Source organism: Myiozetetes cayanensis, unplaced genomic scaffold (assembly GCF_022539395.1).
Source record: "Myiozetetes cayanensis isolate MyiCay16 unplaced genomic scaffold, myiCay2020 scf5-8, whole genome shotgun sequence".
Taxonomy (NCBI): domain Eukaryota; kingdom Metazoa; phylum Chordata; class Aves; order Passeriformes; family Tyrannidae; genus Myiozetetes; species Myiozetetes cayanensis.
Genome location: NW_026087742.1, coordinates 16892598 through 16953545, shown reverse-complemented (window position 1 = coordinate 16953545; position 60948 = coordinate 16892598). Strand labels below are relative to the sequence as shown.

Genomic DNA, 60948 nt, shown 5'->3' with positions numbered 1-60948 from the left:
AGATCTATTTTCCTATGAGATATAGTGAATTTCTCCAGTGTTTTCCTGAGATAGAGTAGTCACAGATGTCAGTCATTGCTGAAATAGCAAAGGAAACACAGTCATGTATGCTTTGGCTGAATAAGATACTTGTTCTAATTAGAAAACAATGAAGATTAAAATAAAATGAAAAAATTAAAAAAGCTGAAACCCAAAACATTTGAAGTGCATTACTTCATTCAAATCACATGTCGGTAAAGCAGGGCTGATTTTGTTAAAGCTTTTATCGACTAGATGATGGTCAATTATCTTCCTCACTCAGATGGTCACAAGAGATTCCACAAAAATGGAAAATATTTCATCCTTAAAAATGTAGTAATTCTAGGCATTATTGAACATCTCTACAGCTCATTGAAAAGGAAGTAATGAATAGAGCTAAAATAAATAAATTTGATTCCTTTTAAGAACTAGAAGTAATTAGCAGTAATAAATAACTGTGTCATGTTAATTAACAGGAGTAGTATCCTCAGTCTTAGACATACAGAGCCAGGTAAAATCCTGGTGATTCAAACACATGGCTGTGAAAGGTTCTGTTAAGGATTTCTAAACAGCAAAATGCTGACCAAGTCATCTAACCCCCTTCCTCAAACTGTGTTTTAATATTTTCTGTATTGTACTTTGCACATTCATCCACAACACTTTAAGTGCAATGCAATTATCAGGGCTGCTCTCTACTTTGTTGTAAGGCTCCTATATATTTTTTGAATCTAGTACTACACCCCCACCCCTTTGTGACAGTGATCTATGAAGAGCTGGAGCTATGCAGACTTCCGTTATTGTAATTAGAGTGATCTAACCAGGTTGCACACGGGTATAGCTCCATTTCTAGTGAATCTATCCCTGTTTTACCAGTATAATGAGATTTAAACCCAGATCTTATCTCCCAAGTGCACATCCCACATTCAGCACCAGCAGGAGGATCGAAGCCAGATTAACAGACGGACTTCACAGAACAAGGATTTAACTTGACTGTGTTAAATACACCTGTGGCATAAGTCACACCAATAGCAGTTAATTCCCACTGCAGTCTGTGACAGCACTAAAGTGCTTCTCATATTGCTCTAGCTATAGAATTTTTCATATTTCTCATCGGGACACTAATTTTCCCAGCTGTATGACAGGGCTATGAGAATACAGGCTACAGTTTGATGCTCAGCCCTGTACATCAAAGTCAAGCCTTTTGGCTTTATGTTATTTAGCTCCTAAGAAGAAGTAATAAAAATTGACTCTGCAACAAGCTAAAATATTTGTTTATAGCTGTTAGAAATTGCTGAACTATGTAAGTAAAAAGGGAGTGACAGCACAAGACACTCCCAACAGCTTTATTATTTTAGCTGAGAAATGGTATCCCCACACCCTGCCTCCAAGGGATCATGTTAGAGGAAGCAGAATCATCAGGTCCCGCCCTGCCTGGATCATCCCAACTTCATAAACACCATCCCAAATCTGTGCAGGAGAAGCAATATATACTAATTTTGAGAAGAGGGAGGGGTCTTTAAAAATTCTGTATTTAAAATTGTTTCAAGTTGCAGTTACCACAGTTCCTACATCATTGCTGGCAGAAAGGCAAGAAAAACCTACAGAAGATTCTAGATGTGGTCTTATGGTACGTCAAGAGGATCATGGCATGTGTCTTTGTAAGTCAGAGTTGCTCTATTGTGAATCAGGAGTGATGGATTAGAGTGGCACCAAGAGCTGTCGGCTAATATCTAAACTGCAGCAAGATCAGACAGCAGCAACCTCTCTGCAATGCTGTGACAATTTCTGGCTGCTGCTACAAGAACTGCAGGTCATGCTATCATGAGAGGTTTTAAAGGAGAAACCTGAAGTTTAAATAAAAAAAAGCACCCAGACTATATAATCTTCTACAGAATAAGAAGTAAGAACTCAGAAGATAAAGCACTGACAGTTGGAAATGTTGCATACTGCTCCACCTTCTTGTGCAGTCTGATGTCACTATATTTTCTTGTTGCACTGGGGAGCTGCATTCAGGTAAACTGAGAACAAGGCCAGTGTCCAAGTTATCGGTGAGGGTGACTGAGCAGGCCACCTAGTTATACCTTGGGACATGTACTTGAGTTCACTGGTTCAAAACAATCTAGGAATCCAGGTGCTTGTTGCTCCTCTAGCTTCACTATGCATTGAAGACACTCATTATCACATGAAAATAAGGCACTGAATAGGCACCAAGTCAGACATACTGTAAAGAATAAGGAAATTGCTGAAATTGTAGAAGAACATTGTTTGTACCATAGTAAATGTTCTGCAAAGGGTGTTAGAAGTTCAATTATTACAATCTCAGCAACAGGAAATGTATTTCTTAGACATTACAGTCATGTACGAAGGTCATGACTTCGTGAACTAGATAACCATTTAAAGCAGTAATTATCTAACTTTCTAGGCCACTTACATGAATCGTGGAATATTTTCTTCAACTTTGTAGCGATAAAGGCAGGAAACCACAGTCATTAGTTGTGGTGATTACTAGACACATGTTCAGTAAAGGTTTACAAGATTTGAGCTTGTGGTTGATACTTGTAGGGGTCTTGATAAAATGGCTGGGACCATGGAAGGAACAAAACTGCTGACTACCATCTACAACCCAGAAACCCAGCCAGAGGGAGTGCAAACCAGCCTGGGGACCCTGTTTGAGACACAGCCATGCTGTACAAATGCCAGGGCACAAGTGCACCTGCTCCTGGAATTGGCAAAATGAGGAGTACATGCCATTGAAAGGTAAGAGTTTTAGACAGTGCAGTTCTGGGAAAACATGTCGAGGTAAAGCATTCATGCCTTCTCCCACCATAAAGAGAGAGTTACTGGTGCCCTTGGGAGCCATAAAGGTAAAAAGAACTGAAGTGCTCGTGCACAAGAGCAGCAGGATGGGATTGGTGGTGCTGTCCATCACAGGCAGACATGGGCTTATCAAGAGCTGTGGCTGATTGGAATAAAAAGCTGAACAAAAGCACACCTCCCAGTCAGAAGGTGTAAAGTGCACAGTCCTGCTGTGCTAAACATCTCACCATATGCTAGTAGGCTTACTTCAAAACATGACAGGTATTTGAAGTAATGGCCAATAAAAGATCTGCTAACTTGCTCACATTAGACCTCCCTGTAGGTCTCAGCTCAAATCCACTGCACATAGATTTATACAAACTGCCTTTATACCACCACTTTGGAAAAACAGGAGGTAGTGTATTTTTTTTTAAGGGGGAAAATTTTATGAAGGCAGGTCAGTCAACAGCGATGACTTTGGAGAGGCATCCTCCCCTGCACAGCTTGTGGTGGATGGAACCAGAGTGTTGGTAGCACTGCTCGTGGCTGGAACCAGAGTGCTGCCCAAAGGTCTCATGTGGATACATGCCTTTAGTGCCAGGCTGATGGCAGGTGTCTTCCAAGACTTGTGTGCTCAGAGGCAGCAGGGCAGAATATAGAAAATAGTAACTCGGAATTACCGACTGCCCCAAAATGCTGAAAATCCCCCAGCACTTCCTCATAACTCCTTCCAAGGATCATCTTTTCTACTGAACAGCAGCAGCGTCCATACTGCAAACAGTCCAACTTTAGCCTTCCTACCTTTCCACCAAGCAAGAAATAGGATGCAGAATTACGTAGCCAGGCTCTTCCCATGAGACAAAAATAACAGAAGTAACTATTGTTACTCAAATAATAGTAAGGTGCAGGGTTCAATACTGTACCTAGTTCATCTGTATTTTAAATGTGGTTACAAAACTAAGGTATTGAGAATCCATCAAGAAACACTAAACACTAAGCTTCCTTTGTTTTGAGAGAGATTTTTCACATATTCCATATGTTTCAAGTTCCTTTTAAATATTACCTTGCACTTGTCTCATCTCTATTCCAAAAAGATACCACAGCAACACAACAGATATTTTCAGATACTCAAACATTAAAGTTAAACACTGGTATAGGTATAGGCACATCTACTTAAATCAAAGATGCCTTAGAGATAAACAAACAAAACTGGCAAATGTTAGACAAGCTGAAACAAATGAGGAATTTGATATTAACAACACCAGAAGAAGATTACATTTTTTGGCAGTTACATAGTTATCTAACTTTTTTTTTAAGGTTTATCTAACTTTTTTTAAGGTTTACAAAACCTTAGGGATTAGCATTATACTTAGATGGTGAAATTTGACTAAAAGAATTAGGATTTACTGTGCAGGTGTGAATCTGGTGCCAAGGAAAAAAAGAATGTGGATTTTCCAGCCCAAATTGTTCAACTTTATCTACCTTTTTGTTCCCAAACCCAGTCTATATATAAGATTTCCTACCTGCTTTCTCCTTCCCAATAACTTTATATATTATCTGATTTCAATAAACTTGAAGCAACAAGCAATCTTAGGGATGTTCAGCTCCCCTCTCAGATATTTTACAACTCCTTCACTAGTGAAAAATACAATAAAAAATAATTCAAGAAGACAGAGGTCTCATTGTATAGCCAGTCATCATCATCTTCCTCAGGATGTTTTTTTAAGATGAGTTCAACCTCTTTTCTTCTTTTTCTTGCTATAACTGTTTCAGCTATAATGACCTACAGTTTGGGATGTTAGTATTTTTCCTTAAAGAAAAATAATTTATACTAGCAGAGGAAGAACACAAATCTTTCCCCTGCCATGGTGATTTACCATCTAGGATTAAGAAATGTAAAAGGAAAAATGTTCTGATTTTATCTAACTTAAAGTTCTGGTGTTTGAAACCTACCTTACACCTTATTGATAGGGCTGGGGCCAACGTAGATTGCCTCAAATGTCCCTTCAGATAATTCTACTTTCACTTGCCTATAGCTCAGTTAAAGTTTTATAATTTGGTCTGAGGTTTTGTTTTTGTTTTAAATTTTAAATTATTTTTACTATGTCAGGTGTCTGCATCAAACTGGATTTTTTTTTTAAATCATTTTAACCAGTATCTTGGCTACTTCTCCAGATGAAACAAGGATGTGTGGTGTGAAATTTAACTTGCACTGAATATTCTGATGACAACCTCTTTTGACTGAGCTTTCCGTGCTTTGAAGTAGGGAATAGAAATTTCACAAGAAAGGCAGGGCATCATATGGAAATGATACAATGATTCATTCCTCCATATAAAAATTTGAGCCATTGGGCCGAGCTCTGAATCTTCCAAAAAATTGCAGCATGCATATCTGTTACTGTTTAACAGCTAAAATTCTACATTCAATGAAAAAAATTCGTGCTTTTCATGAGTTTTTAGTGATATCCAGATTGTCTATATAATGGCCTCAAAGAAGAGCTAAGAAATCATCTGTCTTCTAAAAGTTTCTGTACGTGAGCCAGTGGGGCATATGCAACCCCAAACTACATATACATTGCAGGGCTTCAGGAAAAACACTGACTATTCTCAGCAGAAATGAGACTCGGCAATAGCAGGGCTGGGCTTGGAGGCAGGGAGGGAATGAACCTCAAGGCTGTACACCATGTGTGCATGGGAAGCAGGACACATATGAAAGGAGGAAAGGGAAATGACACTGGAAAGCCACTCTCCTCATGAGAGATCTATAAATTCTTCAGTCTAAAGATGCTGGGTTTTATGGGCGCAGCATCATTTTACGTAAAACTGAAGTGCACAGAATAAGAGGGAAAACAAGTCTCAGGGGAAGAACACAGAGTTGGGCAGCCTAGACAAGGAAGATTAGGGGCCAGGAGCAAGACCTAAATCAGACAAAGAAGTAAAGATGACAGGATAAGAGATGAAACATAGGAAAACAGGAGGAGCTTTCAGGTGTCATGGATCTATAGGTCTAAGGGGATATGCTGTCTGCAATTTAGCTTCTTCAGAGATCTTGTATCATAATCTAAACTGGCTGACTGCTGTCCCACTCTACAGCAGGGTAAGCTTTCTGTTCTTCTGAACTCAGAGTCTAAATCCAGTCATTGCAACATCCCCACCATGTTTTGTGACCCCACCTGAAGACATTCTGTGTCTCTCTCTGAGGACTTTTTCTATAACAGAGTCAAGGCTTCATCAGTTAAGGATACAAGTCACATTCTCCAGCATGTGGCAAGTTTTATTTAGAAATGGCAAAAGCAAGGTTGTTTTAGGTTCTTAGAGCCTTAGTTTACTCAGGATCTGTTGGGATCTGTGGCTTTTAACTGTTTTACCATTTTTTTCAACTCTTGTTCCTGAAAAATCTTTCTTATCTCTTTCTCTTGCTACCTAAGAAGAAATAAGAGGAGTAGGTGACTTGGATTTGTGTTTTCAGTCTAGCATAACTCCTTGTGATCTGCTTCCAGGTAACAGTGAAGTCTTACTGGCTGCTGTTGTCTCTCTACCTATGACATATCCCCAGCACTGTTCTTTATAAGCAGGCTTCAAATTAAAGAAGACAAAACTGCAATAAATATAAAATGGCATACCAACGCATTCTTCCAGTCATTATACCAGGAACTGTGAGGAAAAACCTCCCTGTGGGAGGCAAACTGCAATTGAAAGGCGGGTCCATGTAAGAGGTTGGAGAGGATGGCCCAGAAAGCATGTAAGATGAAAGGATAACTTGTATGATTTCCTGGAACTTTTTTCTGGGGGATCTACAGTTCTTGAGAGCTTGTCTGCCACATCCATCTGTGTCACCTATTGGCAAATGTCCCCTTCCTTACACCTTTTGTGCTAGTGCACAAAAATGCTGACATCTAAGACTTAATTTAGAATCTCAGGGGTGAGAAAACAGATCATTACTTTGGATAATTAATATTTGTTGTTAAGATGGCACCAGAATGCAGAGCACCTGCCTCCATGCATGCTTCGTCACCTGGGATGGATGCATTGATTTTTTTTTTTTTTAAACAATGCTAAAATAATACTAAACTGTTGATGGGACCTACATCAAGGTTAAGGATCACACTGTTAGACCTGCTGTTCAATAGTCTCCCCTCCTGCCCACCCATATATAATAACACAAAGCTGTAAGACTTTGTACCTACATAACTAAATGCTCTTTTGCTTCCCAACAAACCTTTAGTCCATCCACCATCTAGACAGGACAGTTCTGGCTGTGAATGTAGGAATGAAGTACAACTGCCCATCAGCGTGGAGTCTGGTCCCTGACCTGTAACGTCAACAGAGTCTAATTTCCCGACGTAAAGCCCTTTGGGTACACGCACGCCTGTGATGATGAACTGCAGATCAACTCACGTCAGTGTGCAATAAAGCTCAGCTTTTCTGTGGTCTGTTATCATCACTGTAGGTGAGCTTATGAAGATAAACTGGTCTGTGGTACAACAACTGCTGCCAACAAGTGAGCTGTCTATAAAAAGGCAACAGCTATCTGGAGAGGTGGGAAAGGTAAGACAGCATGAACTCATAGTGTCCCACATTACAGAGTCCTAAACCAGCAAAGGCAACATGAGACCTGGGGACCTCTGCCTGGTTCAGGACAGGAATCCATCTCCCTCTTTCCTTCTGCCTTAGTACTTTCTCAGTCAATTTTATCATACATTTATTTCCTCAACCCAAGCACTATAAAAGCTAAAATATGTGGCAAACTGGCACAGCTCTCAGAGCAGGCGGATTCAAATGCCATTCATATTCACACCAAACTATAAAATGCTTGTGCCTATCACCAAAATGAGGGGAAATAAACATGCAGAAGACTGATACACTGAGGTTCGCCTGTTCAGAGCTCAGAGAACAAGCCCAATGGGCTATTTTGCATCATAAAAATTATGGAGAAGTAAATGCATCCACACAATAACGAGCCATTATGGCTCATTAGAGACCCAGTTTGCAAAGTCCAAAGTGTACAAACAGAGGCATATAGGACAAATGTGAACTAAGCACTGTACCCTGCCCTCTGCCTGCACCAACGATTTACACGTATCTGGTGAATGATTTATAAACCTACAGATAACAAAGTATAAAACTGTGTCACTGTCTTCACTTCACAAAGGAAACCCTTTCTGGATAATTTGCCATGTCTCTGAAAATGTTTCAAATTCTGGTGTCTGCTCTGCTGTTTGCAGGTAAGTGCCTGGCATCCTGTCTCATGTCACTCCCTTCTGCCTTGTTAATAGTCACCTGGCAAAACCCCTGTGTCACGACCAGAACAGCACTGATGGAAGAGAATTAACTGGAAATCACTGCAGCAGGGACATATGGGAGAGTGGGTGAACACAAGATTGCATGGCAAATTCTGTGAAATACAGTTTGATTCTGCTCCTCGTGACTACTTTTGAGCCTTTTACTGCTCAGCCCTCATGTATAAGGAGCGAGGATGCATTTATGACTGAAAGGCATTTTTGCAGGATGATTTCCTGAACTGTTAAAATTGTAGAAAGAGCTTAACGCTGTTTCTATGGAATCTTCTCTAAATATTATTCTGATCTCAACATTTACTGTTTACATGAAACAATTTCACATGCATTTATAAGGACCCAAAATGATCTATGTTGCAAGTGATTTCTGGGATGCCTGATTTGAATGGCTTAAGGAGACTATTTTTTTTAAAGAGCTCAGGCTGTCTGATCACTGATCCTTCACAGTACCCTGTAACCAGGGCACCTACAATCAAGACTCAACCTATAAAACTTGGACCAGAGGGAAAATGGATGGGGCAGGGCTGTCACACGCTCTTCCCAAAGCAGCACACACTGCTACAGTCAACGATCAGTGATGCACATGCTGAGAGATTAATTTATTTCTCATTAAATTAGAACAAACAAAGCAGTGACTGTTGACATCTCAGGTGATTGCCTGCACCATAGAAAGATGCTCTATCCACATGTAAGAACTAAAAGCATTTCTTAGACCTGAGTGCTCCAATACACATGCAGTAAATAAATGATGTGAACAGCTAAGATAAAATGAGGGAGATAGAATTAGCCAATATCAATCATGAATTAATGAAAAAGGCATTTTCTGAACTGGGACCACAGCCAGGTGTAATCGCTCTTTTGGGCCAAATTAGTTTCCTTGTCATACGATCCTGAGTTTTGCCTGCAGTGAAACTCTGTAGGAAGGCAAGGAGTTGGAAAGGGACTTTCTCTCTCCTGCAAGTCAGAGTTAACCTAGAAACCTTCTTTCCCCCTTATTTGTGCTTCCTGATCTTCTGTGCACGCGAACTTGGACCATTCCTAGGGACTTATCTATCCTGAACTTCACCTCCTTTCCACTGAAGGCCATCATGACGCAAACAGTGTCACCTGAAGTCATGCTGGGAACACATCAGCTTGCTGCCCCTCCTTTTGGAAGACTTTGTTAGGAAAGGCAAGAGACATAAAGTCAGATTAAAGTAGTCTTGTTTTCCCTCTTTCCCAGGTTCCTGTTCTTCAAAGGGCAGGCAGAATTACTTATTACTGATTTTTAATGAGCTCTTAAAAGTTTCATTGATCACAAACAGTTCAGTTTTTCATTAGTTGCGAATCCTTTCAGCAACAATGAAGGTGGTGGTGAAGTAAAACAGAAGCTGTAAGATTCACTAATAAGAATCTAACTTTTCATCATATCCTCAACTCAGCTTTTATAAATCACTCCTCATAGTAAACCACAGTCACATCTCTGGAAATAGGCTTTCTGGACCTTTTCCTTTAGCCTCTGCAGAGTGCATCAGCAAGGGATGGAGTACAAGGGTGATCCCTTGGCACTGGGATAATTACTAACATCTCTTGGATGTCTGATGGGGCTGTCTTGCCCATTCATTCAAGGTTAAACTGATAGCCGCATATGGGTTTAGAAAGGAAAATTCAACAGGACCCACTGAGTGGACCAATGCATTTCTCTGCAGAGAAAGTAGTTCCTTCCTTAGGATTATCTAGGATTTTTGCCAAATTGCCTTATTATTTACCCATATGTGACAACTTTTCTGACCCCTGGCATCACACCAGAACTATGTTCAATAGTTAATTCTGCTTTAAATGTCTGTAACTTGTCTGCCTCTGCTGATGAGGGAATGAGGCTGATGCTGTAGCTCTAACGACTGTTATTGACTGAGCTCTCTTCTCTTGAACCACAGAGCTCTTGTGGCCTGTGATATAAAATTACAATTGTCAAAGAATAAAGACTATTTTACTTCAAGCTTTGAAAATAAACAGATGAGACCAAAATTTCAAAGACTGCGTGATGTGAACAGCATTGAAGCTCTTAAAAAATCAGTGACTTTAAATCAGTAGATATTAGCAAATCTGACTAATTTAATTTTATTCTAAGGCCTGTTAACATCCAGACACTATGGGGTACAAAGCCAATGTACATATATGTATTTCTTTTTTAACACTTGAAAAAGCAATATACAGGTGTTAGACTTTAATGGAATTGCACTTTTCTACTGAAAAAACGTGGTGTCTGGGCCAGAGGTGGCCTGCAAGAATCCAAAAGTCTATCCCTGCTGCAATCCAGCCATATATGCAAAGTACTGACAGAGAACCACATCTTGTTTTCCGTGGAGTGCCACACAACCTAGAGAAATACTTGAGTGAGGAAAAACACAGCTACTTCCACACCTGTTTTTCAGCACTTGCACTGTTGTGCTGTGGATTCTGAGTCCTCATCCCAAGTTCTGTGGTCTGACTTCATGACTTTAAATTTAGAAAGCTAGATAGCTGAAGAATGAAGGGGAGGTGATCCATTTTGGCTCATAGCTAACCTTAAGAAACACACCTGAGCTGCAGCATTTGATTTACTTTTTCAAAGTTCCCAACACGTCAGCACCTGCCACCTCAGCAAGGTTGAAGTTTAGCTCTGTCCAAGTTTAGTCTCTGTCCAAACCCTGTGCTAAAGTGTTGATAAGACTGGCAGCCTTAGCCCCATGGGCTGACATTTTGACCAGTCACCTAAGCTGATAACAAGAAGAGTAATGAGACTAAAAGGATAGGAGCCGGAACAATTGCAAACTTCTGACATTTAAATTCTATCAATATTAACTTCAGCAATAGATTTTCAGGTTGTCAGAAACTTGCAATAGTCTTCAGAAACAAGGGAGAAACAAATAGTCTCAGTTTATGTAACAATTTGCACAGAGACTGACTGAAGTGCTGCTAAGTAATTGTCACTTGTTTTTTTTTTTGTAAATATCACAGCAAATCAGAGACAAACCTCTTTTCCCTGTGGTAGATGCACACTAGGTGTAAATTTTGGTCCCAAGCATTGAGATTGCTTCTCATCACTTATAAAATACTACTAGATAAAAAAGTTTCTCGGGTAGGGAGGAGAAACAAAAGCATATCCTACACTAAAGCAAGTTTAAAGGTTTGTCCTATCATTTAACTTTGCCATTAGACATGCAAATAGTGGCTTGCCTGTTGTCCTCAGACTGTTAAGCACACAAGGGCTCATGCTGCTAGCTTTTTTTAAAAAAAAAGCCTAAGCAGGAAAATGTGTCAAAGTTGAATCTCATACTCACCTTTTTGACTGCGTGATGAAGTGGATCATTGTACATCCAGCTAATAGAAATGGGTGTCTTCCTGGGAAGATTTTCTGTGTGCCCCCAGATAAGTATCTTGCTTTCTAGAAACCTATCCTTGCACAAGACAGTTATCTTCCATTTGAGTCTAGTATGAAGAGATTTTAATGCAAAATAATTTAAGATCTATCCAGGTTGATTTTATATTTTAAGTACAGTTTGCTTGCTATACTGTAATACTTTTTAATTTGACATTCCAAGTATGCCTTTTTATAATCAGTTTTGCTTTTCATAATCAGTTTTTACAGTCAATACTAAATAAATATTTTCTTTTTTGACAACGATGCCAAGGTTCTACCAGTATCTCCCTTCTCTCAAGTTTAGTCTTATATCAGATCACAATAATCCAAAATTAGATACTCAGAAGGCACCGTAGCAGAATGATTACTAATAGTTTTCCCTCTGGACAATCTCTTTAGGTGTGCAGGATAGACAAAACTATCTGCTGAAGGCAATAATTACATGAGCTAAGCATCTGCTTGCTAAAACCAGCCAGTTTTTCTATAATTTGCTTTTCATATGAGAACACTGAATGAATCTTCAAGAGATGATAAAAGGAAACATTCTAACTGGTAACAGCTGATACAACCTCTGCAATAGTTCCCCCTCCACACACGTTCCTCCTATTTTCCCACTGGGCCATTTATCCCTAAATGTGCTTTACAAATAACATATTTATCTAAGGGAAAAGAGGGAAAACAGTATTGAATAAAAACATTAACTTATAATATGTCCTGATTGCTCTTTATAGTGAGTTAACTGTTTCGGAACAAGTTGAAATTCTTCATTTTTTTGGAACTCAACTTTATGCACTGTGAGCCATGTCATTAACATTACCCACCTGCTCCAAACTCCCTCTAGTCTCACATCCAGATGCTCTGAGATTCTATTCTCCTGGTTTGTGTGCTAATCTTCTACAAGATGGAGAGCTGCAGTCCTTCCTGAATAGCCTGTGTTTATAAAACATCCACCCGAGCAACAAACTCTTCCACAATATTTTACTAAGATGTTCAAAAGCCAGGGAAAAATTACATCCAGTCCAAGGAACTTAAACTGAGGCAAGACACAGGTTATTTGATGAAAACTATACACTGTATTCAGAGGGGCTACTCAGATGGGGACATCTGGTCTGATGCCCCCAGGTCTAGAGATCTGCCAGAGCACAAGCAAATGTGCAACCCTGTTTGTCTGTGTGGTCAGAGTGAAAGACCAGCAGGGATATTTCTGGTTTCACCATAAATGGTCTCACTAGAGAGAGTCTCACTTTCCTGTAGGTGAATGAATTTTGCCCTGTTCAGAGTCTTATAATGAGTTTTACAGTAAGATGAAGAGAGAATGAGCTAAGCCTCAAGGATTAGCTGAAATATAAAGGCACTTACCTCAGTTCTTCTGGTACTTATGCATCTTTGGAGTGCCCCAGCAGCTGGGAACGAGTCCTGCAGACACTGCTTACAGGTGCTAAATGTGAGAGGTGAAAGAACATGAGAGAGCCTCCAGAAGAGAACAAGAACTGGGTGTTAACACTGACAAGAGAAGCCACCAACAGAGCTGACACACCTGCCTCTCCTCAGAGCAGGCAAGTGCACTTTAATCAAAGTGAATACTCAGCATGGTTGGGAATGGCAACCCTCATTGGATACAGGTGCAGCCAGAGCAGACTGTTTGTTAAAAATTGAAAGATAATACCCTTAAGACATGGCGCTCTGCAGCACAGTAGTGAAGACAACACCTCACTGTCCCACCAGCAGAATTACAAGCTCATTTTTTGAAGATGTTGGCAGTGAGGAAAAAAAACCACAAGAAGAAGAACTGCTTAATGTTTTGGTTTTTTTTTTTTTTTTTTTTTTTGTTTTGTTTTTTTTTTTTTTTTCCAGTTTACTTTAAATCTGGAAGGCCAGAGCAGACATTGGTGATAAAATTTAATGTTTAATAGCCCTTACTAACTATATAGGCATTTAAACAAAAGTGAAGCCTGTTACTGAGTCAATTTCTGATCCCAGTTCAGTTATCTCAGTCCAGAAATGCAATCATGAGCTTACAAAATATTTAATATTAAAAAAAAAAAAAATCACAAATTTACAATTCACTAAAGAGAATTCAACAGCTCATAGATTTTTCTATTGGAAAATAGTAAATTGCCAGAGAAATATTGAAATTGGCATAAGCTTAGTTTTCTCTTGTGCAGCTCTGGAATAGAAGTATAACAGCTTAATAGACATATGCATAAAATATATTTTCTTCTTCCACAGGCCAAAATCTTGTTTTCTGAAGTACAGAAATAGCTATTCCTCTGTTCCCTAAGGGAGAGAGCAGTTCACACATGAGTCTTCACACCAAATGTCTGAACTTACTTTTTTCCATGGAGTTGGTAACATTTTTGAATATCACATTCCTTGAAAACTTCCTAACCTAAAACTTCTACCTCCAGTCTATGATTATAGTAACTTGGAACATGAGGAAACTGAAGTAGGAAGGAACTATTGGGACTCTCGTTGCTTGCTAAGTAAATTTTCTAAAGTACTATTTGACGTCTGTTAGGAGACTATTTGAGTTCTGTTAGGAATTGAAGATGACAAGCACATTCAATTCCTTTTTTTGTTTTGGTTCATTACTGCACAATCAAGCTTTTCCTTGTCTTCTTTTCAAGCAATTTTGGCACTGAAAACAAACAAAGTAAAAGAGAGCAGCAAACACTCTAGCTTACTTATCTTCTACCTTTATGCGTTCAGCATACATTTTCTTCTATTTAAAAAAAACTAATGAGCAATGATATTGTGGGTGATCAGGAAAGCCAGTAATAATTACAAGTGAACTGGATTCAGCTGATCATTGTGCAGGAAAGCAGATGTTTGACATTCTCAGTTAGATTTTCCCCACAGAAATTCAGAAATAAGGGCATTAGAGAGCTGTGAGTGAGGTGATAACTTGTCCTGCTGAGCTCCCATGGTAACACCTAACAGACAGGGGTTCAAGTTCTTGGCCCATCTGTACCAACCATGTGCAGATCACCCCCAGGTGTCCATTTAAAACTTCACTAAATTGGAACACAGCTGTTTACAGACACTGGCCTCAGCTTGGCTCATGGATCGAGCTCCAACTTAATCATGGTTCATTAAAAAATGTATGATTTGAATTGATATGCTATTTTGAACCAGTTGGAGCCCCTGGTGGTCTAGTGGTTAAGGGCGCGGCGCTGTCACCGCCGAGACCCGGGTTCGATTCCCGGTCAGGGCCACTCCCGGGCAGATGAAGCTCATTAGCCCTTAAAGGCAATACATCTACGTCCTGAGGACCTCGCTGCCACCGTCCAAGCTTGCTTGGCCCCGGCAGATGAACCTTAGGTTAAAGGGTGGGCTCAGTTCTGCGCACACTGTGTCTCACCTAAAAAATCCAATGCACAGGCTGGAAGGTGGAAAGACCTTCCCCGGATCTTCGCTCGCGAAGACTGGCCATTATTATATTATTAGCCCCAAATTAAGTTATGTCTCAAACACCCAAGAATAAAAAGAAAAGATTTTTCCTGTACCAGGGCCTTTCATATGAAGCTAACAAGGAATTCAGACCTTTTTCTTGGGCAGAAAGGTTATTCCAGGAAGATCTGCAAGAAGTCCTTCTGCATCTGTGGTGACCTCAGAAGCCATCTGAAGCAATGCAATAACAAGATTAGAATTGCAATACCTTCTGTTTATGAAGTAATTTCCATGTCTGCAATTTCTATGGTGATACTAATAAGAATAAATATTATATATAAGCTAGGAAGTTTAGAAACTGTAGTTAAATCCATAGGTAGGTTTAGAGTTCTTTTAAAAAACTTCAGGCTTCTCAGCATACCTGACACTAGTGCAATTCCAGTCTAAGAGAATGTTTTGTTGCAAAATCTTGTATTAAAAATTTATTAATGCCTTAGTTAGATTGTAACTTTATTTGCTTTGGCTTCAACAGCAAAATATTGATTTAGAACACCTGTTTTAGTAACTTCAGGCCTAAAAAAAAGAAGTTAATTTCTAAGGTAGGACCATCTTTGATTTCTGTTAAATAAACTACAGGTCCAAACCCATGTTCCTTGGATATAAACATGTTTTTTGAAGTGCACATTCTAAAATATTTTTATAACATTACAAATATTTATCAGCTTCTGTTTCAGGTGTCCTTGGAGCACCTTTTCTGACAGAAGAATCAGCAAATCAATTTATACGACTTAAACGACACATACTATATCCTCAGAGCTCCTGGGACCCAAGCAGCAGCCAGAATTCATGGGCACACTCTGTGGCTGAACAGGTATTTTCTTCCATCACCTTTCAGCATCTATAGGAAAAAAAATAAAGTACAGGTGTGGACTCAACACACCACATAAATCCTTTGGGGCAAAAGAGGAAAATTGTCTGATTTATCAGCACAGGGAAGGTTGTCTGTGACTCCTGTCTGCTCATTAGTCACACACTGCATTTATTCAGTATTGAAGCTGAGAATATTCTTTCCTGTTTTTATCTGCTTCAGATTAGTCAGTCATGGGCAGCTTTGAGAGACACAGCAAAGTACTACATGGACTTGGACCCTCAATCCTTCAATCCTTCGATATCCATCTACGATGGGGTTTCTCAGCTGAGCATTTCATAGGCTTGGAGTGTATGTGTGGACCTAAGTAAGTAAACTGACCCATATAACAGTGCTGGCAATTGGTTTATAGTGTCATGAAGACACAATAAAAAAACTAATTATAAGAGATGTCCTGAAAAATTAAAGAAGACTTGTTTTTACTGTCCAAGTTTAATAGTTATTTAAATGTGGTCATTTTATTGTGATAGTTGTATTTTTTTTTTAATTATGCTTTGGAATAACTCATTAAAAGCTTAAAGAATATATACCCTTTTAAAAGTCTGCAGAAGCTAAACTGCCTCCATATAGTTGATTTAAAAAAAGCAGACAGAAAGCAATTCCTGAGGAGAAAAATAAAAGATAAAAACCTCCATCTATTTCAGTAACAAAATTGTATTTAGTTTAGAATAAAACCTCAGCAGAACAAAAAGAGAACTAGACATAGCAGTTGGTAAAAGCAGTATTTATAGATCTGCACAAGAGTACATGAAATGAAGTGTCTCAAACTGTCACAGAGAAATTGTTTAGGACTGTGCTAAAATTGTACACATTTTTGGGACAAAATTTTGTCAGATTTAAGGAACAATTACTAGATGATTCAGTTGGACAAGCATGAGGTAGAACACACACATTATTCCTGTGGAACACTTTTCATATGAAGATGCTGCAGTCCCTTGAAATGGACAAGAGTGGGTAGAACTAAACTCATACAGTTTCAGTGCTTAAAATATTTGTCAAGACAGCAATCTGATCCCTCTGAGATCATCACCAATGAGAAAACGGGTAATCTTATAACATACTTCAAATTGAATATGGTTTAAATTTAATTGACTTAAAAGTAGCATTCTTTTTGAAAGCGAGTTTCCTTTTGAAGTGTGGCTATTGAAAGGATTTTTTTTTTTTTTAATAAGATAAGAATTTGATTTGGAGAGTCCCAGTTTGAGCTCTACAGGACTGTTCTGCCTAAAAGGTGACACCAGTTTCACTCACTCTGAGCAGAAGCAAAGTAGGAAAGAATAGCTGAAAGCCATGATTTCCCTACCCTCCTGCTAAGCCTTGGGCAACTGGAAGGAAGCACCAGGTTATTCTCTTACAATTTCTAGTACTGATATGGGTGGCAGCTCTCTTGGATAGCAGCACTCACTTGTGCCTTATGACAGATCTGAAATTACCTGAAGACACTTTACTCAGTTCTCTGGAAAAAAAACCCACCCTCTTTTCCATCAGAAAAATTATTCAGATAGAAAACACCTAACTGTGTCTAATTATTAGTTGTTGGGTACATATGTCTGAAGGCTGTGATCACAGCAGCTGCCAGGCATACTCCAAGACGAGTTATTCCTCCAGAATGATAATCCTAATGATTGCCGTATGACAGGATTAAAGCCAGTTTACAGAAACACATTCACAGGCACTCCCACCGAAGCACGTTAATGATTTCAAAGCAAGGCTAGTTAACTCCCAGACTGAAATAAATTTCCTAATGCTAATGTGACAGAAATTGGCATTCAGAGTTTTTATGAAGGCATGTAGCAGCAAAGACATCAAGCTAGAAGTTACAAAATCCATTATGGATAAAGTAGAATAATTCTTTTCATTGTTCCTGATTAGTGATAATTCTGAGATGGCAAGCCTATACAGCATATGCAGGAATCTGGTTCAGGGGCTGTACTTCCAGAAGAAAACATTTGCAAAAGCTTGCAAATCTGAAGACTGCAGCTGTTGACAGGATCTTTAAAATAATGTTGTGATTTTTTTTTTCTTTTTTTCCTAAAAGCAATTTATTCCATCTTTTCTAGTGACAACATCAGATCTTATGTGGACCAGCTACAGAAGTCTGGAACTTACCTCCAGCAACAGACAAGGACATGCTATTAAATCCTACCCATCTTGTATCTATGTTAGGATATGGTGTGTTATGTATTTGACATTATGTATTTGATAAGACGACTTTATCTCATCCAACTGTCTAAACCCAAAATTAATACACTAATTCTCTGCATATTTTATACTCAGAACTAAGATCTAACTCCTAGTAAATTGAATAAGAAGTTTAAGAAAAACAATCGTGAACTTTAAGCAGATTGAGTTAAAAAAAAAATCCAGTGTTTTCAGGAAAATATTTTTTTTGACTAAACAATTGTTCTAAAATGTACATTCCTGCTTCTGTGACTGAAAACCACATTTTTACTTCTCAACACTTCCTTTAGCTACACTTCTGAGAGACAAGTAAGAAATGAAAATCAGTTATTTTGGGTGGGTAAGAGATGTAGAGCACATGTGCTTCACGTATAGCTCCGTACTTCAGGTGCATTTGTGTTTTTTCAAGTACTGGGAACAAATCAATAGTAGGCAATGTAGTGTACATCTCTTCATGTCCATGCTTTGCTTTCATCATTTAAACTTCTGTACTTGGTCTTGGATTCCCAAACCAGCTGAATCCACAGCTACTACTGTGAGTTGGTTTTTTTCTTACTCCTTGGAGTTAGGAATTCATGGAAACATTCACTACTCCTTTTCTAAAAAAATGGTGATGACAAATGTTCTTTCTGCCAAGTTCTTGAGTTTGGAAGTTTCCTGGTTCCTATTATTGCACCTTATTTGAGAACATCTTTGAAGAAAGGATTGGGGTCCCATGTTTCTTTTGAGTGTTGTTAACATATTTGTAACAATTAAAAGGCTTTTTCAAGCCTGGTCAAAATTTCTGCATCAACAAGGAGGACCTGTTAGGTAAAACAAGATGTATGGTAAACTTATAATAAAAAGGCAGGTGAAGGAAGGCAATTTTTGCTCACCTTTACCTCCAAAGAGCAGATTCTGTGTGTTGTGTTTTCAGTGCTCTTTGCAAATATACACTGTATAGTGACTGGAATGAATTTGTATTTAAAAATTAGATCTTCTAAAAAGAAACACATATTCTGGTGTTTTTTTTTTTTTTGCAATCTCTATCATGCTCCTAGGCCTATCCTTAGGCCCTTATTAATTTCCCTGAATAGGACAATGGGCTTGAAATTGCCATTATTCATTAGCTGAAGCTGAAAATTCATTAAACCCTTGAAAGAGATAAATGAGGTGCAAGTTTAGCATTTGCCATGTAGGATTTCACATCTTCAGTCACACTACTTAATTATGAACAGTTCATTCAAAGATAAGGGGTGACAAATGATGTATAGACTTAAAGACCTCACAGTTAAACACAGTCATGGCCTGTGTCTTCTGTCCCCCTTCCCTGTGCTGCTCAATCAGCTGGTGTTCCAGATCCTAAACCTTCCACTATTTTCCTCAGTAACAGTGCAGGCATGATCAAGATGCTGAAACTCTACAATATATAGCAAAACGGAGGACTGTAAGGACAAACATCCCCTTTTATTTGAAATGGATATACAGTAAAACTCAAAAGATGCACCTGCTCCAGCTGTGCACTGTGCTAGTCCCAGGGATATTGCAGCTCTGCAGGCAGTGATGCCCAAGCCACTTGTGCACCCATTCCTGAAGTGCTGCTGTTTTCTGCCCTGCCTCTCTGATGGATGTTACTGCTGCCGAGGCAGGGCTGTGTGATCTGTTTGCAAATTAGCTGCAGTTTTCATGCCTGCATGGTAAGTTAAACCAAAATGGGGGTTAGTTCAGGAGTTGCTTTGCAGACAGATAGCAGACACCCCTGGAGTGTGGATGACAAAGTCCATAATAAGGTGGGAGGTAAAATGAAGTGCTATCAGCTGTCATCTGCTATTAGCTAGTGAGGTAACTGCCCAACATTTATGAGCCATTTTAGGGTTGTCAGAGCCATAAAATTGGAATAACCACTGTCTATTGCCACGAGGACAGTCTTGCATAAGGCTGGTTTCACAACCAAAACATCAGACAAAGCCAGGGGATGCAATTTGACAGTTCTGTTGTACTTAGACACGACTAATTCCTTTAAAGAAGTTGTTCTGAAAGCCAGAGACTCAATCTGAAAATCCATAGCTTCAAGCTAATGTCACTAATTCAGATAATTAGTCTTGCTGAATTAAATGGGAAGGATTGTGCACGCATGAGTAGCGGCGGAGGATGAGGTGCTTATTTCATGTTATCAAATACATGCCACTCATGACAATGAGCAAATGGCTCTCACAGCATTTGAATATTAAACACCTCCATTTGCATTTATTAATAACTGGGGAAAATATTTACCCTGTGAACTTGCTCCCCCTATTTATCTTCACATATTCTTTCAGCACTTTAACACAAGTGACTTTAGACCCTTCTTTAATGCCTTTTCCAACACATCTTCATGTTGCCACCTACAGGTTTTGTCTCTATGCTTTTTCTGCACAGCACAGATACACAGGCAGTAACTTATCAGCAACAAAACCAAAGAATAGTTCTAAACTAAAGAGAAATTCAAGTACATCTATGCTGGTCATGGGTGTTTAAGTAGAGGCCTCAGGACACAGGACCTTTGCTTCTGGTGCAATGGGGAGCAGTTTCTCTAAGCAGTTTCTGAGTACTGCAACTTTTTTGAGGAAAAAAGCCCCTAAACCACACAAACACTGGAGCTCCCTGAGTCCAGAGACAACAGAGGTCCTGGAGGAGAGGGAGAATGGGCAGAGAGGAAGAGGAGTCACAGAAAGCTGGAGTCAAGTTTGTCTCTGTATAGACGTTAACTGGATGGATGCAGGAGAACATCTGCCAGGCAGTCTGAGTTTCCAGATGTTTTCTGAGTCATGTGAACAGAGTGACTGCCTAAAGTCAACACAGTGACAGAAATCAAGGTGTCCAAATATCTCATGGGTGATTTCTAGCTTCAGTAGAAACTTTGTACCAGGCAAGGCCCTAACAAGGTCGTCCTTCCACGGAAGTGTCAAGTCAGATCTGAATTATGCTATCTTCTGTCAGAGCACTTGCCCATTCCCTCAGCTACTTCTATCCCTAATTTTGCAAAGTTTAGAAGAACCAAACTACCTTTGCAATTTCTGCTACTCTATCAAATTGAACTGAAAACAGCCCACAGGTTATGAAATTACTATGGCTAAACATAGGGGATAGGCAGGTACCTACAGAGACAACATGATGGCAGGAGCCATGCTTTGTGAGAGAAAGACTCAAGTGTAGTCTGATGCCACAGGAGAAATAAGAAAACCCATCTCTCCAATAATAATTGAGAACTGTAGAACCCAAGTAACCTGTACACAACACACTTCAAAATGCTGAATATGGGATAAATACTAAGACACACTGTTTTCTATAAACTCAGCAGGACAGGTGAGCGTATAATGAGAAAGAACCATTTATTTTATGATCTGAAGTGGTTCCCTCAAACAGAACACTGGCAACTGGTATTCGATGAAAGTTCTACACAGTACTTCATCACTGCTGTAATTTGTATGATTGAACCTGGTCCCAAATGATTTTAATGCAGAAACCTTTTGAGCTTGCATCACACTACTGTTATGTCCTTCCTTTGCATTTGATCTTCTATTGTCTTAATTTAAGCCAGAACAGCTGAGACAAAATACTCATCTATACCTGCTGCTAGTTACCAGTAAAAGTGAGCTGTGTTCAAAGCAATTTTATGTTGTCTGGTTAAATATAGAAACCACTCACCTGAGGCAGGTGCATTGCTGTAACCACTTCATGTAGAGTGGAAAATAAATTGTTGTGTTTTGCATCATCCATAGGAAGCAATGAGATTAGTAGTTAGAATGTAAAGATAGAAAGTGATCAAAAAAAAAGAAAAGTTCATCCAGGAAAAAAGCATTCTTTGTATGGGATTTTATGTTAATAATACAAACATCACTAATCACTGTTCTGCCCCAAAAACTGTTGAGAGATATGTATTTCAAACACAGTGACATCAAACCTATAGAGTCTAATTTCCACTGGCTGGAAAAAAGAGGAACAATTCTTTTTATGAGACGCAAGAGGTATTAAGCTGGATATCTGTAAAGGTGATCAGCAAACACCTGTCCCCTTTGAGCCCAAACCAAGGTCACATCCTACCACAGCACTAGGCAGGCTGAGTGCTGTGGCTGACTACCTTACAGATAAAAAAATTCTCATTGAGACTTGTAATGAGAATTTAACCATCACCTCTCTAGAGGAATGAGCTTTCCCTATTTCTGAGTCCATACAGGGGTAGAGGAGGAAGCAGGGACTGCCTGGTGAATTTAAGCCTTCGAGGGTCAACCTGTAAAAGCTTCTTTCTCTGTGAGGTGTAACAAGATAGTCAGCTTGGAGTGACACTTCCTATTCAGCTCCTTACTCCTGGTCAGAGCAGTCAGTGCTAAGGTGATTTCACACCCGTCACTGCCTCCTTGGCAGAACTGAATAAGCATGTGTGATCCTATCTGAATAATTCAGCTATGTCCTGGTCGTGATTGAAAGCTGCTGTGCAGCAGAGAGCTCATTCAAGGAAAGCTTAAAAAACATCCTTACAATTGCTGTCAGTATTATTATCATAAATCCAATGCCTGACTGTGCAAGGTGTGATGAGAAAGGCGTTAGTCCAGCATCCTCAAAATGCAGGAAGAACTACCTAAGGGCAAGAAAACAACCACATGGAGGAAGTGGCTAAAAAGACAACCATGGGTGTTGGTGGTTGCTGCTTAGCACTGAAATATAACTGATTTGGTCGTTATTCATAAGAATGACTTGAAAAGAATCTTGCCTGTAATTTCAAAACCAGCTTGGTTGAACCAAGAACTGAGAGCTATAAAGTGCTGCTTCCTTTTGGTGTTTATGTTGAAGTATGTACGGTGTTACCCTTGCTGTGGAGTTCAGATAGGAGGCTCAGTGCTGAGAGATCTACCACAAGCTTTCTGATGGAATGGGACCTGTACATCCCCACATTACGCTGTGGGCAGGATGCAGTCTGTTTTTGCTATGGTACTTCACAAGGCAACTACCATTACATTACAGCAAAGCTACCTGTACTGACTTTTGGTTTATAATTTCTAAGACCTTGCAGTAACAAAGAAGAGCCTATTTATAAACATTTACCATAGTGAATCTAAGAGGATCAAAAATTAAAAAAAACCAAAATACACTTTTACTCATACGTCATTTGGAACACTTACCTTCCACTAAGTGTACAAACAATTCAATTAGAGATACTTTACTTTGTGGACCACAGAAATATTTTTTCTACAAATAAAATAACCTCCCTTTTTGTTAGTCAGGGTTCCACACTTCCCCATTCCTGTCTCATCCTCTCTGTCCCAGGCTAAAGTCTGTTTTCATTCCCTCAAAAATGTCCAAAGGATTAGATCTAATCACAGTACCACTACAGGTACTGTAGCAACCAAAGATTACTTTGTGCCTCACTAAAATGTTCAGGCTGTCTCTATCAGGTCAGTTATATCAGGAACAGCATATGCAGCAGCAAAATAAGGTAATTGCAAAAAAGTCCCCTTCCCTGAAATGATAGACTTTGTAATTAAGGCATGCCAGTTTGAAACCAGAAATGGAAGCTGAAGGATTTTCAGAGAATTGTTTGTCTACCAGATTCCTCTTTCCCACAGGGAAAGCTTTGAAGTTACATTACCAGTGGGAGCAGTGTCAACAGAGCACAGGGGCTTATTTGAGATGGGCAAAGATTTCATTCACAGGTCTTAATCAACATGTAAAATTGCATATCTAGAAATTAAGGGACAGTCACCAATGCATGCTGAAAATTTTAAGTGCACCCTCCTAAAATAAGCTTCTGGAAGAACACTTAATGAATAAGCAGAAATTAACACAGAAAAACACAGCATCATCTGCACTGTAGCCAGTTGATTAGAAGAAATGAGTCCTAGGAGAACAAATAATAGATAACTGTATTTGTCTCAGAAGCTCCCTGGATAGCCTGGGCAAGCCAAGTTTTCTCTTGAATCTTTTTCAAGTCGAACTGATCTGCCCTGAAATCTGTTATCCTGAAACTGCTGCTACTATTAGTCCAGAAAGGGAACTCTCAGAGAAATGCTTTGAAATTGTCAGTTCTGGTTCTGAGCAAAGACTGAAAGTATCTCATCTATGTCAATAAATCGGCTGGTGAAGACTGGATCTGTCCTTTGCATTTGACCCTGATACAAGTGATATGTCATCCCTTACAAGTCCTGCAGCATCAGGACTCAATCAAGTTAAAGAGTTGATTTTACCATGCTCTAAAATTGGACATCCTGAAGTTTGTATGTTTCAGGCTCACAGAAAATGGCTCACAGCACTGAAAAATACAGATGTGAATTCATTGCCTTCCTAGTACAAGATCATACAATGTGTAACAGCACTACCAATCATTATGCCCAATGCAAATAATGGATTATAAGTGTTTCTGTCTCATTATCTTGTGACAGAATTGTTATTAACTTGTGACTACAAAACAGTTTTATAAAAAGTTTCCTCAAGGACAGGTTATATGTTGGGGTAACTCTGCTACATATAAAAGAATGCAGGAGTTTGTAATATTGATCACGTGTCCAAGATGGTGATTTTAAACCTTTGCGTAACCCTTCTTCTTCCCAAAATACCTCGGTGTACCTGTGGAATGTCTGAGAGATAACTAGAAACTCATCTATTGGTTGTTAACCCTTTGTCATCATTGGTTGTTTGTAACACCTCCTGATTTCCCAGTGGTCACCTTGTGATCCCTCCAAAAGGTACTTAAGCTGTTGTCAGATCAATAAAGCTCTCTCTGCCTGCTTCCCTGCTGCCTGACTGACTGGCCCCGTGGTCCCTCTGTGGGGCCATGAGGCGCCGCGGGGTGGATGGGGGAGGGGGAAGGGAGCACCTCTCCCCCTCGGAGCAGGGGGTAAAAGGAAGCCTCCTGTTCCGGGGATCCCCGTTCCTATCCAATTCAGCGTTCGTCAGTTATATATATATATACCTGATTAATTTTCTTCTATTTTTCCCATTTCTTAGATTGCATAGAAAGCAAGTGTCCTAGATAGAAGGAACCAATCAGTGACTGCTAAACCATGGGCTTTAGAGTTCTCCAAACTTGCATTAATACAAGTAAATATATACCACAGAGCCAGTAGTCAACCTGAATCAAGTGACTGCCATCATGTCTAGTCTCAAGAGTGAGCTGCATGTATTTTTCTGATTCTGGGGTTTGGACAAGTGCTGTGGTCAATTTTTGAGCTGGTATCCAATCCAGTACTAGAAATTTCAGGAGATAAACACATTTCACATTGAGAGGTTAATGTTACTATGTCTGGGAAAGCAGCAGAGGAAAATGGAGGTGTTACTCCTTGATGGCTCCAGAAATAATGAAATAAGCTAGTTAAACTCCAAAAATGGGACATAATGTGCTACAGAAATAGTCCTTGAGCTTCTTCTCCTAAAAGCAGATTGAGACTTTCTTTAGTGGAAACACTGGAAACAGAGCAAAAACTGAATTGAAAAGTAATCCTGCCTCCTTCCAGGAGAGCAGATCATCCATGGGAGTGAGTGGGTTTGGCTGGGAAGAGCTCATCTCTGCCAGATGCAGCCTTCTGCTGGGGCACATATGAGCACAGAGGAGGGGAAGTGTCTGTATGAGGCAGCTGAAAATACTAAAGCATAGGGTGACCTTTTAGATTTAGTTTCAATAGATTTGCAGCAATTTCCTTGCATTTCCCCAGAACTGACTTTAATGAATAATTGTGCCATTGTTCTCCCTTTCCAATGCTGCAGATGAATCCTTTCATTCAGAGTTCACTCGAACATGGTTTGTGTGGAAAGTGATTGTGAGATAGGAGCCAAGTGTCCAGGCATCTCATGCAAAAAGACCCAGTGATCAGGAGGGCAGGGAGGGGAAAAGAAGAAATACGGCATGTGCAGGTGGAGGGGAATGGGGGTCACAGCAAAGACTGTGATTCTTATCCTGTTTGATGGGATTTGGAAGCTCACAGGGCCTCAAGACAGACAAGATAGTAAAGGAGGGAGCTTTTCCACAGCTGGGAAAGGCTCAGAATGCCATTCAGGAGTAAAGGAGAGGGTGACAAAGTGGGCTTCTGAGGAAGGCTTTAAAAAATAAAATCAAATCGCTTTTTAGGGTGAAATAGTAGCTTTCAGGTGTTAAAACCAGGAAGATTATAGCCTAAGTGGTGAATCATAGAACAGCAGGCTGAAAGGGGATATCAAGGATCATCTGATCCAAACTTTCTTGACAAAAGCATGGTAAAAGTCAAATGACCACACTAGCTTCCCTTCAGGAAAAAGTAATGATTAAACAAAGAAGTCCTGCCTACAATGACAGTATAAAAGATTGATAACATGCCTAATATCTGGGCTCAAGGCTGAGCAGAATGAACTAATTCCAACTTTCTCACTTTCCCTGACAGAGACACATATCTACATATGTCTGCTTGATTTTAGCCACCTCTATCTTCACCTCAATAAAACCAGATGAGCAGCACTTGCTGATGAGCTACCAGCAGTACCAAATTTAGGTATAACAGCATCAACCAAACAGTGCAATAAATGACCCCCTGGTGTTTGCCTGCCTTTGACGGCACTACAGTGTAAATTAAAGAAACACCTTTCGCTTTGCAACAAGAGGAGGGCAGTAAATTGACCAAGATAAGCCCCTCACAGGGTGTTAACTCAGCTGGAGTCCAAGAGTCTGAAGACATATGTTATTCTTCAGCTCTCTGCTTTGATTCCAAAGTAGATGAAAGACAGATTCAGGTTGAGTCTCCTTCTATCTCCTTAGACCAAGGCTTGGCTTGAAGTAAAAACAAAACCACACACATACACACAAAAATGCTCCAGTGCTCCCCTGAAACTGCCTTAATAATCTATTATTGTACTATCATTTGACAATGACCGAACAAAAGAAACTAAATAGCAAAAATGAATGAACTAAAAGGCTCAGAAAATATTTCTCTCAAAAAAAAATGCCTGCATTTTGGACTAATCCCTTTTGCATGCCAACTGTTTCATAACTATTCGACTCTCTTACATTCAAACTCCTCTTCATTTATTCCTTTTCAAGGCAGTGAAACAGCCCTGGGCCTTTGGCTTTTAATTTCATATCAGCTTGAAGCAATACTCAGAGTTTCCTTTGACTGAAGCTGGGCTGCACTTTGCCACAGTCCAACAGCTCCTCAGTGGCAGAACTGTGACCGTGCCCTTTAAAACTTCACAGTTTAAGGATCTTGCACACAGAGCACTCTTCTCCAGAAATCAGTTTGCACGCTGTCCTTCTAAAATCCTTCTTTTCTCCTACCTCTTGCGACTTGCATTAGTCTATATTTTTTTTCTTTTTTTCTTCTATTTTTGGCTCAAGGCTGACATGGGAAAGAACGAGCAATTTAGTCACCCAGCAGAGTGTTTACCATTACACAAGCAATGATAACAGTGTGTCACTGCGCTACTTCCTTCCTTACACAGGATTCATGGAAGAAGGTAAGCCTGCTGGAAAGAGATCACAAAGGAGACTCCAGCCTTTGCCAATAAGGGGCTCGGTTCATGCTCTGGCTTTATAGGTGTGGCCACGGCCACTGCTGTAAATATCTGCCTTCCTGGCAGAAGAAAGCAAGAAGAAGTCATAGAATCACAGGATATCCTGAGTTGGAAGAGACAAGAATCATCAAGTCCAACTCCTGGCCCTGCACTGGGTAACTCCCAAAATTATGCCGTGAAATGGGTAGTGCCATCACCCCATGCTAGAGCTTTACTTGGTGATGGAACTGGGGCAAGGCTGTGGGATTTCACTTATTTGCAGGCCTGAGGCTGAGCAACAACAGGCTTCATGCCAGCATGGATAGAGAAGACTGGGATGGGGTCAAATCAGGGTTTTTGTTTTTTAAACAAGAGGTAGAGTGTTTGTGATCACCTGGTGTATGTTACCACTGGCCCAGACAGGAGGGGGGAAGCCAGCAGAGGCTCTGTAGAGGCAGCTCAGTCTGCAGCTGGGGGGCCCCACGATGTCAGAGGAAGTGGCAACCATTCACCCTTCATCTGGAACTTGAGGGATTTGTGCAGAGTCTGGTTTCCAAAGAAACCTATCTTACCAGGGCTTTTAGGTGTTCCTCAGGGAGGAGATGTCTCGTCATGGAGGCATCACTCCTCCTTTCTGCTCCTGCCTTCCCTACTGTTCCCCACGCAAAGGGCTCCAAGGACCCATGCACAAGTCAGGAAAGTCCCACTGAAGGCATCTGAGGCACTGAACTTGTGTCTTAGGAGACTGGAGTTGGGTAGCAGAAAGGTCATAAGTGCTCACAACAGGCTATTGCTCAGGTAGTAAAAACATTAAACACACATATATATTTTAAAGGCCATTTTATAACACTTGCAATTCTTCCCTTTGGAAATCTTTGACAACTCCCATTGCTTAGCTCTCAGAAAGCAACTCCACCTCAAAAATCCCTTCTTGAAAGAATGGTTACAGTAAAGAGCGAACTCCCTATTTCTTCTTACACTTCCCACACAAAAATGTCAGAAAGATACTGCCAAAACATTTTCTACGATGACTGGCAACTTGCTTGCATGCCAAGAGAAAGGAACTTGTAAGAACATGCAAAGTGTAATCTTGCAACTCCCTGCCTTGAAAAAGTTTTTAAAAAATGGTAACTACTTTTAATTGAGTTTGAAGATGAAAGTACTATGTTGGTTCTATTTTTATTTTAATTTTAAGCAACTCATCCATGTCTTAGTCTTCCATCTAGAACAGGAAAAAGAGTCAGAATAAAGCATGCACAGGTAAAATTTAATTAGCTAACACTTGCTCATTATTCTAGACTGTCATTTATCTTCCCCATGCCCTGTTGGGTAGTGTTTCTTCTGCAGTTCAAGTGTTACGTACAGTTCCATCATCATTTTGTCAAAAACCAATATCTGAGGTGAAGAAAGAATCCTGCACAGCACTAATTGCTCACTGACAGACTATGTGGGCCTACCAGCCTTTTTTTAAAGCAGTTATAAAATACACCATAGATCAGTACCTCTATCGTGTTAGAGCCATTTTAACTATTTTCCCCAGTTGATAAGCAGGTTTCTCACAGCCAGAAGAAAGAGCAGCTGACATCTAAACCTTCAGATTTTTCTTTTTTTTAAAAAAAAAAGCAAACTGTTTTATATTTGAGAACACAACCATATTGCCTTAAATTTTGTGCAGAGATAGGAAAGGTGTTTGCTTTAGAAGTGATGACAAAATCAATGAGTCTTACGTCAGTGTTCTTCATCCAAATCTAGTTTGATACTGATGAAAAGGTGTCACTTGATGATCTCTATACTTGAAATGAATTTATGGTAATACACTTGATGGGCAGGTGCTTAAAATAAAAAAGCTCTTAGACCTGTGGCAGCTTCAGCTGTACTTTTCCCGTAGATAAATAGAATATCAGTGATATCAGTTCAGATGAATAAATCAGCCCATACTGTTTTGAAGGGATCAATTCATCAATGGAAAACGAAACCCCCATCAAACTCAAAGGACTTCTTCACTCCACCCTGGATCTTTGCCATCACATTAGAAATCCCCGATACCTGATTCCTCCAACAAACCACATGTTCATCGCAGAGAAACCACAATCCTTCTTCACAAGACCTCACAGAAAGATGGTCTCAAGCAAAAGCACAGGAACATACGGAAAACTAACCTCAAATTATTCACTTTCCAGATTAATTCACGGTTTTCTGCTTGTTCTGAAAAGCCACTTCACCACTGAACTCCCATCCAGCCCTGATGATCTTTGCAGACACAAGTCCACAGCAGGCTGGAGGAGGCATTTCCCTGAACCATGACTTATCAGGGATATGACTTCAGCAAAACGTGTTTAGACACATCTGTATAATAAAGCTACAGGTGAAGAAAGTGAACCAATACTGTTCTTGATGCAGGCTTACCCTTGGCCTTGAAGAAGTTATGAAGATGCTTTGACACAGCTGAACATCGGTAGAGTATGAGATAAAAGCAGGAAAGAGGCAACAGAGATCAATCATCACTTGGCTTTGGTTTGTAGTTCCTGAAGCCTTGCCTAATTCTCCTGCAATGGACATAATGAATATATTAAAAGAGAATTAACCCTCTGAGTAACATTCCTCATGCTGCCCTATGCAAACACCCCCTCTAGGGTTACAGAAAACAGTAGAACTGAGAGCAGCTTGAAACTGAGCTTAATGAAGCTACTCATGCAGTATTTAATAACTGAAAAAATCCAAATGACAAAAAAAAAAAGGCTCACTGTAAACCACTGGATCAAAAATGGTCCTCACAACCCTGTTATCTTTTCTAGTCAGGGATGTTATTTTTTAAAGTTGATTAATAATCAATATTGAAGGAGAGCTTCAGGCTATTACCTAATGCTCACTATCTCTCAAATGCCAGGGAAGAAAAGATACAGAGCATCCTTCTACACACAGACATCAGGACATCAAACATTATGTAGCTCCTCTTTCTGGATCCTTACATTGAAGTCTTTTGCAGAATAAGCAAACCTGATGGATCCCAGGAAACCCACAGGAAATATCAGGTGTTCAAGGAGATGAACAACAGGAGAATGATTTGCTCAGACACTCTGCACTTGTTTTGTCTTCCCTACATGACTTATTTTTTAAATGGTTTATTTGCAGGTTTGACTTACATGCCTAACTGCAGCCAGAGAATTTCAGCTCACAAGTTTACATGTGTTTAGTATTTTTATGCTTCTTCACATAAGGCATCCTGTGGAGATAGAGAAAAAAGGGGAAAAAAATTATTCCAAGTGGGTTGTCTCTCTGAAGAGCTGCTTTAAGATCGTTATTTTTACTGTTGCAGATCCATGCCCTCTTAACCACCATAGTATCAGACTACCATGACTAGAAACTTCTCTGGAATTTTTTTTTCTAGCTTGCCAGTGAACTGAGGCCACATTGCAGAGCGAAGGAGGCTGTTTCTGCCTGCCCATTCACGACCCTAGGTAAACATCATGAGGAAATCAGTCCCATCTGATTCAGTCCCCACTGTTAAATGTGTTTGCACAGGTGTCACCAATTAGGGCAGAATTTGGCCTGTAGAACATGTCCAGCCCTACATGTCAGAGAAAACTGACAGGTTGGTTTGGGATCTCACAGGGATGTTAGTAGGGCTGCTGTAGATAGCCTCAGGGTCAGGGAAATGTGCTGTTTATTTATTTTCTTTGTGAGCTGAACATCCCTGCTGTGTGTAGTGGGTCTAGCTGGGATGGAGTTAGATTTTCTTCACAGCAGCCAGTACAGTGCTGAGGTTTGGATTTGTGACAATAGCTCTATTTAAGGTTGCATTTCACCCTCTGCCCCTACCCCACCCCCTTTCCCAGAAGTTGTGCATCATGGAGCTGCATCTCATGTCCATTCTACCCGAGTGAGGGCTTCTCTTCTTCTCAGGATTTCAGAGGAAATGGATGAACACATCAACTCATTTGTGGCAAACCTTTTGTAAACAGTGAGGAGGAGTGTGTGGCCATATGGAATGTTGTGCTGTGCTAACAGACTGGTGCGAATCCTGTTCTCGGAAGCCAATTTCTCTGTCAAGGAAAAGCAAAACAAAGGAACTCAGTAAACATGGACCTAGGATTCTCCAGATGACAAAAGCTCAAAATAAGTGGCACTACTTCACACATGCTGTGTGCAAGCACAGGGACAGTTACCTCAGCATACCTGGAATGGAGTAACTTGGAGCGTGATAACCCTCTACGCTGCAGTTTGCTGTCCATAACTGGCTCCAGTTGCGAAGAGGGATTTAGCTATGGAGAGAGCATTCCTTGGGATTTTGATCAGAGAATGTAACTCTCACCTTTGAGCTGCCCTGCTCATTTCAAGGATCACTACCTCACGTGCCATCAGTGATGATTTTAGATAGTACTTTAAGTCTTTCTTCCCTTTTCTAGTTCTTATCAAAGGACTAAAAGATGACCATGAAGACCTACAGGGGCCCTTGTTTTACAAGTAGGAGGACAAAGGATGCACAAATCAAGGAGAATAAAATCTTAAAGACAGGATGAGACTGTAAGATAAAATGCTCACATGAAAGGAGATGCCACTAGGAGATGCTCCTTCATTTCACTGAAGAAGCTGGGGCTTTAAAAATTTGGAGAGTTGCATGTTGCTAATCTTGCAAAACTAGTTAACACAATTTAACATAATAATAAACAACATACTGAAAGAAGGGGATTTTAGGTAAAGACAGTCTAACCAGCAAATATCCAATCTGTTTGGATATCTCATGATAAACCATCTAACATCACCAAACTCTGCAATTTACCAGACCCATGGATTGTGACCAGAAACAGCTGTACAAAAGCTTTTTAAAACAGATATTTGTGCAAATCACTTATCATATTAGTTATTTCTGGTAAATGCTAAATTATCTTCATATTTATTATTTTTTTAATGATTGCAGTAGAATTAGAAAGGTAGGGTATCCTCAGTTGCATGAATCCAAATTTCCAGCATTCTGCTGCTGGCTGTGCAATTCCTAACTTCTCCCTCTGATGAAACACTTCCCTTTAGTCAGCAGACAAAGAGTAAATCTTAAAGTTTCCATATAAAACTATGATCTATTTTAGTTTTAAAATTAGGAGAATAATATCTTATATTTATATACCTTATTTTTTTTCCACTGGGTGCCTACTATCTAAGACTCAGAGTTCAAAGGAAAAACTCTGAACAGATATGACTACGAGTTCAACCTACTATTCTCTCACTTTTGCATCAGCTTCCTAAAAGATTGTTCATTCTCACAGCACACAACTGCAGCATCTTAAGGTTGTAAACTTGATTGTTTCATAAAGTACTTATATTTTCATGCCCCTAAGGCACAAGTGGACATCCTTACTCACAATTCTACACTTATTGGCAGGAGTCACTCTCAAAGTACTTTTCAAGACACTCCTGCCATATTTTAGCATGAATATCAGGATCTGAATTTATCAGCTTTCAAAATTGAATCTTATCTTCATTCTGTGTGGCTTGTTTCCTGTAGCTGCTCCCTTTTTAAAATCAGTCCAATAAATCTTTATCCAGGGCAGGAAAATGACAGAAAAATGCAATTTAAGGAACAAAACTGCCTTGACCTGCAAAGAAGAGGGAATTCAATGGATCTTAATGGCACTTCTCGATGTCTGATTCCGAGCGCTGCAGAGTTATAATGCAAACATTGAACTGTCCTGAATTAAATGAAGTCAAGATAATTCAAGGACAAAAACTTGTTTGCAGCCAATATAGATATTTGAAATCTTCTCAGTAGTTCTTTAAAATTCCCATTACAAGCTGAAATGGGTATTATTTCTTGTGGTGCTACTGCAAACCCTGAATTTCTTCATTGTTTCATTATGTGTGTTCTGAATACAGAGATGGGATCTCTCACACATAAAATACAGAACAAAGTAGCATGCAAGATTCCCATAAATAATTATTTGGTTAGTTTTTCAGCAAAAATAGCACTCCTGCCTAAAATATTTAAATATGGATATCACTCCAAAGCATGACCAGTATGCGTAGTGCTTTAGTGAGTTCTGGAGCATGACAAAAAGACTGTCTCTACTTCAGATTCAATTCCAGAGTTAGAATTTCAGATTTAATTTTTTTGAAGAGGATAGGTAAGCAAGAACATACAGTATGTGAACTCCTTCTTTTTCTTTCATTCCTTGTCATAGCTACAAATATCCCACTAAGAAGCAAAGTATCGAAGGTGCACTTTGAAATAAATTGTTGGGCTCCATATTATGGATCTAAAAAAAAATAAGAGAAAGAAAACCCAACCCTAAAAAGTATCTGGTAAGTAACTGAAACTATAGTTTTAGATTGCAAAATAACCTTGTCTACCATTCTATAAACAGTAGGATTGCTTTAAAATACAAAAGGTGACTAACATTCTGTCCACTATGCATGCATTGAATTGTTATTATTGATGTGCTCAGGGAAGGATTTTGTGTGTTTCCTTTGGCTGTATTGCTTAAGGGAGGGTTATGGTTCAGTTGAGAAAAGTAGCTGTGACTTGGCAGCCCAGTGGAAGAGAGCAGGGAACTCTCTGCCCTGCAGAAAATTAGCTTTTGCATATCAGCTTAAACTAAGCTCTTAAAGGAGAGCATTTTGTAGCCATCACTGAAAATTGTATGACATTATTAATACAAATGTTCTGCAAAGATAGTGGCCAGACCTGCTTATCTGCTATAGTAATTAAAAAGCTCTAATAAAATAATATTGAGATAAATTTCAATGCTTTGTATGATGGAGCTTTTCACAGAGAAGTGTTTTGTTTTTTGTTTTTTACAGCTTCAACTTGCTATTCATTTTTGAAAGCTAATGCAACGCTAAATTTTAATAATATGGCTAGTGTACATTTCTGTGCCGCATTAATTATACATTTATAACTCCACAGAAGACACCCACAAAGAGGGAAAATACAGGAAATATCATCTGTAACTGGAGACAAATTAAAACAGCATCTATCACAACAGCAACATTTTGATTAGATATTCTTATCCAGCATTTGTATGCATTAAATTATCATCATGCTTCCTTAGCTCTCTTCCTTCCCTAGAGAGGTCCATGGATCTAGCTGACACTCTTGTAGGACTTACCACTTCTACAGAATACTAAACAAAGATCTAAATAATTTCTGTCCCCTGGCAGCCTAACTAGGACAGTATGAAGCTCTACACTCTCAAGCCATAAGGTCTAAAGTCAGTGAAGAACCAGAATGAAGTCTGCTACATTCACATCAGCAGTTACTTACCCTTTTTTTCCCCACATAACTTTCTCACTCTGTGTCAGATTCAGCGCGAAATCCTGCCAGAACCAAATTTATGCAGAGATCTCCATAATCAGACAGGAAGATTTCCGCCGGTAACACACAACTGTTTGGGTACACAACCTCTTTTCCTGGGAGACTCCTGTTGCTAGAAAGCCTGGAAGCTTTAATTTTGCTTGGCTGGTTCATAAGCAGAGCTGTGGCATTAGGATACACAGGAGGGGGAAGAAAATATAATCTCGATGCCAGCAAGAACAAACTGCTGATACAACTGATTTTAAATGTTCTTCCTAGGTGGGAGACTGTAGCAGAAAACAGCTGAGATTTTCACCTTGGAAAATGCTATTGAATTGGAAAGAATATTAGAAAAAATTACAACACCAGAAAAATAATGCAGGTTGTACTTTGCTGATATGGAAACACGCAATAGCAGCAACTAAATTAATGTGTGTCCCTACTGAAATAGTTGATTTTTTTTCCTTGCTTGCAAAATATTACCTAGCCAAAGATGCCACATTTATGGAGAGAAAGAAAGGACATTTTAAAGAAAATTATACTTGACCAGGGACTATTGACAAGATGGTCTATTGCCCTAATTCCTGGTGTGAATCCATACACACATGTGCAGTTTGGCATCCTCAGGTTTCCAGCCTATTTATAGTGACAAATTGAAAATACAAGAAGCATCCTCTGTGAAACAAAAAGTGTAAAGATCAATCTGCATATGCAGATCGTAGATTATGGTTTGGGTTTTTTACTCATATAGACCTCAAATGAACCTTCTGGATCATTAAATCCATTTCCCAGTCATGCATGCGAAAGCACTAACAATCTAATGGGCTCAGGGTATAGATCAGAAACCCATTCACAAAAGCAAACAGAAAGCTCTATGTTCCAACATCAAACCCTTCACAGGAAAGTGGGCAAGAACTCACAATGCAGATAAAATACTAACTGCTCTTTTAACTCTGAGTAACAGATATAACTCTCTTAACTGAGTTCACTTTAGTTTTTGGGCTGCATTTTTTCGTGTGTGTGATGCAGGTAGGCCTGGGTTGCATTATAAGATAAATACATTCCTGAGTTTCTACTGTCATTCACCTCTCATAATTCTAATTACTGCCAGAAGTACACCTTTGCAAAATCTAACTGATGTAAAGATTCAATCATAACTTACCATACCAAACTTACATTCCTTGTCCTGATAGTCCATCTCTATGTAATCTCACTGCAATTCCTCCCAAGGTAAATTAGTACTATATATACATAAACCCACAATCTACAGCTGAAGAAACTGCTGATTTTGTACGGGTTTTGTATTTCAGAGTTGTCTTGTACTCTTTATGTATTTACCCAGAGGTGTATTTTACCTGCTGACTGTGTTTTTCCCTCCATCCTCAGTGTAAGAAGACTAATAACATTGGATACAGTGCATGCACTGTCTTCTACTTTGTCATTATTCTGCTGGTAGGTAACAGTGAACAATAGCTAACATATCCTCAAAAGCTCCCTTTCATTAAGTGCTGATCAAGTGCTGACTTAATTTTTTTCACACAGACGAGTGTATTAGCGGTAAATAAGAAACAGAAGTAACTCAAATTGAATATGGATAAGCTGGAACTATTCCCTGATACGATCAAACACAGTATATTTAAAAGGCAATGATGCAGGCCTTATCAGCTTTGATTTTGAGACTGAGGAGCAATTTTCATCTGCGTATCTCAGGCAGTTCATTAGCCATACCATAAGTTTATGTACACAAGTCACCGTGCTCAGACTTGAAAGGGCATGTGTAACCAACCTCCTGAAATACATACACGAATGTGTAGGTAATGAAACACGTGCACATCTGTTGCTGTGGTGACTGCATGGTTGCTCTCCTCCTTGAAAGCCATCGTGGCTCATTTCACAGTTGTTGCCTGGCTTCAGCACTCTGGCCTGTGCTTGGTTTTACATATGGACTCCTACTCAAGCACTTGGGGAGCTTTGGAGGGTGAGATTTGAAAGACTCATCAGACAGTGACTTGAAGGGTAAGCAGTACCACTAGGCACCAGTAAAAAAGGTTTACTTCTAGGCTGATAAAGGACTGACATACTGCTTACAGGGACTAAAAACACAAAACGAGGGGGAAAATAAAAGTGAGTATAGCAGAAAATAATAAAAAAAGCATGTTATTTTCAGAATATTAAACTTCACAAAACAAAATATATGAGTCTAGACTACTCTGCAACTGTAACCCAGTATAAATGTATTTAAAAAGTAAGGGACAATGACACAGAACAAAATTGCTCTCTTCTGGTTTCCCATTGTACAAAATGGTCCCAGCGGTCCAATTACATTTGAAAGACTCGCAGCTTTCCTTTTCTCCAGAACATCTGGGACAGGCACCTTGGTTTCAGAAACATGTCATTTTTGCCAATTTTAGTTGAAATGTATTTTGCTTCCAATCCCCATTAGTAAGAGGAATGAGGTAGACTCTCAGAGAACAGGTTTGTGATGGCAAATTAAAAGAAAGGAACTTTGCAGGGGCAGGAACGAGGAAGATAATTCATGAGGAATCCTCCAGGAATAGCTCCACACAAGATGCCTTCATGAGATTAATGAATTTGTTGTACATGCCCATAATTATTCCCATTCACATGGAACAGGTCCAGCTGCTTTCAGTACCCACAAATGAGAAGCAGAAGGAAGCAGAAGAGAAATCAACCATATTTTGCTATGTCCAACAGTTAGAATCACTGGATAGCAAATAAATTATGCTAAGCACAATTAAACACAGAATTAACAGTAATCATTTGTAACATAACACAACAAGACAGCCAAGATAAATGAGAAAGGGCTTTCATTGCGTTGTATTGAGAAACTGAATGATACGTTGCCAAGATACATGTTTACAAAAATATGAACCTGAGGTCAAATAACTGGTTGGCTTCTAGCAGTAGGTGTATTCATCTATGCCTTGTTTGAGGCTGTTTCTAATCCCTTCCCCTAGTTCTGTGTGTGCTAGAGAAACTCCTACTCTTGTAATAACTACTATTTTAACATTACTAGGAGCAGGAATGCTAGTTGAAATCCAGGCTCAGGCTGATGTTTGGTTATTAGTGAGTGGGTTAGACTTGTCCTGCACCAGTGAGAGATGGCAGAGTGAGAAAGAGAAGCTGCCACTCCACTTCATATCACTGTGATCTTTGGAGTGCTGCTGCTGACAGCAAAACAGAGCAAATTCAACCAGGGTGTGCCTGAGGAGTACCTTGTGGGGAGATGCAAGCTTGATCCACGTGTTCTCCAGAGTAGTCCAAAAGCTGAATGTCCTGATTAGAGCAGACCATGGACTAGGCTTAAATATGCTTGGCTCCTCAAGAGGTCTTAAAAGTTTGGGCCTGTGACGACAATAATAAGGCACTCAGTTTTGGTCAACTTGAAGTGCAAGCACAGCAAACATACATCAGCCTGAGGAGTACCATCTGGATTTTTTCACATAGTTACAGCTATGTTAGCTTTCCAGGGTTGAGGTGCATGTACTTCTTTAAAAAAAAAAAAAAAATCTTCATCTGTTGCTATAACAACTCTCTTGCTTTTCTACTCGGCAACAGCCTTGGCCCAGATTTTAGTCTTGTTATTTCTTTTACTGCATTCTGTGCTGTCTTCCAAGATATTTCAACTGGCCATAATGGAACAGCAAACTATCACCTTTCATTGTACAATTACAAGTTTCAGCCATGGAAGGGGACAGAGCATGTCCCAGCACACTTGGTAGAACTGAACCCAGGTTTACACTGTATGGTGGGGATAATTGCCCCAAACTGCTACAGAGCTGGGTTACTGCTGTAGCATGCATCCAATTCTAGGAGTTCAGGAGAGCTCCTGGGAGCTACAAATAGGCAGACGTTGAGCCTGTGCACCCAACACGCCAGAAAGATGATACGGATAACCTCTGACATCAACGTGTTTAAAAGCTAGTTGGTGTGATACTTCTGCTTTGCCTTCTTAAGTTGCAGTCATTTGTACTCAGTGCAAGAAAAATCCCATCAGCTTTCAGGACAAAGCTCTTGAACATTATCCTCCAGGTTAGGAGGAGACTGAGAATCTGAAACCAGTTACACCTGCATCAGGCCCAGCACTGGCAGACTGCAGGATGTTCCTCTGAGGGTGAAACAACGTGCAGAGGGACCACCTTCCAGCTTTACTTCTGCATTGAGTCTCCACCAAGGAGCTCCCACAGCAGACAGAAGCACTCTTCAGGCCTCATCTTCCAGCACCGTTTTACCTCCTGTGTCAGAGACACAGAAGTGTGCTCTCTCTATCGAACACACCCATGCCACAGGCTTCTTCTAACCTCTGAATGATGGGCAAGTTTAAAAATTGATTTCTAACTCCTGACATAAAAAGACAGGCAGAAAAATTCCATAGTAGATGAGTGGATGGAACAGCAGATCTGAAGGAGATGAGACAAGCAGGAGTAACATGAAATTGTTTCTTTAAGGATGCGGATATAACCCTTGCCTAAAGATTCCACTGAAAACCCTGGTTCAAAATAAGGAAGCCTAAATCTATTTGGTTTCTCTCTGTTCTCTTTTCTCCTAAAGAGTAGCTGACAGGTGGAGACTAAGCCAAGAGAACAGAGTCCCTGCATTAACTGCTAATGGAGACAAATGCCAGGTGTAGATGTCAACTGCAATTTTTCATTCCCTGCTGATAGCAGAAGGTTCCACGGAGCAATGCCAAAATATTAGGGTAGAAAATGCAATCATGGCTCCCCCAGTCCTTCTGTGACTTTTTAAAAAGCTTTTGTTTTCAAAAAGCAATTTCTCTCTGGTACTTCCATTACTCCATGTAGCTTTGTCACAGTTGATCTTCATTAAAACTGAAGACACTATAAAAGACACAATTTTAGAGTAAAGGTAATTGTTCTGTAGTCTGATTCATTGCTAGTGCCAGCATGCAAAATAATGTTGTGCACTCACACATGCTGTGTAGTGTTAGACATCAACACAAACAGCAGTGTATTTCCCACTTTGTTTTGATTTAGGAATTACAGTGAAATCATCTGCTGCAGGCATTTTTCTACAAATGCAGAGTCACAGAGTAGAGTCACAGCCAGAACCAAGACTTCAATTCATAGACAGGAGAACCTGGAAATCTTTCAGTGTTTAGCATGAAGACGAGAGCAGTATTTAATTTTGTTGACTTTTTCAAGAGCACGCTTTGCTGGAATAATTCTTTTATTTATGCTTTTGTGAGTCAATATGATTACACTTTCGTGGAGTGAAGGGAACCACAAAGTCATAGGCATTTCTGCCTCAACTGTCAAGCAGGGCATTGCACTTACAGCCTCTGTGTAAGTGTATAACAAATCTGCACAGTTTGCTGCAGTGTTCCAATTCTGCATGTTGACCAATCTCCCAGTGAAGGCAAGATAGAGAAATTTAAGATCACTGAAGTTCTCTCAACAGTTGTCTTTTGGCATTATAATTCCCTCTGTATGAAAACCTCATTTATGGTTTTCCCCAGCTGTAAGATTGCTTGCCTGAAAACCACAATGTCTTTCTAAAGTGACTGATTTATACAGTATCTGTTCTAAATCAACAACCAGTCATGGAAGGCTTAATGGGTATTATTTGCCTGGAGTATGTCTGCCCATTTAGCAGTTGATAATGCAGTGTTCAATGGCCTGAGACGTTTCACAGTGAAATGTGTTTGCTGAGAGGCTGTGAGAGCAGCGGGGCCAGGAGCAGGTATTATGCCCTTAGGGAGGTTAGTAGAGGCAGTCATCTTTAGAAGACAGCACCTGATATGTCAAAGGCTTGCTTTAGCCTTTCTAAAAGGGGTAGGTGTTTAGTAATAATTTCCTGGAATAAGTGTGCACTGAATGGGGAAGAAAAAGAGAGGCAGATGTGAGTATAAGTTGAAACCCAAGAGACTCCAAGGAAATAGATACAAAGTCTGATGCGATCAACTTGGAAGGTCCTGCATCTACTGGTACTCATGAGCACACAGGAAAACAATGCCTTCCTGAGCATTTGAGCAAAGAAACAACCCTGTATGAACAGGTTAGTTGATATAGAAGAGGATGTTTTCCGTTTGGTTTTACTGTGAACAGATTAACAGAACAGCTTCCTTTTTAATACACATGCATATTTTTGAATATTTTAAATGATACTGTCTATTTTGGCCATTGTAAACAAACTTCTGTTCTCATCCATCGGAGCTTGGGCTGACTTAAGGATAACTCCTGGGTATTTGTTTAACACCAAGGCACTCCTTATAGCATGGTGATGATCCTTTAAATGGGAATATCTGAACACTAGCGAGTAAACAGCTTCTTGAGGGCCTCCAGTGGGTAACTGCCTTCTGTGAACTTGTGCAGGTTTCTCTTTGAACAGATATTACCATATTCTTTTTGAGGGCAGAAAGAAGGATGAATAGTGAGTATTCTGGTAGAGACCTAGCAAAATTTATTACTAACAGATCATGTGCAATGACTATAGCGAAGGAATGTCAGGGAAATGTTGATTCTTGATCCAGCTTTGCTTTGAATAAAATAACTGGGCCTGCAACCTAACATGTCAACTCTTTCAGCCCTATTTGCTATGGTCAGGTAAGGAATACTATACTTATGGTTGCTGTAGGCAACATTAACACAAAAATAATGTTAAGTTTGGCAGAAAACTTGTCAACAGATGTGTACTAAATAGAAATAACACATCAGTAAACACACAGTAAAATAGAAAACTAAAACACACGTTCTAGTAAACCATCTCAGCTTCTGAGAAGCAATTATTCCCACCTACATATCCGCTTTTTAAGTCCAGTCATTTAGAATGATCTGCTTATAAACCTCGAGTTGAAGAAGTAGGCATGCATGAGAAAGAGGAACAAAAGGAGGTGGTTATACTCATGAGAGATAAGCTTGGATTACAACTTCATAGGAGTGAGAAAGAACTAAGATCTTTAATACCATTGTCTTAATTTTGTAAAAATAAATATTTATAAAGCTAATTAAGCAACGAGGCAGGCCAACATTTTCTGCCAGCTTCTTGCCCTTGACTAACACAGTTTCATTTTATCTCAAAACGTAGCTGCCTGTGTGAAAAGATTAATTTAGCTCTAGCATTGATGTAATAGATTGAGATGACCAAATTAAAATCACACTCAAAACACACATTTCCTTATGTAGGTATGCTGGGTGAGCAAGGACAGCTTAGTAACCAGTCTGAATAACAATTATTGCATCTTGCCTGCAGACAGCTCATTGTCTACAAAGTATTGCAGATCTGAAATTTTCTGCTTTTTTCATCAGAATTCAGAATGATTACCAAGTTTCCACACAAGAATAACAGATACACTCCATAAATGACAGGTCAATTAGGAAGGTAGCATGAATTACTAGAAATGCTGGAGAGCAAGAGGGGGAAAGAATACATTACAATAGAATTGTGGAAGTGGCTTGATTTTTGAAAACAGAAAATCAGAAGAGAGGACAAGAAATAGGAAAGCACAGAAAAATGAAGATGGAGCTGTAGTGCCCTCATTGAATACTTAGATCCTACTGAAGCTGAAAACTTGTCAAATTAAGAAAAAAAATGGAAAGCCATGAGAATATGTGTAATTTGGTAGCAATATCTAAAAGCTAAGCATCACCTGCTTTTGTGCAGGAAGGGAGCATTTACTGAGTTATTGTGGTGAAACTACAAGAAAACAGTACAGGGTTGTGAAGAAGATACTGAACAGCTTGAACAAACAGCAAAGATGGATCTAGAGATCACTTGCATGCAGTTGACAGCTTCAGAAAAAGGGGGTATACTGGCTGTAGAAATTGGTTGCTGCCCTCCCATCACAGAGCTATGCATTATTACTATCACTTTTTTCACCACTGGTACCACAAGAAGCAAAGTATTCCACTTACTGGGTTCAGACTGGGCTAAGGAAAAAGATAGCCAGACTCATAGAATTTGAGCTGAGTAAAGTGTTTCTGACAGAGTCTTCCAAAACATGCAGTTTTGAGCAGACCAAAACTTGGCTTGGACAGGGAGCAGTGGAGGTAAAATTAAAAAAAAAAAAAATTTAAGAATAACTGTTTTGAATGAAGTGCTATGATTGGCAATTCTGTGCTTAGAAATCATATTTTTCAGTTTTGTTGTTGAAGTTGGATAATATTATTGGACAATAGGATAAACAACATTAACCTTAGAATTTTAATACAGAGCAAAACACTGTTTCTAGTCAAACAACCTGTTTGGACTTGTTTTAATAATTCAGCATTATTACCTTTTTTTGCACTTCCAACCCAAATGTACTTGTGAGTTACATTGATTTAAGGTAACTGAAACAAACTAGAATGAACTGGAATGAGTCACAGCTCTTGTGTTGTGAGGGAATGCAGACTACAGAGCTTCAGCAGCCTTTAGGAAAACTCTGCAAGAAGGATTAAGGAAACTGATTACGTACCTCTCCGAAGTCGAGGTACGAGGATAACTCTTGGGATATAGCTTCACTCTATGTACCTTCATTAGCCTTATGAAGGAACCAGTGTCTTCAGAGATGACAAGTTCTGCTTCTGGCTCGAACAGCCAAGTGAGTAACTTACCTCATATATGCAGCAAGAACACTTGCTGCAGACATACAGCATGTAAGTACGATTAAGTACAATAAAGACCTGTTTCAACTTCTCTATCCTGTAGCATCAAGAGTGGTCCAAAGTCACAGATCAAGATGGGTAAAAACCCATGGACAGAGGCTAGGCCACCTCAGAATTACAGGTTTGCCAATTTTCGCTTTTCAGTCTATAAAATGTAAAGAAAACCACTTGGTTTGTATCAAAGCAAACATGTAGTATTGATTTCAAGGCACTCAGAGACACTATAGTAACGACTTAAGGCACTACAGCAACCACATAAGGCACTACAATAACTACAGTCTCTATAATAGCCATATAAATATCAAGATATGAATAAATTATTATAAAAGGTACAAATTTGGCCAGAGTATGCCTTTTCTCCTACATAAAAGAAAATAATTCTTTTAACATGAGCATAGTTAATGCACTGCTGAATTATTAACCTGTACGAGTGTGCCAAAGTGATTAGTTCATTATTAAGCTTTCCATCTTTGCAAAATTGTATAAAATATTTCAATAAAATAATTTTTTACTTTCAATCTAACCTATTAAAGAATAGGTAATAACAGTAGTTATGCAGTAATGAAAGAATAATCAGGTATGCTCACAAAAGGTCTGGAATAAAGGAACAAGAAATGCTCCATGTGTGGCATTCTTATCACAAGCTCAGTTTCCCAAGGAGCAGAATAGTAACAGCCTGATTGAAAATGTTTGCAAACCTAGATTGGAAGTATCTCTACCAGCCTCAATTACACCATCTATACACAATAATACTGTTCAACTAAAGTATCACAGACTCTTACTTAAGAATATAAACTTTGACTTAGTAATCCTATTTGTGGCGAGATGCAGACCAAGAATGGTATACTATTTGCAATAAATAAAAATAATAACAAAATCAAAACACCCAAAGCACTGTAACATCTTTGAGATGGTTTAATTAAACTGGATCCAACCGGGATTAATTTGTTCCCTGTCATCAGCTCAGGTAGGAGCTCTAAATAAGGACAATATGACAGACCTAATCGTGCCTTATTTAATGTGAAAATGGCGATAGACTCTCCAGGGGCCACCAGAGTAGTAAAACAACTTTTTAATTACTTCAGTAGTTTCATTTCACTATTGCTCGGGGAAATACCCTGCCATAGCTCCTTGGCTGTTGTCTCAGTAAAATGCCTGTCCCACACAGCAGCAGCACCACACTGAAATATTCACCCTCAGAGTCCTATGCAGCCCTCTGAAACATCCCACACTGGCTGCTGAGATCATGTTAGTTTAAGGCAAGCACACCTTCTTGAATAACAGGACAGGCCAAGAAGACTCCTAGTGAGAAGAAAAGAAGAAACAAGAGAGTTGTCACCCCACCCTCCTGAGAGCAAACTCCTGAAGGAGTGTTGGTAAAGAAAAGATATTCAGATCTTTCACGAACTAGCCCCCAACTGTAATGTCATAAGCCTGAGAGTGATTTATCTGGTGTCACAGATGTGGTGGTTGTTTCCCCCACTGTTCACTGCATGTGCAGGGCCAGAAAAGGTGTGGTGATGACAGACCTGCCACCATAGCAATGGAACTTCTGGAGGGGAGAAGAGCCCAGGAGTCACCTGAGCAACAAGAAGGTCCCATTAAGCACAGATACAGGCTGAAGGAGAATGGATGGAAAGCAGCACTGCCAAGCACCTGGGGGTGCAGGTTGACAAGAAGCTCCACATGATCCAGCAAAGCCAACTGCATCCTGGATTGCACCCAAACAAACATGTCCAGCTGGCCAAGGGAAGTGATTCTCCTCCTGTACTCTGCTCTTGTGAGACCTCACCTGGAATACTCCACCCAGGTTCAAAGTCCCCAACACAAGATGTGTACCTGTTGGAGTGAGTTCAGAGGAGGGCCATGATTACAAGGCTGGAGCATCTCTGCTATGAGGATGGAATGAGAGATCTGGGGTTGCTGAGCCTGGAGAAGAGAAGGGTCCAGGCAGACCTTATTGCAGCCTTCCAATACCTAAAGGGGCCTGCAAAAGAGCTGGAGAGGGACTTTTTAAAGGGGCAGGTAGTGATAGGACAAGGGGAAATGGCTTCAAACTGAAAGAGGGGATGTTTATGTTAGATATAAGTAAGAAATTCTTCACTGTGAGGGTGGTGAGGTCCTGGAACAGGCTGCCCAGAGAAGCTGTAGATTAACATCCCCAGAAGTGTTCAAGGCCAGATTGAATGGGGCTCTGAGTAATTTGGTCTAGTAGAAGGTGTCCCTACCCATGGCAGGGGTGTTGGCACTAGATGACCTTTAAGGTCCCTTCCAACCGTAACCATTCTATGACTCTATGATTTACTGGCCTTTCTCCAGACTTAAGGAGTCAGGATTAAAGGGAAGCAAGGGAAACAGATGCAGTGCTAGCAGAGAACTTTGCAGAATAAGAAAATACCAGGTTTGTCATGTATGGCTGCAACTGCAAGATTGTTTCAGGGGGTCAACAAGTCCTTATTCTTACTGAAATATTTCCAGAGCAAGGACAGCACAGCAGGACAAGATCTCATCTTTGGGGCAGCAGTGTGTGCTCTAGGAATTCCCTTGCCCACTTGTAATGTTCTGTCACAGAGAAGTAGACTGCCTTAAGTTCTGAGAACAGCATGGAAATTCAGAAATGAGTCAATAAAAACTTAGTACAGTCTTGAGGATTTGAACACAGCAGCAGTAGCACTTAGGTACTGCTATTTCACAGATGAAAGGGAGATGTCAATAGACTTAGCAAGAGTAAATCCTGTTTAACAAGATACATTACACTATCTGCTAGAGTGCAGACAAAAGCAAACATACATCTGACCTAAAAGATCCTTTCCAATCTCAAAAGTTCATCCTGTGGGACTCAGAATGGCACACTCAAAGGACTAGAAGTGCTGAATGAAATATTTCTGAGATTCAGCTCTGTGATAGACTCTTGACATAGATTTAATATCCCCATTTTATACAAAGAACACTCTTCACAACCATGTCACTGCTGATCTCACAGTCCTGATCTTTAAAGGTCTCCAAAATGCCTTCCAAGACAAGCCTAGAGCTAACAGTTTAAACTCCACTGGTCACTAGAAAACAGAGATTCAACAGAGATATTGATTTCATGGCAGAATATAATTTCCTTTCCTTTCCACTAACCTTTCCATGTTCCACAGACTATAAATTATTTTTTTTCTTTCCCTCAGAGAGGTAACTGCCTTATCAACTTTCTCTACTTTTCACATCCTAACTGCACTTGCTGTCAGAGATAATTTGCTTGGTACATACCGGAGCAATTGCTTTCATTCTGTGCTGAGCCCTGAAGTCTGCTAATTCTGTTTCAGCCCTGAGGAAGGCTTGTGTGCCTGAAGATTTGTCTACCTTTTGAAATTATGCCAGCCAATCAAATAAAAGATGATATCCCTATGTTCACATCTGATTTTACCTGTTGTTTTTAGAAAACTGTTGCTAAAAAAAACACGTCCACATCTCCTATATAAATATTTCTGAAGTCGGCAGGATAAGAGAATACAGTGAGGAAAGCACACCAAGTTAAATAAAATATGGGACATGATGAGAGCCTATTCAACAAAACAACAAAGTGGATTAACAAGTAGCAGTGGAATCATAAATAATCAATATGGAGAATACTCACCACGGACTATGTCTAAACGCTGTGGCTGCCCCAACTGCTGATTCAGGAAAGCAAGGCTCTTCTCTAGGCTCTGTGTCACATCAGACAATGTTCTTTGGTTGTTTTGGAGGCCTGCAGGCAACATAAAACACACTCAATGTTAAGAAAATTCAATCTAATCTTAGAAACTTGTATGTGAGGAAGGGCTTCTTCAGGCTCCCCCTTGCTTGGATTCAGCAACAAAGCCGAAGTATCTCTGAAATATTCTAAATAAATGATGGCTGAGGACAAGGTGCCCAAGACAGGGGTCACAAACTGAGAATATCATCCCTTCTCTCAATGCCAAAGACAGCTATGATGTACAGGATTGCTGCTCCCAGGTACTTTGCCAATAAGACCTGATTGCTAGGCTAGACATTCCCCTCTTTACTGACCTAAAAGGAACAAAAATGGTGAAAACAGGTAAGATAATAAAAATAAATTCAGAAAATAGTCAGCTTGTAAGTTCTGTGCATTTTTTTAAGAACACTGGTACCTATTTTTCCTCTTAGTAATTGTTTCAGTTATTCAGCAATAAAAAATTATTCCATATAACTTCACTAACAAAATTAACAGGGTCACTACAGTCATGATGAACTTTTGCTATAGTTTTGATCATTCAAAACAAGTGAATATTCATAAATATAATGCTAAAAGAAAATGAGAGCATATTATATAATAATCCCATAAATTTTGTTTTGATGGACAGCTTCCTTTCACACATAGGCATGTTCCAGTTTACTACATGAAAAATAACACATATCTCATAATACATTGTGACACAGTTGTGATAAAATAAAGCTTTTAGCCAACCTTGTTAATATTCCCAGAATGGAAAACATTAGAGTTACCAGTGGGAGACACTTCCCCTTTTAAATTTGTTGGATGTTCTAAGTCCATCCTTTGCTGCGAGTATTATTTTTGCTGTACCGTTGTTTTTTTGTTGTTGTTGTTGTTGTTGTTGTTGTTGTTGTTGTTTTTTTTTTTGTATCCTTCAGGAGTTATTCACAGAAGGTGAACACCAAAAGCAATGCATGTGTTAAATTACTATTTATGAATGCAGGAAGTGTTCTTTTAGATTACTTGTCCAGCACAGTCAAGTTGGAAACTTAAAAGTATTTAGCACTGTGCTTTGCTATCAGACAAATATTTATTTCTAAATACAACAGCTACTGATAGACATAATTTACTTTTTTTTGACTTTAAAGATTCTTTTGAAATTCATAAACTTAAGTAAAAAAAATTACATCCCGTGAATATAACCTATTCTTTTCCAGGTTAGTAAAAGGATAGATACTACATATAAAGTGATTTAAAATTATATTACTATGTGTTTTGTTATTATTTTATTTATCCCCAAAGAGAGTCAGTGGAGGAACTAGTTGTCAGAGTTATTGAACATCCTATCAGAGAACAATTTAAGAGAATGAGAAAATGGAAGAGAAGATCTTGCACTGGTCAGAATCAATCTAACATTGCTTTGAGAAGGGGCCTGTTATAAATGAAGAAATAAGGGTTTGATAATCCATGGCTATGAATCCATATCACAGAAGATCATGGGCCCATGGACTCCACAAGAAAAAAGAATAAAAATTGTTTCCTTTCCTTCCCACCACTCAAAGTGTAAATAAAAGGGCAGGTACTTTATTAATATGAGTGCAATGGTAATTTGCCATTAATCAAAGCCTTTCCTCTGCTCTTGCCTTGGTGTTATAGTCAGTGACCAGGAGGCCGGTTTGCGTGACACTCACCTGTCCTCTGCTCCACCTGAGACCAGTTCCCCACAAGCCAAAGCAGTGCTTAGGAGTTTAGGGGATAACTACAAATATCACAACTTGTAATAAAGTCTTATTCCTTGAAAAAATATAAATAAAGTAAACTTAGTTTTAAAGCTCATTAAGAAACTTTATCAAGGGATTTTTGTGCCCTGAAAAGGCACAAATGTTGTGCCTTAGGAACATCTGGGAAATCAATTGGAATTACAATTTATTAAAACAACTGACAGTGACATTTAAACAACTGACAGTCAGAAGTGACTGCAAGTCTCCACACCAGCACATTCATACTTCCTTGTGTCAGGACATCCACACAAAATTACAAAGTGGTTAACTTATTTGTTTTCTGTCATGCATTTTACCTCACTGATTCATCTACTTATCATTCATTACATGAAGGAATCAAACCAAGGGGAATAATCTCCTTACTTAGCATATGTCAGCTGAAAAACACCCTTGTCTGTCCATCCATTAGTAGCGTAGGAGTGAGATGCATAATTGATCTGACTTTTCTTTCACATTGTTGAAAAACAGAAAATAATTCTCCTGACATCAAAAAACTATTCAACTTCTCCAATTCCAATGACAGACACTGATGCAGCTGTCATCTTCTTTGAGCGTGGTGGCCTAAAGTGAACTCAAATATTGAAGTAAAATAAATCCAAAGCATGGGGTAGCACAGACAGGAAGGTTGGTCACACCCATGCAAACTGAGATGTGTAGTCTTGGCACACCACCACCAAAAACATTGGATAATTGAGACTACAGACCCACTGCCCGTAAACTGAATGTAACACTCTTGCTTTCTGCTGACAGCTCTGAGAAAAAAAGTACTTCCTTGGTGGTGAGTGATCACTCAGCTGAATGTTTTCGATAATTTCTCACAAGAAAATCACCACCTCCTTCATCTCTGTTCTTGGTGGGTGCCCACAAAGGATGTGCACAGAGGAGAGAAGAGAAACAACTGAGGAAAGTGGTCCACCACCCCCACACCCGTGACTCGAGCACGGAGGGCCAGGAGAATGTGGTAGCCGAGTAGATTTAAATGCCCAGGGTTTTGCTTTCCGCTTTGCAGGTATTCTCTGCTTCCCAAGCATAGAGAGAGAGCAGGAGCCTGTGCCAAAGAGTTCTTGGATATTAAAGTGATTGCACGGGCACACAAATTGGGTTTTAACTTCAAACTGCCACCATGAACACACCCCCAACCTCAGTGTCCAAAATGGAAGAGATTTGGTTAACATCAGCAGGTGCTGTCAGCCCTTTTAGAAAATCCTTCCTAGCATCACTCATCTTCATTAAAGGAACTCTGTGTTTCCAGAACAGGGCTCGATATAAACACTAAAACAATCATCAAGACCTTAACTAATACTGAGGTTGCAAGGATGAAATATTGGATACCACCTGCAAAAGCACTAAAACCTCAAAGTTTGCTCCTCCTAACCTCTTTGACCCTATTTTTCTCCCCAGTCTCTGACAGTTTGCCCAGGGATGTAGCTTTCAGCAGCAGGAATCTATGTGGTCTTTTTCATGGTCATAGTCACCTGCTGATATTTTAAACACAGGCCAGGACTGCACTTCTGAGAGCTTCTTCCTGAGCCTGACTTGCCAATAATCAGTTTCAGTGCAAGAGCTAAGTTCTATTCTTCCAGAGCAAGCCAGGTACAGAAAAGAAAAGATTCTTCAATCTGCATACAGAACTCCCAAGGTTAAGGTAGGCCAGAGCTCTGATCTACAGCAACAGAAGAGGGAGTGGCAATAGCACAGTAGATGAGAAAAGAAAAAGAGAAGAACAGTGATGATGGGTCAATGAACAGATCTCTTCTTGAATTTTGTACACTTACTCAGCCTCTTTGTTGTCTTTTGTGTAATTTTCATCCAAAAGTAATCCAATGGGTTTTGTTATGATCTGGGAGCAAAAGCTTACATAAATAGATTGGTATCTGTTCTTAAAAGCAGACATCCTAGCACTGTCTTTTAAACTTATTTTCCTTCTCCAAGAGCTTTTCTAGGATGGGGAGAACAACCAAGGGATATCCATACTGTGCTTTTATTTCAGCCTTGTCTTTGACCCTGAAAACTGTGGAAAAATCCTGGTCAGATACTGCCACCCTTCCCCAAAGCTCAAATGAAAATCACTTGACTTACCTGGCACTGCACAGGGCAAAATGACTCCTGCGTACATCTTGACACCTCAGGAGGCTGTTGGGATCTGACTGCAGGGGGAAGGAAAACAGAGTATGTGCCCACTTTTTGCATAGTTTATAAGCACTCGTCTGACATGCCAGAATGACTGACACAAGTCTAGGGAGGAGATAAGGTGGCTGAGATGTTTGGGGAACTGTAAAGGACAGATGGCTGCCTTGTCCCAGGAGCAACTGTTGAAACAAAAGGAAAAGATGTAGTTGTAGCAGCACCAGTCCAGCCACACAAAACATGTCACACCCACAACATTACACATGCAGTAACTTTAAGCATAAAGGAACACATTTTTCTAACATTTGTGCATACATGTATATACTCATCTGTATATATACTCATCTGTATGTATATTTATATATAATAAATATTCACACACACACATATTTATACACACACACAAATATATACTTAGGCTTGAGGACAGGCAATAATCAAAGGGGGCTATCAGTGCTCACATATGAGGAAAAAACTGATTAGAATTAAAAAGTTGCTGGAACGATGGGAAGATTAAAATGAAAGGTTCACGCATGCTGCAGACTTGGTCTTTTACCTGTTACAGCATCCTGCTTACTTCTAACTCCCTGACACAACAGGGAGGTTATTTTTGCAGTTGTCATGCTCTGTTTTGTGCCAGGGAATGAGCTATGCAACCTCCCCCTGCTGCCCTTTGGCATGCCACGCTACGAGCCTTCCCCCAGTTCTTGAACCGTGTCAAGGAAACGCATTCCAGCTTCTGGGATGTACAGATTCATCTGCGACGGCTGACACCCTGATGGCTTTGTTTGCAACCCTAATTTATTTAGATCTATTGTTTCAAAGAAAATAGGGGGCCCTTGTGCCTGTTAGGCTTCATCTTGAGACACTTAAAAATGCAAAACAAGTTAATCTCTGCAAAGCAAAGGGGTTAGGCAGAAACCATTGCACACAAAGGAAAAAAAGACAGGGAATTACAAAGTACGAGGCTATCCTAAACTTCTGTCTGCTACCAGGGCTTAGAGAGCTGTGGCACGCTGAAGGCAGCTGAGGCTGGCGCCACAGAGGCATCTGTGAGACACAGACCTCTGCATCAGACTGGGGTCAGGCTAAAGGGACCTCTTCTCCAGCAACATCTGAGTACCACCAGAATATCAACACATTCCCCTTACTATTTAATTTTATGGGAATATAATACCAATTGTGATGAGCTTATATGAATATGTAAATAGAAATATTTTTCAGGCCTGTCTGGGGGTTGCACAAAAACTTGGCACACAGATTTCCCACACTACCGTGGAGAGAGAACTGAGTTGGAATTTGCCTGATTTTCCATGTCCCAGGCACCATGACTTTCGTTGTTGCATTTTTCATAGCCTGATTACAATTTATAAATATGTCTGAGAAACCATTATCTTTAAGATGCTGTGTTTCCACAGAGACCACACACTTAAAAATAAACCAACAATACATATTACTAAGTTGGCACATGGTATCTCCATTTTCCAGTGCAACACTGCAAGCTGGAACCCACAATCCTTAGCACTTATCTGTTTAATTTAAATCAGATTAATAAATCTTAAAAATTTGAGGATTAAAGTTGCAACTGATTAAAATAAAATTAAGAGATGGATCAGATTTATTCCAGATGAGAAAATCCCACTGGAAAACTAAACAAACTATTCTTTAAACTTTCAATTAGAACGTGCAGAATGAACAAGTCGTGGCTGATTTTAAGCTGCAAGATTGTACTGCAAATCTCAAAAAGCTAGAATTCAATGTTTTAGTTTTAAATAGAAAAAGAAACAGAAAAATTCCATAACAAAGGGTCCTGTTTTGTTTAACGTAAGTTGACTCAAAACTGAATTTCACCTTTATGGGCAAAAAAGCAGTAAGCATTAGCCAAAATTAGTCTTCACCCATGAAAGAAAATCACGGTCAACATACAGCTACACTCTGCACCCAGAATGTAAAGTCAGTCATAGTATACATACTAGGGAAAAATACAAAAAGCCATTTCTTCCTCACTTAAAATACTTGCTATCTAAACTACCAAAAATATTCAAGAGCTATCAAGTTGGAATTACTGATACACTACTGGAAGCTTCCAAGCATCCCCATTTTATATATGCATTACCAGCAAAGACATCCTACTGATAAGGAGACCTAGTTGCAAGAATAAAGAGGATATGAATATTTAAAGAAAGGAAAAACTGAAGAAGTAGCTAAGACATGTGAGCAACTTATGGCAATTTAAAAACTCAGTGAAATCTCAACAGGCAAAATAATTAAGAACAATAAGATAGAATTTTTAATAAGAACAAGAAGTGTCTGACCAAGGATTAAATACATTTCAAGATAGAGGGAGATATCATGAATAATACCAGAAAAAAGTTAAAATGTTCACTACATGTTTACATTCTATAATGAGAATTATAAAATGAGAATTCATTTGTTTTATAAAGTACAAAACATTTCAAAATAGTTTAAAAAGACCACATCTGCCAAGATTAAACATGGGCATAAATAATCAACAAGCCTAAATAATCCCCACAATGCCTGAAATTGCCTAGTTGAAGGGTTCTCCAATTCATTAACATTTAAAAATTATTTTTATTACAATAAATAATGGAAAACTGGAACAATTCCAACAGATGGGAGTACTGCCAAGAAAAAGAAAATTACGTGGCTGGAAAAGAAAACCCCGCACCATTCAGTGTCAAAAACTCCTATCATCTCAATTTGTTGAAGATAGACTCAAAAATGTTGATCACAGTGCAAAAATGATCTGGCAGCAGACAGATTTTTATTCCATAGCACTTTCTAGCAGGAAGATGAAACCACTAAATAACCAGCTACATGGGCTCTCAGCATGAATGTGTCTAGATGCTGGGTTTGCTTGTTTTTTTCTGAGTGGTGTTCCTTACTGCAGCTCCTTAGGCTGTGAGTCTTTGCAGACAAATCCTCCTGCTAGGTGGTGGGACTCCTGGACCTCTGATTTTGTAGAAAAGGCTCTTAGAGTTTTCAAAAGCCTTTGACGCTGTTGTGCCAATGGGCTCAAGAATACGATCATCCATGCAAGAAAAAACTCCACCACCACAGTCACCAGGAGGATGAAAGCAGGATTCAGTCCACGGAGATTAAATGAGAGCTCACAGATTCTTGTGATATCACTGAGAATGAATGAAAAATCTGAAAATTAATTAAAAGCACAGATTCACAGCTGAGACCTCGAACTTGGCATTTCATCTGGAGCTAATGTTTATGAGTAGTTACACTCTCCCTACCTTTGGCAAAAAGCTATAGATTTGCAATCAATAATTGTTCTGCTATTAATCTTTGGATGAGGTGGAACATAGCCATTAAACAGAGAAAGCCTTTTAAAAGGAGATGCACGCACACAAGTACAGGATCCTTTCAGGGGATGAAAGGGGAAAATTGGCAAGAAATGTTTTTAAAGGTTTGTTACTAAAATAATCCTATTCTGGTCACAGATAAACACTTGAGTCTCCCCCAAAAGAAGTCGGTCTGAGTCAGCTGCAGCATAGCCAAGACTGCTCCTGCTCCATCCTTCTGAAGCTGTGCCTGCTTCTCAGTTATAGCAGATCAGAGCTCACTGTCATGGTTTCAGCTGTCTCCATCAGCAGCTCAAGCTCTATCCTCAGGCATTTGCAAGAGCAGCTCATGAGGTGCAGTGTGTTCCTGCTGCAACTTTTTGAGGTTCAGGATAGAGAGATAGGCAGCACTACACGTAGTCTGGAGCTAAAACCAGTAGAAAAGTCTGCCCGGGATCTTAGATCTTCCCCTACACTGCCTTCAGTCCAGTGATGAGGCAGTCTCAAGAAACGAGCTCAGTTTCCACTGCCAAGGTGCCACAGTGATGATCAGTTTCCCAGAGACTATCTACCTGGACTATGTCCTTTCTCTGTATTTTCTCATGGTCTGCCACTACAAAAAACAGAAGAATGAGGCCCTCACCCACAACTTGCTCTGGAAGCCCTTGCAATAGCTACGGTCTCACACCAGGGCCTGCCCAAGAACCCAGGTTTGACACTAAGGGTCTTCCTGACAGCTCTAGTGCAAAGCTCCAAACCCAGTCTTTCCTGGTATGCTCTTTTTTTCACTTTATAAAGTAACCCCTCTGGGATATCATCTTCATGGAACTTCCTTCAGAGCTGTAATGCCCTAGAAAGAAGGAAGTTGCTACTTCAGCTTCGACTCTAAGTGATTCTCAAGTCTCCCTAAAACCTTCTGACTTAATTTTACAGGCCCTGTTAGAACCAAGTCCCTTGCACAGTGTGAAGAGGAAGTAATTTTATCTACTTATTATCCTCACTATTGCATGATGTGGGGAAAACACACTGGCTTGTTTAAACAACACATAAGTGAGAAATTAAAAGTGGCAAGTGGCTAAGTTTAGCCATCCATAAGTCTTTAATATGGCTATATATTTGGAACTACCTAAGTGAAGCAAGAGCCTAATCAGGTGACACACTCCTATAAAACTTAATGGGGAGTAACCAAGCACAAGTGAGTTCATTAAATGGTGCAATGGGAAATGAAGTTGAAAATATTTATCAATCATTTTCTGTGAGATCACAGAGTAATGGACAACTTTCATGAATTTGACAGGGATTTCTTTTCAAAAGGCAGTTTATACCTGGGAATGCCTACTTTTACTGAAGAAAGCAATCTTTCTTTTTAATGACTACAGCATTAGACACAGTATTTTGATATCAGTGTAATTACTACACTGCCAAAGATTAGATCTCCATATTCCTGCAGCTTTAACAGCTTCCATGTTTCAGAGCCTAGAAAGTCCTAATCCCCCTGATGGTACCAGGAGAAAATCTTTTAACATCATGTGTAAAATATTTTAGTCATTCCCCAGTGAACATCACAAGCTATCAAAGAAATACCTAATGAGAAAATGAATGAGGAACCTACATCAAGACCATTACAAAATGAAATTTTAGTTTTTGGTTAATTTTGTTGGGAAATACAAATGAACATGTTGTCTATGATAGGAATGCTTTCTTGATTCCACCCTCTCCTGAGGCAGCTTGACAATATTTAGAGAACAGTGTGACTGTGGCTATACCATTATCATCTCCTTCAGAGGAACTCCATCTCTTTGTGTTCATGACTTGTGTCTGTTGCCTGGGCTGTAACATTTCTCACTCCTATGGTAAATGCCATTTTAGTAAGTAAAGGCTACAATAAGCCTCTACAGAGGCAAGTCGTCCTTCAAGTAAGTCATCTCTCCCAATCCTTCTATGGACTGATTAAAACACTTCAACAAACTGATTTTCAACACTTTTACATAAGGGATTTTTTGTCTCCTGTTCAAAAAAACTTTTAAGCTGAAACAAGCAAGTTCTGCTTTTACATACTTATTCCTTAGCATGGCAGTTAATACCTATTAGGCTGCATCATGCAATTCAGAACTTTAAAAGGACATCTTGCACAGAGCTAATACAAGAGTGAAGGTGTTTTATTTCTCATCTCATTTGTTAAGATATAATAGAAGGTTATTATGAAGATGGACAGAAAGTATCCCAAGCTTAATTGTTAGAACCAAACGATCATTGCACACTGAGGCATAAAATACAAGGTGTGTCAAGTCAGGTAGTATGCATAGACTTTGCAAGGCCAGGGAAAATCACATTAGCTGTGGAGAAGCAATTGATTATTTTCACTGATTGACCTTTTACTAAGACTCAAATTTCACTTGCATATACAGTCACACAACAACCAGAAATTTTTAAATTCCTATCCTGACTGGAGTCTGTCAGCCAAAGTAGTAAGTGGAAGACAAGGAGAAGGGAAAAAGGCAGTTAGAAACAACAAAAAAACTGTTTGGTAAACCATAAATTAATGCTCTGAGGACAACTGGGCAAACACAGTTAATTTCTAATATATGCTTTTGACAACTGCATGTAAAGCATCCTAATAGGAGAGAACATAAAAAGGGATATACCTGCTGCTGAGGACTCAAAACTCAGATTATGCACACTTTGGCGAGATTTTCATTTGCCTTGGCTTGTTTCAAGTAGCTGTTGAAGAGCATCTTCTATTTAAGTTTCAGCTGACCGGAATTCAGCTCATGTGCTGTCACACCACTCGGCAAGGGGAAGCAAAGCCTGGTAGGCAGGGATGATAAAGCCATTCGCCTCAAAGTGAACACCTGATCCAAACCAAAGTGCTAATGATCCCTGTGGGTCCCTTCCAACCTAGAATATTCTGTGAACTTGTGAAAAGAAAGCAAAAGGACTTGGTTTCCCTCGGGCAAGGTGACTTCCTTAGAAGAGGAACATTTTTTCACATGGGCTAACTTAGAACAAGTACCATTTTTACCTAAGCCACGTGTTACAAACTTCCTGAGCTAGCTAATACAGCTGTTTTTCACAATGCAATTTTCTGTAGAACATTTAAGTAATTAGGAGTGAGTCACAAGACATAGGGCAGCAAAATTTCATGCAGAATCATTCAAAACTCATTTTTAGTTCTCCTTGCTGTGCATACCTCCATCTGAGGAGTGAGGGAGAGGAGGATTTAAAAGCGATTTTATTAGAGATGAGTGCCTTTTTATTCCTGCCTTTCTCTCTGAGCTTTCTTCCTGCTCTTAAGACATCACAGTCACAAGTCTTACCTGGCCTTCTTACAGAGTTCAGCCTGCAAAAGCTCATGTATATCCTCCTGAAATTTACACTCTGATGACCCGACCTCCTCCACCTTCTAAAGACTCTGTGAGTTTGAAGCAACTGAGGTGTCTGCCCTTATTTTAGTTATAACATCCTTCTTTTGAGATAGAGGACAAAGAAGTCAAGGAACAGCACTCTGTCATTGTGGGCAGTGGACTTTGGGTTTTAAAATGACAGCCCGTGTAGACAGAAAATAAAGGTGCAGTAAACAAAAATTAACTATTAAAAAAATGTATCCTATGCACCACTGTTATACATCCCGATTCTGGTCAAGCAAGTGGTGATGGTTTCCATCAGCAATTCATCCTGTAAATAGCTAAACACATTGGCAAATTTCCATGTGAACAAAATGCGATCAACTGTTCAGCATAGAATCTCCTGGTTGAAAATGGCAGTTATGGTTGCAAATGGAAGTTTTATTCAGCTACCCACAGTAAGTAGACTCACACCAGGCACTGCAACTGTTGTTTTTTCATAATTTAAAACTACCTCACCAATATATCATATAAGTTTACAAGTTCACTGAACTTGATGCAGATATAAAAGCTGTAACTGATCATCAACTGAATGAAATTAATGAAATTACTTTCACACCAAGCCTGACACTGGTTTAGCTTTAAAATTCAATGTGAAAACCCACATATGAACTCCTTTTACATTCATTTTATTGTCACATATGATGAAAAAAACTCTCTGACGCTTATGGAAAGAAGAATTTTCAGAATTGATTACAATTCTTGTGAAAGGCTCTGCTATAACCAATCTGGAGTCTGAAAGTCTTTTTCCCATGTTTCCTTCAAAAATTAGGTTCAGTTAGGGTCTGTGAGAGCACCAGCTCCCAAGGCACAGCCTTCACAATATTCTTTCCCAGTATCTCTGCCTATCAACTGGAGTACCACATCTAGGCATGGGAAATAATTGGCTTCATCTCCATGCACGTTCCAGCCCTCTTTGCTTGTAAAGCCCAAAAGGCTATAAATAGTGATGGGGAGTATGTCACACAGACACCTGTGGGGCTAAGACCTCAGATTATTTCAGAGGTTACTGAACAGCTGCCTAAAATATCTTTTTTGTCCTCCACTTTCTTACTCATTGCCCCAGGAATTTACACAGAAGAAACAATCTAGAAGAGATCTGAATCTTAATAAGCAAGAAGCAGAACCGCTTTTCCTTAAGTAGATCAATTTACAAAGACAAGATTTTCCTCTCTGGTTGGGAAAGCATATGGTGAAAGCCACTACACTGGTTAAGGGCTAAAGGAAAAAGAGCACTAAATATGCTATTCACAAGTAGCATATTTAGCGTATCACAATGGTGATGCTGCCCAGGACAAAGAAATGTTCAGTGAAATCAGTATCTACAACAGCTGATACTGCCCATGTAGTTTAAAGATAAAATACCCTGCTTTGCAAGGGGATGCTTTGCAGCTGTATTTCATTCATCTTCCCCAAAGCTCCTAAGACCTTCCAGGGATCTCTGCGTAGCAACCTGTTCCAAGTGGCCCCACCAATGTGCCACACTGCTCACCCTGCAGCGTGTCTGTTGGGCTGAGGCTGGGAGCAGAGCACAAAGCGGCAATTGGGCTGTGTAACTGGACAAAAGTGGATGTGGAATCAGTTCTTCAGGGCCGTGAAGCAATTTGATCTGTCTGAAGAAATCTGCCGCAGTCAGCAGATTTCATAGGAGAGAGTCACACACAGATGGGGGAGTGCAGGCAAAGCATATTTCTCTGAACTGGAGAGCATCTGGCATACCATTAAGCTACAATTAAATTACTAATGAGCTAAACAAAAGTTTTAAGTAGTGCATGATGTGTGTCTTTTAAAAGAACTGAAATGCTACAGCTGAAGACAAATCACAGGATGTTTAACTTCTGCAGATCCAAAGCTGTCCAGATAGATGCTTAAACCATAGTTACAACAAGAGGAAAACAAACAAACAAAAAACCCAAACAAGCACAAAAACTGTTCAAGTCAAAATGATAGATATGATCAAGAACCAGGCCTGCTAATACAAAGACAGAAAAATAATTAGTGCATTGCGGGCTAAAGAACTTAAAGGAAAGTAAGATGGCTGAGTAACTGAGCTTTTTGTAACTATATTATACCAGGTTTTAAAATTTACCAATCTTTAAGACCAGATGCAACTCCACTTATCCACTATCACACAATTTTGCCTATGGGCACAAATCTTGAACAGTTTCCTTGCAATAACTAAGTCTGTGTTGTGGCTTAACCCCAGCCAACAACTAAGTCTCATATAGCCACTTACTCACTCCCTCTGAGTGGGATGGGGGAGAGAATGGGAAGAATACAAGTTAGAAACTTGTGGATTGACAAAAAGACAGTTTAATAGGTAAAACCAAAGCCCCACATCCAAACAAAGTAAAACAGGGAATTAATTCAATTCACTATTTCTCATGGGCAGGTGCAGTTTCAGCCATCTCCAGGAAAGCAGGGATCCATCAGCTATCAGGATGATGGATCAGGTGACTCAGGAAAAAAAAATGGCAGCATCCTACCTTCCTCCCTTCTTTCCCCAGATTTATATGCAGAGCATGACACCATGTGGTGTGCGATATCCCTGTGGTCACTTCGAGTCAGCTGTCCCAGCTTTGTCTTCTCCCAGATTCTTGTGCCCCCAAGCCCCTCACTGGTGGGGTGGTAGAAAAACTCAAAAAGGCCTTGTCGCTGTGTAAACACTGCTCAGCAGTAACAAAGAACACCTCTGTGTTATCAGCACTATATTGGTCACAGGTCCAAACCACAGAACCATAGGAACTACCAGGAAGAAAATTAACTTTATCCCAGTCAAAACTAGCACAGTCTGCAGTGCCCTGAGTCTTTTACATACTGGTGTTTATGTTACTTTTTAGAAACAGAGGTGACACAGCTTTCGTGCAGCTCTGGAGTCCTTAGCAATTCTGCATCTCTCTCCGATCCTGAGGAACAAGTCTCTCTGGATTTCTTTTCTCATTTGTTACAAAAACCCCTAACATTTTTTTTTTCTGGCGTCTTCCACATTTACTTTCACTGCCACAAAAGAAGCTGGACTGTGATCCTCTTCCATACCCTACTGAATTAGGAGGATTCAGGCTCAGAGGAAGGTCCGTGTTTCACAGGTGGTGATAAGAAATCCAGATATCAATTTAATTAACATCAATAATAAGAAAAAAACCCCACACTCAGATGAAAAAAATTTGTAGCTAGATGCAGCCATGATGTAGCCATGCATTTGAAAAAGAGGTGCAGGTGTTGTGTTTTGGGACATTGCCAAAAGAGTATAATA

General features: G+C 39.6%; 1 protein-coding gene and 1 long non-coding RNA gene across 2 annotated transcripts; one reads left to right on the top strand and one right to left on the bottom strand.

Annotated features, from left to right (window-relative positions):
• Positions 1-7933: 7933 nt before the first annotated feature.
• CUNH3orf85 (chromosome unknown C3orf85 homolog) lies at positions 7934-18885 on the top strand. Its single transcript, XM_050333353.1, has 4 exons — positions 7934-8039; positions 15606-15754; positions 15974-16046; positions 17859-18885. The coding sequence occupies exons 1-4, from the start codon at positions 7991-7993 to the stop codon at positions 17948-17950; spliced, it is 363 nt and encodes a 120-aa protein (XP_050189310.1). The 5' UTR covers positions 7934-7990; the 3' UTR covers positions 17951-18885.
• On the bottom strand, positions 15720-35308 carry LOC126649312 (uncharacterized). The gene is made up of 5 exons (XR_007631009.1): positions 34716-35308; positions 31337-31503; positions 30604-30683; positions 29867-30006; positions 15720-15781 (listed from the first exon to the last, which is right to left on the bottom strand). It is a non-coding gene; the product is annotated as an uncharacterized LOC126649312 (long non-coding RNA).
• Between the last annotated feature and the right edge of the window lie 25640 nt (positions 35309-60948).

What these genes read in the sequence shown, in the direction of transcription:
- CUNH3orf85 (XM_050333353.1), top strand. Translation starts at nt 7,991, where the DNA reads ATGTCTCTGAAAATGTTTCAAATTCTGGTGTCTGCTCTGCTGTTTGCA. An exon ending in GTCTGCTCTGCTGTTTGCAG is followed by an intron (nt 8,040 to 15,605) that starts GTAAGTGCCTGG and finishes AATATTTATCAG; the next exon opens with CTTCTGTTTCAGGTGTCCTT. An exon ending in GGACCCTCAATCCTTCAATC is followed by an intron (nt 16,047 to 17,858) that starts CTTCGATATCCA and finishes AAGCAATTTATT; the next exon opens with CCATCTTTTCTAGTGACAAC.